Below are 72,089 nucleotides of genomic sequence, written 5' to 3'. Positions count from 1 at the left end.
ATATGGGCTGACTTCTCCTCTCCATCCTCCTCTCCCACCCTCCAGGTGACTCCCAGCCATGAGGACCCTTGCCCTCCTCATTGCCTGTCTCCTGCTGGCCCTGCTGGCCCAGGCTGAGCATCACCCACGAGGAGATAACGAAGCTGACTCTGAAATAGAGGGCAAGGGAGAGGAACATGTTGCTGTTCTCTCATTTCCAGAGGAGGAAAGCAACAGTCTTCCAGATGCAGGTGAGAGAAGTCACCAGCACAGACACGAGGTTCAAGTGGGAGGTTGAGAGATGGGCTCTAGAATTAGGTTTCCATTTCAAAGACTGTTTAACTCATTAAGACCTCAGTGAGTCCACAAAACGTTCTTCAAGAAAGAGTTTATTCCAAGGCATTTTAAGATCACTAGGGTCAACACACGAAGACTCCTGTAAACTAGCTCTATCCAGATCTGAATGTAGACTTAGCCATAGGGAGAATATTTCCATCTGTCTATTGGGAGGATGTATAGAAACTGAACATGAGTGTGAGGATTTGTTCACATCAGTATGCTGTAGAGGAGAAGCAGGAGCAAGTGGAGACGCAAGAGACGGGTCTGTCATCTCGGGGTCTCATTACTCAGGTAGACTCCTGTGTGTTTATCCCTGTGTCTGTGGCTCTTCATTCAGTTCTCCATGGTGCATTAAGCCACGGACACCACCCCACACAGCAAGTAGCTGCTCAGGAAGTGCTTTCCATCAGGGCTGCCCAGGATTTCAACCCTGCTGCTCTCTCTGTCTCCAGGTGTCTGGCCACTACGCCGCCCACGCTGCTTTTGCAGACTACACTGCCGTTGTTGAGAACTCACCGTAGGTTTCTGCCCTGAATCGAATCTGCAGATCGTGTTTCTGCTAACTATCCAAGAAAAAAAATCATAGTATTCTTTGAGGCCTAGAAGAGAATTGCTGCTTTCTCTGAGCTATGTCTTCCTTTTTTCTTTTTCCCTAAATAAATTGCTGTGAAATTGCTCTGTATTGGCTTCCTTGAATTTTCCTATGGAGTTTCCTGAGGACTCTGATAGGAAACTAACACAACCTTAAATGACACACTTCTACACCAAGTCTTGGCATCAAATACTAACACTCTTAACAATGACCCCAGAATTCAGGAACTAGCAGAGAAATAGAGCTAAGGCAAGGCTGCACACCTCTGGAGTGGTAACTCCTCTCTTTTGTCTCTTCCATCATTTGATTGACTCTCAAAGGGCATTCTCATGACATAGGCAAGACAATCAATGCTGAGGTAAAATTTATGCAATGTAACGCTTTAATATCTTTTAAAAAATAGCTATCTTTTTCCAGTTTGGTGATGTTTTGCTAAACAGAGCAAAGCCATACATTTCTCATTTAACCTTGAGTTGTGTCCCCTACCAAGAAACAACCTACATTTCCACTGGAAATGTTTCAACAAAAACTGTAAAGAGTGGGAAGAACAGCAGAAAACCTCACTACATTATCCTCATCAGCAAAAGCTTCTACTCACTCAAGGCTGTGTTTGGTACTCATAATGTTGGTTTTCAAAGTCACAAAATACAGGTGCACAATTCTTCAATCACACTTCACAGCATGTGCCCTCTTGGTTTCTCTTAACATCTGAAAAACTGATACCAGCTGTAAAAGAAAGCTTCAAATAACTTCCCAGGCAGAAAAGAAGGTATTGAAGTCTGTGATCCCAGATATCCATGCTTCCCATGGTTCTCAGGCTGGTAAGGATCTCACACTTAGGATGTGGGGCAGCTCTGATGCTTCAGGAAGGGACCTGGGGCTCAGGAAAAGACAGAAACATCTATACTGACCTAACTTCAGAGTCAGGATGGTGTGGTCACAGCCCTGCCCACTGCCCTGTGGCCAACGCTGTCTCCACTGACATTAAGGCTCTGAGGGCAGCAACCTTCAGGGAAATTTCCTCTTTTATCCCAGTAGGGCATGTCCACAGCTAGCTCTGATCTCTAAAGGGCCAGTGCTACGCTTTTGAGGGTGGAGTGTAACTGGTTTTTGCCTTCCCAGATGCTGACAACTGCATGTCTTTCAGATGCCTCTCGTGAGACCACATCACACCTTGCAAATGAATGCATCGGCCTGAGACCCCAGTGCTGGCACTGACGCAACAGTTTCCCCTGTGTGACTCCATAGCACACGTGCAGAAAAGGAGTATCTGATTGCACATGCCAGCTCTTATGGATCTGATCACAGGCAGTGTGGCATGATATATAATAGGGTGACAGAGAGCCAATTGTTTTGAGGGAAAGACAGACTGACTTAGGACCACTTACCCTTTGACACTAGAACACTGTAATACTGGGTTCAGACACAGCCATGAGCACAAACACCAACCACAAATCCAAGACCTCAGCAAGCCAGGGTCCTCTTTCCAAATGTTCCCTCCACTGGGTCTCTGAGGCAGGTCTCAGCATTGCATGGTCTGTCTGTCTATTGGTCTGTCTGTGTAACGACAGTGTGGGGCCCAGTGCCCACCGAAAGAGGAAACCTGTGGGTCTGGCACACACACACACACACACACACACACACACACACACACACAAACACACACCAGCATTTCCTCCTTGAGTACAGGATGAAGGTCTCAGGTCAGGATTTAGGCAAGGAAAGTCAGGCTGCTGCTCAAGGCTCCTGTGATAATCACTGGCATAGATTTGAGTCATACATATAATTATTCCTATGCCCACATTGGAAATGAGACCAGTCCTGTTTCTCCGTTCCAGCATCCATCCTGCACCTCGATGCATCCAGTCCCCTCTATGGCACTGTGGACTCTCCTCAAATGTCACTTTGTCACTGAGCTCTCTCCTGATTCCACACTTTAAATTGCACAACATTACCCATGTTGATCTCTAACCAACATTGTTTTATTGGCTTTTTAGGCACAGAATGAAAATAATATCACTTATACACATTTTAGTTACAGAATTTCTACAACAAATTTTCCTGTACTAGAATGAAAGCACCATACTTTGCTCATTTTTGCACATACTTCTTACAGAGCTCTTAAATATATAATTAGTTACTCAAAAGTTTTTTTTTATTAATTTAATTAATTTGTTTCAGATCTACTTAACTTTATGAATTTATATTACTGTTCCTCACATTCAACACTACAGACATGAAGCAGATCTCAAGGCAGTTTTATGACAGTTTACATTATAAGAACCAACTGATATCCTATAGATCTAAATATAAGATAATACACATGCAGTAATAAAATCTGCTAATAAGTAAATGTGGCTCCCTGGATATTAAAACTATAACATAAAAGTATGGAAAGGATAGATTTTATTGTGCTTCTTATTCAAAAGCACAAAAGATTAACACAATCGGATACAGCAAGAGAAGGGTAGAGCAACCCTGTAGACAGAAGTAGTGGTGTAAAGACAAGGTCATAATAGCTCAGATCTAATGCCATCAGGGTTGAGAAAGAGATAATGGGAGATTATAGGGTGAAACAGCTTTCCCAGCAGACATCTCAGGATATCCCGTCTGTCTGTAGCATAAGAAACACCAGGAGTACCTCATCCAGTGGTAGGTATGACACCTGCTTTAGGCCGTGACACATGGTAACTCTAGGGACAATATAGTGACAAAGATGGAAAGAATCTCCAAAGAACAAGGGCAACTTGGAAGTCTCCAGTGAACTCCCAAAATCAAAAATGCCATGCATGGAAACAACATACCTACTAAACAAAAACAGGACATATGACATAATTAAAATGAGTCACTGGTGTGAAAAGACAAGAAAATAAAAAGGAAGTCAGGTGTGGAGCCAGCCCTCAGAAATGTAATTGGCTTCGTCCCCAGCAGATGAGGAAGCCTGAGTTCAGTGGGTCCATTTCCCACCCACAGACCAACTAACTCCAATGAGCAGCCTCCCCAGGGACAGGCTCCTGCACCGCACCTCAAATCCACCACAGTGCTTGCAAACGCGCCCTGTGCTTTTGTGTTGTTGGACTCAACCTGTGCCTTGTTGCCTGCTCCCATTCTCACTGCAGTTGTCTGAATGAGATTTTCCTTTCCACTTTAAAAAATGCCTGATGAAATCTTGCTTTAAAAATACAATGTATTTGTTTATTTATTTGGTTTGTGAATTGAAGCAAAGGAATTGCACAACTTTATGTCATCAATTGTGCAGTACAGGTGTGTGCATACATTGTACAGTAATGAATTTTGGGTAATTAGAAGATCTATTACCTCAAACATTTATCAAGTACATGTGGGGGATAATCAGAATCCTAGGTTTCCACTGGGTTAAAATCTAAAGTGTGGGCTCTAGTGATACTGCCACACAATAGCACACCAGAAATTGTTCCTATTAACTGTAGCTCTTTCTATGTCATGAGCCTTTCTTCAGTCTCTGCTCATGCCTCCCTCTTGCCTCAGGACCTGATCAGTCTCCTCTGTACTTCTATTGGTTCAATTGTTTTAAATTTATGAAATATTTATAAGTCAAATTCATTGAATTTCTACATTGTGTGTCTTTTGCATTTGCTCTTCTCCCATAGGTAAATGTATTAGTGAAAACTTAGGATGACAGCATATTCTGGCTATTGAGAATAAAGCTGCAATATCCAAGAGAGTAGCAGGATTTCTCTGATATACAGAATTTAAATCCTTTCCTGTGGCTTACTTCTGTGTCTGGATATCTGAACTCTTCTGACAAGCACAACTTTACCCAAACTTTCCTTTTATAGTGTCAAGCAGTGGTCTTCAAACCAGGTCACAATGCATTACTGAAATCAGGCCAAACAGCAGGTGGTGAGCACGGGCCATTGGGCAAATCTCTTCCTGTATATACCAGAGTTCAGTGCTTCCCTTACCACCTGATTTCCACCTCCCATCAGCTCAGAGGCTGCACTAGATTCTCATACAGGCATAAACTCTACAATGCAGGGTGCATGTGAGGAATCTCACTGTAGACTCCTTTGAGTCAATACAAACCATTCACAAAACACACCATCTTCATCCACAGAAGAGTGAAACTCCTCTTTCATGGTGCCAAAAAGGGTGGGGAACATAGTCATAAAGGTTATGGGAAAATAATATGAAAAAATAAGCGAATGCATGCTAATGTAAACAGTCTCAGCTCACCAATACGAAGGGAAAGACTGGCAGGATGAATCAAGAGGCAAGATGCCACACTATGCTGTCTTTAAGAAACACATTTAACTGAACAAGAAATTCATAGACTTAGAGTCAAAGGTTGCAAAGCAATACAATATGCCACAGGAACTCAGAAAAATGCAAGATAGATAGCTATTTGCAGACAATATGAACTTTAAGCCAAGAATGTCCAAAGAGACAAAGAAGGTCACTGTGTACTTCTTAAGGGAAAACTTCAAGCAGTAGACATGACAATCATAAATACATATGCACTAAATAACAATGTACCTGCTATAGAAAAAAATAGATATGAAAAATCAAAGAAGTACTAGCACAATTGGAATGTGGGACCTTAACACATCATCCTCACCTAGACAAAATTCAATAAGGAAATGCCAGAATTACACCAAACCTGTGAACAAATGGCCTTAGTAGTTGTCTACAGAGTGTTCTATACTACAACGTCAGAATGCACATTGATCTCAGTAGCACAGGAGATGTTCTCCAAAACAGACCACATGGAAGCCAGAGAATATGCTTAAGGAAACACAGAGGAAATGAAATAAGCCCAGATATGTGATCTGATCATAGTGCAATGAAATTAGAAATCAACAGCAAAACAAATCACCAAACCTACACTAACACACAGAAATTTAACAACACCCTTCTAAATAACTAGTGGCTCACAGAAGAAATTAAAGAAAAAATTAAACATTATCTACAATTAAATGTTAACACAGATAAAAATATCTCAAATCGTATGGGACATAATGAAAGCACTTCTGTACAAAGAAATTTATAGCAGTGAATTCTCACATCAGAAAAAACAGAATGAACTCAAACAAGCAAGCTAATGTTGAATCTCAAACTTCTAGAAAAAGACAGGGCAGGTCAAACCCGAGACTCACACTAGGGAAGAAATCATAAAGAAAAAAGCACAAATTAATGAAATTGAGACTAAGAAAAGAATACAAACACATCACAAATCAAAAAGTTGCTTCTTTGAAAGCTTAAATAAAATGGATAAACCCTTAGCCAACCTCATCACAAAGAAGAAAGCAAAGACTCACATTCAAGCAATGAGGGATGGAACGGGAATTCACAAAGGATTTGGCAGAAATCTAGATGATCCTCAATATCTACTTTGAGAAGCTCTATTATGAAAACATGGAAAACACAGAAAAAATGGACAGGTTACTAGACACATATGACTTGACAAAACTGAGTCTAGAAGATATAAAAATTCTAAATAATCTGATATCAGTCAATCAAATTGAAAATTTAATTAAAAGCTTACACACAAACAGAATTCTGGTCCTGAGGGATTCAAATTGAATTCCACAGTAAAAATTTTGAGGAGAGCAAATTCCAGTAATGTTTAAACTCTTTATTGAAATTGAAAGGAAAGAAGTACTGCCAAAATCGTACCTGGAAGCAAATATTACCTTAATACCAAAACTAGAAAAGACCTAACCAAAAAGCAAAACTACAGGCCAATCTCCTAATGATCCTACACACAACAATCCTCAAAAGAATCTGGCCAAAAATTCAGCAAATTATCAATAAGATTATATACTATGACCAAGAAGGATTCATTCCAGGGATGCAAGAATGCTTCAACGTATGCAAATCAATAAATGTAATATATCATATTTATAGGAACAGAGACAAAAATCACATGATCATCTCAAGAGATGCAGAAAAGGCATTTGACATGGAACAACATACACTCATGATAAAAACAGGACAGAAAATTGGAATAGGTGGTCTTTGACTCAATCTGATAAAAACCATCTAGGACAAATCAACAACTAACATTATATTAAACAATCAAAAACAGAAAGCTGTCACTCTAAAATCCAGAAAAATATAAAGATGTCTGCTATCACCACTCTTATGTACTATAGTTTTGGAAACATCAGCCAGAGCAATTAGACAAGAGAAAAAATTAAAAGAAATAAGGATAGGAAAGAAAGAAGTTGAATTGTCATTATTTGTAGGTAACATGATACTCTTCATTGAAGAACCTGCAAATTCCACCAAAGCTTTATAGATTTAATAACCACATTCAGTAGGTAGCTGGATATAAAATAAAAAATTAATAGCATCTCTGTACACAACGTATTTGCTGAGAAAAAATTAATGAAAGTACACACTTCATAATAACATCAAAAATAAAGCACTTAGGAGTCACTCTAACAAAGAATGTAAAGGATCTATACACTGAAAACTACAGTACTCTGAAAAAGGACAAAGAATAGTATATCAGAAAATGAAATGATATCACTTGTATACTTATACAAGAAAAACATAGAAAAATCAAAATACTTGAAATACTACTATACATATTAAATGCAAATCCAATCAACATACCATTAATATGCCTCACAGAACTAGAGAAAATTTCAAAATTTCATTTGGAACCCACAAGTGAACTAAGAGTACAAAAGGAATTCTGGGCAACAAAGACCAGGCAGAGGCATCAAGATCCCTGACTTGAAATTATACTTTAAGTTACTATGATAAAATCAGCATGGTCCTAGAAAAAAGAAAAAAGAAAAATACCAAACTGAAGAGAGGACCAGTGGAACAGTTCAGAAGATGCAGACATAACTCCAGATAAACTCAGTCACTTTATCTTTCACGAAGGGAATAAACATGTTCACTGGAAGAAGACAGCCTCTTCAATGAATGGAGCTGGAAAAAAATGGCCTTCCACATACCAAAGACTATAAGTAGACCCATGCTAATTACTATGCACTAAACTAAAGTGAAAATGGGTCAGACACCTAAATATTGAAACAGAAACACTGAACGTAGTTGAAAAAAAGTAGATAGAAATCTTGAAGATATAAGGGTACGCAGAGAGCTCATGAACAAAACACAGACCACACAGGAAACATTTTAAGGATTCAACAACTGGCATTTCCTCTCATTAAAAAACTTTTGCACATCAAAATAAATCACTATCAGAGGAAAAGATGACTCACAGAGTGGGAAAATATTTTAGCCAGTTGCCCCTCAGAGAAAGAACTTTTATCTAGAATGTATAAAAAATTGAAAAAAAAACCCTCAGAATCCCCAAATTCAAGGACCCAATCCAAAAGTAGGCATCTGTGATGAGTACACATCTGTCAAAAGAACAAACACAAATGGAAAATATATAAAAATAAGTATTCAACATCACTGGTCATTTGAGACCTGAGAATTAAAACAACACTGAGATTCCATCTGACTCCTGAAAGAATGGGTGTGATTGAGAAATTCACAAGTAGCAAAGCTTTTGGGGATACATGGGGTGGGGTAAGAAACCTTTCTACTGCAGAGGGTGGTGCACAGTGACACAATCAGCGTGGAAATCAGTATGGAGGCCTCTCAAAGCACTAGGAAGAGGTCTCATTCGGCTCATTTATTCTACACCTGAGTATCTTCCTGGAAGAGCTTAAAGCATCATGACATAGAGACATATGTGCACAAATCTTTATAGCACCAGAATTTGTAATGGCTAAATCTTGGAAACAATCTATATGGTCACAACTGAGGAATGGATAAAGAAGATGCAGTCATTTTACACAGTGAAGTCTCTTCAGCTGTAAAGGATAAACTTGAGAATTGTGTAGGTCAATGGATGCAATTAGAGATCATATTTATAAGTGAAATAAACCAAAATCACATGTGTACAGATCATGCGCCCTCCCTGGTATAAGAAAATGAAAGAGAAAATAAAGTTGAAAATATACAAAATATATTGTAAACTGGGAAGAACTTGTACAAAACAAGAAAGGAACAAGGATGAAGGAAGGGGCAAAAAAAAAAAAAAAAAAAAAAAAAAAAAAACAGAAAAAGAGAAAGGTAAAATGTGAGAGAGTTCCACTACAAGTTTCTTGTAGTTCACTGAAAGAACAATTTGTCCTAATTTTGTTTGGAAAATTCTTCATGCTCAAATCTTGTAGAGTATGCATTATAAGACAATAATATGCAACATATGAACAATTTATTCTCATACAATTTTATTTGGAGATTTTGTTTTACATTTTTTCCTAAAATAAAAAATGATGAGAGAAAGTATTATTTTCAGGGGTTTTTTCTTTTTCTTTTTGTGACCGTTTTGGCATTCAACTCATGTGAGGGAAAAGAAATCTGGGACACCTTGGCATGGCCTTGTATCCTAGAAAGGCTACTGATGGCTGTTCCAGCTGTTCAAGCAATCTGCCAGGCTCCACAGATCCTGCAACAAATGCCATGGAGGCAGAGGATTCCACTACACCAGGGTCACCTGCTACAGGAGCATCACTCTGGAGTAGTTGGGACTAAGAAAGAGTGAGAAGTTACCATGAAATATGCCAAAAAGCCCAGAAACTTATGTCTCTCAAACACAATGTGGTCTGTCTTACTGCTAAGAAACTAACCTAGCACATGAAAAATTGGATAAAAATGAAAAAAAGAAAAGAAAAGAAATGAGAAGCACATGCTTCCTGCTCCCCTCTAGAGTCTGCCCTCTTAGAGGTGCCTGTCCAGAGAGAGGACGCAGTGGCTCTGATTATGGAGCTGACACTGAACCCTGAATGGCTGAGTCCGTGACACACAGGCTGGAGGAGGCTAGGATGGGCTCAGAAGGGCCCAGAGGCCTGTGCTGACACCTGAGATTCTCACTGCTTCAGCCTGGCCTGAGAAGCAGTGAAAATCATGAAACAGCAGTGAGATGGTGACTCATCAATGTCCACTGCCGTGGGGACTCCAAAGCTGGTTCTTGCTCTCTGAATTACTGAGTCCTCTGTGCCCTGCTAATGCAGTCCTGTCTGGGCTCAGACACATCTTTGCTTGGTGCACAGACACCTGCTCTGTCCTGAACTCTGTCAGGCTGCCTGGCTCATTCCTTCCTTCTCTTTCTGCTTCTGTTCCCCAGTAAGGAACCACCATCAGGAGCCTCCAGAACCTCAACTCCACAGGGCTTGATGGTCCTCTCAACACTGACCTTTCAGTCTGCAAAACATCCTTAGCTCCATAGGCTATCTTGTTCATGTCTCCTTTGTCTGCTATTTGTCCCTCTTCTAGAGGAGGAGAGGTGGGACACTAAAAACCACCCTCTCTCTGCACCTCCAGTTTTTGGAGGTACTTTGGCTGGAAACAGGGTGGTAGAAAGAAGAACTGAAAGACTGGAGGCCCAGTGGGTGTCACCTGCAGCAAAGACAAAGGTATTTGTGGTGCAGGGAGGATCCCAGTGGGCCCCAGAGTTACTCTCTGGTAAGATATGTTGGGCAGAGCCAGAATCAGTCACCTTTGACTGGCCCTGCTGGAAGAGGAGGTCCTGGTATCTCTGTCCACAGGAGAGGGCAGCACAGCCACCTGAGCCAGGGGACACCTACCGCCCTTCAGAGGAGGTGGCACTGCAGGGTTTGAGATACACGATCAGTTTCCTGTTCTCTGTCCTTTCCCTGGTCATTGTGCTCAGTGGCTGTAGCACATGCACCACTGCTGGTCTGTGGACCTGTGTAGCAGGGGACTTGATGAGAACCCTCATGCTGGCTGCTCTTTCTCTATGACATGCTCTCCCTGGTGAAATCTTTCACTCCCCACCAAGGTATTTGATTTAACACCTGCTGTGTGAACCTGGAAAACTTATTAATCACACAGCATCTAAGTTTCACCACCTGTAAGCCCATGTGGTTTACCTCACATGACAGTACATTCAGCTGCATGAATAACATAGGAAAGGCCTGACCCACAGCAGTGATGCCATTGGCCTGGGCTGGGACACCTCCCACTGAAAGCCACAGCTGAAGAAAATGCTCAGCTAATGTCACTTCCAACACAGGGTTCCCAGACCAGAGGGCAACTCTGTCAGTCAGCCAAGGTGCAGAAGACACTGTCCATCCTCTCAATCATACTCAGTGCTGCCTGTGCCATCTGCCTGTCACATGGCTGCAGCCTCAGACAGGGCCTGACTCTGAAGAATATAAGTCATGTAGGACAGAGGACACAGATCACATATTCCCAGAAGCACCCGTAGTGTCCCTGAATGTACTTGCAGAGAGAACTCATTGTCATAAGGCAAGGACACCAAGGACACCATGGACCACAGGAGGCCCAGTTTATAGGAGGAGGGGAAGAAAGGATCACAGAACTGGAAGAGTAGGATGCCTGCTAAGGAGAATCCCACATTTAACTCCTGGTGCACATTTCACAGGGGCCAGTCCACAGCTCAGTTCTCTGGGCTCTCCTTGGAGTCTGACATCTGCAGCTGGTCACAGTGTGGGGCGCATTACCCTAAACCATGGCCTGGTTTTGGGTTGGTGGGTGGCAATAAAGTTCCACACCCAAACATAGGCTGAGCCTGAGGGTGTGAGCCTCATATGCACAGAATGCACTCAGAGCTCTCCTAGGAAAGAGGACATGCACAGATCTTGACCTGAAAGTGCACGTAGACTTAAACATCCTCCACAGCTGAAGGAAATGCCTCTCTAGGTTCACCAGGCTCCCCAGGAGACCCACAGGATATTAGGACCCCATATGATGCTAATGGCAGCAGTCCTGCAGGAAAGCTCTGCAAGGGCCTCGTAGTTTGAGAGTAGTCACCAGAACCCACAGACTCAACTTCTTTGGGCATTAACTCCTTATGCAGCATACCACAGTGTAGGAGCTGCTCTATGGCAATGGTACTTCCTCAGACCACAGCAGCACAGGGCAGGAAGTCATTGAGGGAAAGAGCAGCCTCCTCAGAACTGGAGACACTAACGGATCTACCACTGACCACAAAGTCACGAGCAAACGACTTTCTCCTTGAGGCTTAAAAGGATATGGGCCTCCTTATACTCTGGATAGGATGTTGGGCTTCAATGTCCAATCTGGATTATTTGACTGAGCTCATGCATTTCCCTGCAGATGACTCCTTTGAATGGCATTTTTCTGAACCCAGCCTTTACTTTAAGTGGATCTTGAAGGGTTTTTCTTCATAATGCAACAAAACCACAAGGCCCAGGTCAGAGTGTGAAGTAGCCTATTTAATTTGCAAAACTTGTGATCTTGGATAAACCAAGTGTTACAACACCTATGACTTCTTTGATTTCCCAATAGTGTTGTTTGCCTCCTTCTCCTACTCGGGCATTGTCAATGCATTAGAGTGTGCTCTGCGTGCAAAGGTGCTGTCCTTTTCTGACATCTGATGTCACAACAAAGGGGTCTTCACATCTTCACCCACCAACAGTTCTTCCTTCATGCTCCATCATTTCCTTGGCACCTGCAGGAACCCCTCAAGCCTTAACACCCAAATCTATCACTTGAAACCAAGCAGCCCTAAACAACCTCACATGATCTAGACCTGTGCCAGATTCGTCAGAACCTTAATCTGCTGAGCTGGCTGCACTACCATAGCCATGACTCCAGGGAAATTATCATACCCACCAATTCCAGCACTACAACCTCCTAGAATAGGAGTTGAGACCCTTGTCTCTTCTTCAATCTAAGAGGGTATGTTCTATCTCTCATTTAGCTGCTTCAGTCCTTCAGAGGTGACACAGCCACCTTTCACAAAGATGCAGTGGTTCTCTGGACACTGCCCTTCAGAGAGATCCAAATTCATCAACATTCTAAGAGCTGTATTGATGTGCAAGCCAGCCCACCACTATCAGCTTAGGAACTTACATACAGGTGCACATTTTCTCAGGAGGGCTATGTTTACTTCTCCTCTCCACGAAGGTGGTGTCATTTATGTAACCAGAAAGAGCAGGATGCTGGAGAAGGACACAGAATTCTTGTTTGCCTATGTACAGGTGCATTAGAATTCCATATCCAATAAACCCAAAAGGTCCATGTGAAATACATCCTGAAAAATCCCAAGTATACTTTGCTCATACTGGTCTCGCTGAGTGGACGTCAGTGCAGAAGCCTGACTGCAGTGGGTTTAGGTAGAGTTCTGGGCACACATCACCAGGAGAAATAGCCTAAGGTCACTTTTCTCATTGTGAGCAACCTGAGGGAGGGACATACAGGAGATGTTCCTTCTCTGCCGACACCCTTAGGTGTGCTTTGTCCGCATGTTGCCAGGCAATCCCGCAGCAATGACCTATCCACAGGCCAGCCCTGGAGATCTGTGCCAGTTACACTTTCCCAGCGAGTCTCCAGCACCATCGCCCAGATACCCACATAGGAGGACATAGGAGGACATCTCTCACTTGGGTTTTGAAATTTGTACTCTGCTCAGTGGTTACTATGTGCTTTCATGGTTGGATCCAAGTATTGAGGCTGCTAATGGAGACCTGGATCTACTCCCAACCCTGTAGATCAATTGGGATTTCTGTCCCAGTCACCGAAGAAAACATGAACTGTGACATGCAGGGGAGAATCTCTGGCTGAATTGTCACTGTTCACGTCTCCATTTACACAGCCTTTGCCAGGGTTCTCAGCCTGGCATTTACTCAGCACCAAAGGCTCCATTGTATTGGAAGGGAGGAAGACACAAGCATGGACAACTCCCGAGGACAGGAAGTCCTCCTGGGGTGGCATCTCAGGGCTCAAATCCACTCTGTATTGCCCAGGCACCCCTACCCCACTGTGGCTTCAACTATGCAACAGAAAATAAGCCAGGAAAACCCCCTAGAATTATGACACCCTTTCAAGTGTCCCTTAAATAGGACAAGTCTTTCCTGCCATGCTATGGGTCCTGTCACTTCTTGAGACCAGGGATAGAAGACTGTTATACATCCACCTCCGCCTGCCCAGCTTCAGTCCAGAACTGTAAGTACTGCAAACAGCTTATGCATTCCCACTGTGCTTGTGTCCTGCAAGCCCGCTTCTGTGTGATCCCTAACAGGAAACTGCCCCACAGAGCACTGGTGCTGGGTTCTTTTGGAGGGACTCTTGTGGCCACGGAGGAGTGTCATGCCCTGTTAAGGACATGAGAAATGTGAAGGTTCTTATCAAAGCACAGGTATCCTTCGCTTCTAATTCAGCAAAATCCACAATGGCTCCTTAAAAAATTTTGTCATTTTAGCAATGTCTATTCGTGTCTTTTAATCAATGTGTTTCTTAATTGCCAATGAATTGTTAGATTCTCAAATATGCTGGGTAGCACTTGAAAACTTACCATTTATTGATTTTTGTCAGTCTATTACAAGGTCTACACTACAAGTTTCTAATCTGATGGGATCACACTTGTCTGTTTTGTTTAATGGCTTGGCATGCTGGTGTCCTATGCAAGAAATCACTGCTAAGATCTATGTCCCCAATTTCATCTCTTTTTTTCCTTTAAGAATTTAATATACCTTCCAAGGTTATGTTTAGGTCAGTAAAGCATTTGGGTTCAGGCCCACCTCCAGTTGCACACATGCACCTAATCATCAGCCTGTGCGCTAAGCCTTTACACAGCCTGTGTCAGCCTGTACACAGAGTTAAACTGTTACCCATATCATGGAAAAATTGGAAAATATAAGCAATGCAGTGTGCTAGATCAACTCTCTGCTTAGGGTAAGACAGTGAATCTTGTGCATCAGCTGACAATGTTATGGAGATTCCACACTTGATGCTGAAGGGCTCTGCTCAACCATTAGCCCCCAAACCCTTTCCATGGGAGTCCAAATACACAGCCCTAGGAAGAGATACCTGTCTTCAGTACTAGAACACAGAGCTGATCAAGCGGCTACTTCCTCCCAGTAACAGGGTTCATACTAAAAACAGATTCATTCACACACAGTGAATGAAATCAATATTTTCTTTTCGGCTTTAATATGAAAAGTAACTATTCAATCCAGAGGGGAGTGAAAAATATACAAAAAGAGTACAGGCTTCAGTATCACTATTGATCTGCACTGAGAGAGATTGCGAAGATAGGAAAGGCCATGTGGAAGCCATGAAACATGGAAAATCCAGGAGACGCTAGAGCAGCCCTCACTAAGACCATCACATATAGCACCCTTTCCCTCACTGTGACTTCTGACGCAGCATCCTTCACAAAGGACAGTAAATACGGGCTGACTACTCCTCTCCACGCTCCAGGTGACTCCCAATCATGAGGTCCTTTACCCTTTTCACTGCCTGTTTCTTGCTGGCCTTACTGGCCCTGGCTGAGTCTCGCCCAAAAGGAATTGACCAGGCTAATGCAGGGTGAGGAAGAGGACCGCATTGCTGTCATCTCCTTTGCAGAGGAAAGCACCAGTCTTCAAAAAGCAGGTAAGAGAAGGGGCACAGACATGGGGCTCAAGTGAGAGGTTGGGAGATGGGCTTTAGAATTAGGTTTACATATCAATGACTGACTAAGTGTGTTTACTGGGATTTTCTCATTAAGAGCTCAATGAGTTCACAAAACGTTCTTCAAGAAAGATTGATTCCTTGGCATTTTGTGAAGATTATTGGAGTCAATACAAGAAGAGCCCTGCAAACTAGATCTATCCAGATCTGAATGTGGACTTAGCTATAGGGAGAATATTTTCTTCTGTCTATTGGGAGGATCTTTAGTAACTGAACATGAGTGTGAGGATTTGTTCTCATCAATATCCTGTAGGAGAGGAGCAGGAGCAAGTGGAGCTAACATGAGATGGATCTGTCATCTCGGGTCTCATTACCACGAAGAATCCTGCATGTTTATCCCTGTGTCTGTGGCTCTTCATTCAGTTCTCCTAAGTGCATTAAGCCACGGACACCACCCCAACAGCAGGTAGCTGCCAGGACATGTTTACCATCAGGGCTGCCCAGGATTTCAGCCCTGCTGCTCTCTCTGTCCCCAGGTGCAGGTGCAGGCTGGCTCTGTGTTTGCAGAAGAGGAGCCTGCCATTTTCCAGAACGCAGGCTGGGAACCTGCACCTACCAGAATTGAACCTACACATTCTGCTGCTAAGCATTCAGAATAAAAAAAAAATTATATTTTGCTTTGAGGCCTAGATGAGAATTGCTGCTTTCTCTGAGCTATGTTTTCCACTGTTTCCTTTCTCTTACATAAATTGCTGTGGAATTGCTCTGTGTTGCTATCTTTGAATTTTCCTCTGGAGATTTCTGAGGATTCAGGTACGAAACTAACACAACCTTAAATGACACGCTTCCACACCAAATCTTGGCAGCAATTACTAGGACTTTTAACAGTGACCTCAGAATTCAGGAACCAAGGGAGAAATAGATCTGAAGTAAGGCTGCATACCTCTGGAGCAGTAACTCCTCTTTTTTGACTCTTCTGACATTACATTGACTCTCAAAGGCCATTCTTATGACAGGCAAACAATCAATGCTGAGCTAAAATTTATACAGTGTAATACTTTAACATCTTAAAAAAAAGTAAAAATCTTTTTCCAGTTTGGTGATGTTTTCCTAAACAGAGAAAAGGTATATATTTCCCATTTAACCTGCAGTTGTATCCTTTGCATGGAAACAACCTAAAGTTCCATTAGAAATGTTTTATCAAAAACTATAATGAGTGGCAAGAACAGCAGATAACCTCACTGAATTATACTCATCAGCAATAGCTTCTACTCACTTCTGTTAAGTCCGAGTTTGCTACCAATACAGTTGGTTTTCAAAGTCACAAAATACAGGTGCACAATTTGTAAATCACACTTCACCACATGCTTCGCCTCCTAAAACACTGGTACCAGCTGTAAAATACAGCTTCAAATAACTTTCAGGGCAGAAAAGAAGGCATTGAAGTCTGTGATTGCAGATGTCAAGGCTTTCTGTCAGTGCTTTAGGGTGCTGAGATTCTCAGGCTCAGGATGTGAGGCAGCTCTGGGTATTGTAGGCAAGGAGTGTGGTTGAGGAAAAGAAAACCCTTCACAGAGAACCAGCGAAGACAGAGGAAATCTGTGAGTCCCGCACACCAGCATTTCCTCCTTGGGTACAGGATGAAGACCTCAGATCAGGATTCAGGCTGGGAAAGTCAGGCTGTTGCTCATGGTTCCTGTGACAATCACTGACATGGTTTTGTGTCCTCCATGTAGTTATCCCAGCTCCCATTTTGGAAATGAAACCAGTCTGGCTTCCCCTTTCAGCATGCATTCTTCACCCTGATGTATCCATTCCCCTCTCTGGCACTGTGTCTCTCCTCAAATGTCACTTTGTCCCTGAGCTTTCTCCTGATTTCCATAATTTAAATCGTACCACATTCCCCATGTGGATCTTTTTTTAAATTTTATTTTGAAAGTATACAACAGAACAAGACAGAATAAAGCCAACGAAGATCATACAGTGAAATTGGTACAGAACTTCACAGCAGGTTACCGGGATAACAGAAATTGGTATCACAGTATATTTTGTTATCTTTATAATAGCTGTTCTTTCAATCATGTATATCAAAATGAGATGAAATATAGAACAAAATAGAACTTATTAAAATAGAATATTAAATAGAGCAGTACCATTAATCAGAAAAGAGCAAAACAGTAATAAAAATATTTGCCTTCAAAGAGATGGTAGAAGGAAGTCCCCCTTATTTGCTATGTCAACCTCCCAAGAGACACTCCGATTTCTGGTTCCCATTTGCTAATGGGTGGGGGGAGGTGAGAGAAGGCGGATAGGGGAATGGGATATTTGACTGTAGGCCATGCATCAGCATCAGTAGGTTCACTATTGCTTAGCAAGGAGGCAGGCTGGTTGCTTGGTTTGACAGCATCCTAAATTCCAACATGGTGCGGATCTCAGGAGCTGCTGCTGGTTCTCCCCCTGGAAGGGCCACAGTTTGCCAGACCACCACCACTTACAGCGAGGAAAGGTGCTTGCTTGGCTTCCCAGTGTCCTAAATTCCAACATGGTGTAGATCTTAGGATCTGCTGCTGGTTCTCCCCCTGGAAGGGCCGCAATTTGCCAGACCACCACCACTTACAGCGAGGAAAGGTGCTTGCTTGGCTTCCCAGTGTCCTAAGTTCCAACATGGCCTGGATCTCAAGAGTGCTGCTGGTTTTCCCCCTGGAAGGGCCGCCCCCATGTGGATCTTTATCCAAACTTTTTTTTTGTTTCTCAGCTCAAAAGTAAAACAATTTCTTATACACATGTTTTATTACAAGATTTCTGCAACATATCTTCCTGTAACTAGAATGAATGTCCCATGCTTTGCACCTTATTGCTACTGCTTATGTAGCTCCTTAATAAGGAGTTAATGATGCAAAAATCACTTTAAGTTAATTAATTTATTTCAGCTCTACTTAGCTTTATGAATTTATATGACTATGCCTAAAATTGGAAAGTACAGACATAAGCAGGCAGTTTTATGACAACTTACGTTTTAGGAGCCAACTGACATCCTATAAACCTAAATATAAGATAGTATACAAATATTAATAAAATCTGCTAATAGGTAAGTGTGAGCCCCTGTGTATTAGAACAATAACATAAAAGAATAGCATGTAAAGATAGATTTTGTTGTAATTCTTACTCAGACAACAACACATAGAGACAACCTGGATAATAGGTAGAGCAGCAAAATAGGTATAGCAATGCTGTGGTCAGAAGTAACATGTAAGGACAGGGACATGACAGCTCAGATCTAATGCCATCAGGGTTGAGGAAGAGACAATGGGAGGTAACCGTGAAACAACTTTCCTAGCTTGCAACTTAGGACACCACGTCCACCCATGGGATAAGGAACACTAGGAGAAGCTCATTCAGTGGCAGCTGTAACATCTGATTTAGGCCGTGGCACATAGTAACTTTAGGGACAAATATAGTAACAAAGATGGAAAAGAATCTCCAAAGAGCAAGGGCAACTTGGAAGTCTATATAGTAAGAGGGGTCATACGTCTAATATTGCTATACAGATTTAATGTAATTCCAGTCAATGTACCATTAAAACACCTCTCACAGAATGAGAGAAATTATTGCAAAAATTCCTTTGCAGCCACAAGTGAGTTAAAAGAGAAAAAAAAACCAGTTCTAGACAACCAAGAAAGGCAGAAAGCATCAAAATCCATGACTTGTTTGATCCTGTGACCTGAAACACCATTTCTAAGATGATAGCGTATAATCTATTAACTGGTGATAGCCTACTGTTTTTTTTTTTTTTTTTTTTGTAGTTTTGAATTACTTGTACCCTTACACTGTTTTGTTTTGTTCTTTTTTTTCTCTTTTTCCTTTTAAATAAAAATAAAAAAATTAAAAACAAAATCCATGACTTGAAATTATACTTCATGTTACTGTGATAAAATTAGCATGGTACTGGCAAAAAGAACAAATTAAAAAACAGACTTGAGGATCAGTGGAACAGTTTAGAAAATGCAGACACAACTTTAAACACACTCAGTCACCTTATCTTTTACAAAGGGGACAAACATATTCACAGGAACAATGACAGCCTCTTTAAACAACGATGAGGGAAAAAATGGCTTTTCACGTGCTGAAGACTACAATTAGGTCCAAGTCAATCACCATGCTCTACACTAAAGTTGAAATGGATCCAGCATCTAAATATTGAAACAGAAACACTGAATCTACTGGAAGAAAAAGCAAATAGAAATCTTGAAGACATAAGGATAGGCAGAGAGCTCACAAGCAAAACCCAGACCACACAAGAAACATGTCAAAGAAATAAGAACTTGGATCTCCTCTTATTAAAAAGCTTTTACACATCAAATGAAATCACCAGCAGAGTGAAAAGATGATGCACAGTGTGGGAAAAAAATTGTAGCCATTTGTCCCTCAGAGAAACAACATACAAAGAATTGAAAAAACTCAGAACCCTCATATTCAAGGTACCAATCCAAAACTAAGCATCTGTGATGAGCACATATTTGTAAAAAGAAGAACTACAAATGGCAAGTGTACAGTGGAGGTTAACTAAAAAGAGACAAATTGTATGATTTTTAGGGCTCCAAGAGGGTCAAAACCCTTTAATTAAGCTTGAGGCTTCGAGGGTAAAGACAAAGGATTCTCTGGATCAGTCCACTTACATTAGGACCAAGGAAAAAGGGCAGAGAAACTGAGAAAAGTGCAGGCAATGAGCAGGGCCTTTCCAAGTCATGAACCAAGTTAATAAGATAAGACAGGAGCACTGTCTTATCATGAAGGCATGGTGAAAGTGAGACTGTAGCAGTAATCTTTGCAGCTGCAGTCCCTACCTTGTTAACTGGGGTTAGAGCCAGAGTGTCCACAGCTGTGACCTTATCTTGCCCTTTGAGGTATCTCTGGTCTCACAGGCCACTACAGGCCTCAGCCAGGATCGGTGAGTCATAGAAGTTCACTTACTGAGAATTAACTCCCATCACCAGGCAAGGGGCCGAGGCCTAGAACAGACTCACAGATAAACACAGAAAGCCAATTAGTAAAATTTAAGTCCTGCTCAGAGCCGCTTCATAGTGGTCTCCAACATATCACTGTGACATGACCTTTCAAATTTTCTGGGAAAATACCCAGTAGGAGAATAGCTGGATTGGATGGAACTTTGAATCCTAGTATTTTACAGAATCTCCATACTGGTTTCCATAGTGGCTACACCAGTCTGCACTCCCCTAACAGTGGAGCAGTGTTCCTTTTCCCCACAGCCTCGCCAACATTTGTTATCAGTTGATTTCTTGATGGCAGCCATTCTTTTCTGGGTGAGATGAAATCTCAATGCTGTTTTAATTTGCATTTCTCGAATGACCAGTTATGGTGAACATTTCTTCATATATTTACTTGCCAGTTGTTATCTTCATCTGAGAACTGTGTGTTCATCTCTGATGCCCATTTTTGGAGAGGGTCTTTGAATTTGGGGAGCTTGGTGTTTTTCAGTTCTTTATATGTTCTGGATATAAGTCCTCTGTCTGAGGGATTGTTGGCTATAATTCTTTCCCATTCTGTAGGTTTTCTTTTCACTTTGTTTGCGATTTCTTTTGAAGTGCAAAAACTTTTAAGTAGTATGAAGTCCCAGTTGTTGATTCTTTAAAGTATTTCCTGTGTGGTTTGCATTTTATTCATGAGTTCTCTCCTTACCCCTATGTCTCCAAGATTTCTACCTACCTTGTCTTCCAGTGATTTAGTGTTTCTGTTTTAATACTTAGATTCTTGATCCATTTTGACTTTAGTTTAGTGTATGGTGATAGGTATGGGGCTATTTTTAGTCTTCAGCATGTGGAAAGCCAATTTTTTCAACACCATTTATTAAAAAGGCTATCTTTTTTCCCTGGGGACATGTTTAGCCCCTTTGTCAAATTTAAGGTGGCTGAGTGTCTTTGTAGTAGTGTTTGCATTTTCTAATATGTTCCATCAATCCTCAAGTCATTTCTTTGCCAGTGCCATCCTGACTTTATTACTATGCCTTTGTGTATAGTTTCAAGTCAGGAAGTGAGATGCCTCCTGTCTTGCCTTTGTTGCCCAGAATTGCCTTTGCTATTCTAGGTTTCTTATTTTCAGATGAATTTTAAGAATATTTTCTCTAGATCTGTAAGGTTTGTTAATGGTATTTTGATTGGGATTGCATTGAATCTGTACAACAGTTTTTGGACTATGCCCATTTTCACAATGTTGGTTCTTCCTAACCAAGAGCAAGGAATATCCTTTCATTTTCTAAGATTCTCTTCAATCTCCTTTTTTAAAGTAGTATAATTTTCAGCATGTAGGTCTTTTACATTTTTGATTAGGCTGATTCCTAAGTATTTCATTTTTTAGATGCTATTGTGAAGAGCGATATTTCCATAGTCTGTCTGTCTGTCTGTCTCTCTCTCTCTCTCTCTCTCTCTCTCTCTCTCTCTCTCTCTCTCTCTCAGTGAGTTTTTTGTTTGTGTACGGGAATGCTTTTGATTTGAATGTGTTGGTGTTGTATCCAGCTATAATGCTGAATTTGTTTATTACCTCTTTGCATCAATGTTCGTTAGTGAGATTGGTCTATAGTACTTCTTTTTTGTTGGGTCTTTCTCTGGTTTTGGTATCAGAGTGATACTTGCCTCCAAGAATGAGTTAGGAAGGACTGCTTTTCTTTCAATTTCATTAAAGAGTTTAAGGAGTATTGGCCTTAAATCTTCACTAAATTTCTTATAGAATTCAGCCATGAATCCATCTGGAGCCGGGCTTTTTTTGTTGGTAAGTTTTTAATCACATTTTTGATTTCACTAGCTGATCTTGGGTTATTCAAAATTGCTCTATCTTCTTGATTGAGCTTTGTTAGTTCATATGTTCCTAGAAATCTGTCCATTTCCTCTGTGTTTTCCACTTTATATGAGTAGAGATTTTCAAAGTAGATGTTCATGATCTTTTGAATTTCCATGGGATCTGTAGTAATTTCCTTCTTTTTAGTCCATATTGCATGGGTTTGAGTATCTTCTTTATTTTTCTTGATAAGGTGGGCCAAGGGTTTATCAATTTCATTTATTCTCCGCTGTATGATTCATTAATTCTTTGTTTTTTCATTTCAATTGCACTAATTTCTGATCTAATCTTCACAATTTCCTCTCTTCTATGACCTTTAGGTTTGCTTTGCTCTTCTTTTTCTAGAAGCTTGAGATGTAGCACTAGGTTATTTATTGTGTTCGTTCTATTTTCTTGATGTGACTATTTATTGCTGTATATCTTCCTCTTAGGACTGCTTTCATTGTATCCCATAGGTTGCAGTATGTTGTATCTGCATTTTCTTTGTATTGTATGTATTGTTTTATTTCATCTTTAATTTCTTCTGTAACCACTGGTTGTTCAGAAGTTTGTTATTTAATTTCTATACATATATGCAGGTTTTGCAGGGGTTTTTGCAATCAATTTCCAATTTTAGTGTGCTATGATCAGATATTATGCATGGGATAATTTTGCTCCCTTTGCATTTAGTTAAGAATGTTTTATGGAATAATATATGGTCTGTTTTGGAGAATGTCCCATGTGCAGCTGAGAAGAATGTATATTCTGAAGTGGTTAGGTGGAACACTCTGTAAATATCCACTAAGTCCATTTGCTCACAGGTATGATTCAGTCCTATTATTTATTTGCTGACTTTTTGTCTAGTGGATCTACCTCTATGTGACAATGGGATATTAAGGTCCTCTGCTATAATTATGTACTTGTGTATTTGGTTTTTCATGTCCATTACTATTTTTCTTATATAGTTGGGTGCTCCTATATTTGGTGAATATATATTTATAATTGTTAGTTCTTCCTCTTGTAGTTTTGCACTTACAAGTATGTAGTGGACTTCTTTATCTCTTTTATTCCTTTCAGGTTTGAAGTTTACTTTTTCTGAAAACAGAGGCTACCCCTGCCTTTTTCGGGGTTCCTGCTGCATAGAATACTGTTTCCTACTCTTTGACTTTTAATCTATGAGTTTCTTTTTCAGTCCAGTGTGTTTCTTGTATACAGTATATTGTGGGATCCTGTTTCTTGATCCATTCTGTCAACTTGTTTCTTTTGAAAAGTGCATTGAGCCCATTTACACTTATGGATATCACTGATATGTACTGGTTTTACTTTGCCATATTGTGTTCTTATTGTTGGTTTCCTGCTTTCCTCCCTTGTTTAATTTCTTGTCTAGCCTGGTGGTTTCTTTCTATTGTTGTGTTGGAGATTGTGGTCATTTTATCCTCTATTTAGCATGTCTGTAAGTACTCTTCTACGGTTGGTTTGGTGGACATGAATGCCGTCAGTTGTTCTTTGTCATTGAAGTATCTTGTTTCTCCATTAAATTTGAAAGATAGTTTTTCTGGGTATATCAGTCTGGGTTGAAAGTTGTTTTCTTTTAGGGCTTGAAATACTTCATTCCAAGCTCATCTTAATTTGAAGGTTTGTGCTGAAAAGTCTGCTGTGATTCTAATGGGCTTTCCTTAATAGGTGAGTTGTGTCTTTTCTCTAACAGATTTAGCATTATGTTTTTATGCTGTATGTCTGGGATCTTAATTATTATATGTCTGAGTGTACATTTATGTTGGTTGTGACTGTTTGGGGTTCTGTGTGCCTCACTTATTTGTATATCAGATTTTTCCCCATGTGTGGGAAATTTTCTGTTATTACTTCTGTGAATAGTTTAGTTATGTCATTTTCATTGACTCCTGCATCTTCACTGATGCTTATTAGTATTATATTGTTCCTCTTGGCATCATCTTGAAGCTGCTGGATTGTCATTTCATGCTGCTTTGTTGTTTTTGTAAGTTCTACCTTTTCATGATCACTATCTGTGATCCAGTCCTCAAGGTCTGAAATTATATCCTCAGCTTACTTTAAATGGTTTTTCCATGTTCCAATAGAATTTTTTGTTTCTTGGATATCTCTTTGAATTTTTTCATGGACTCTGCTTGTTTCTGCATTGTTCATTCAAAATTTCAATCAATTTCCCATGCTCCTGTATTTTTTAAATCTATTTCTCTCTGGCTATGTTGAGCAACTTATTTACTAAGGTTATTTCTGTCTTGACAAAAGACACTATTTCTAATTTTATTTCCTTTATAGCCTCATGGATTTATTTCTATACTTCATTTTCTATCTTTTCAGAGATTCCTACTGTATGACTTTTAAAGTCCTCTATTTTAATGTCATCGGTACTTATTCCTGATGGAATAGATATTTGAGATTGCATTTTGCCTTTTTGTTTTGTCATTCTCAACTTTTGGGTAAATATTTAGTCTTTCAATCCCAACAGTCTCAACTGTCCATATTGTGAGTTTTAGGATCCTATTGTGAGTTAATGTTTATTCAATTGCTGGGTACCACAAGGAAGAGGAGAGCCAGTCACCTGAATTGCTCCTACAGGACCTGTTGGGTAAGTACTATATTATTTCTGGGCTAATTAGCCTAGAAGTATTGATGTAGGTCGACTCTTAGTTCCTGCTGTTGCTATATCTTCAGGTTGTTGCAGGTCACCAGATCTCCCTGTCTATAGTGTTTGTGTCAGATGAGCCCCTACTGTGTCACTGGGAAACTCATAAGCTCTTTTAATTTTCTCCAAGTTGGCAGAGGCCTTATTGGTGCTCTCCTCAACCTGTCTGATGTTCTCTGTTTGGAGGAGGGTATTACCCACTCTCTTGTCAGGTTCACCAAGGTCTTAGAGTTGGAAGGAGTTTCATTTCCGCCCCTATTTACCCACTGCAGACCTCTATTTTAGCAGCAAACTAATCACACTGAGTGGAGCCTGCTGCAGTCTTCTGTTTGGGTGAGGGGCTCCTGAGTCTCCTGTCCAGCCAGCACAACAATTCACTGTAGTCCAAGGTTCTGGGAGAAGGGGTTGGATCCAAAGATCCACTGCAGTACTATGTCCAGGAATCAGGTGGTACCCTGGAAGGCAGTCCAAGATTGCTCAATTGTTCCAGGGGCATCCCAGGTGATCCAGCGTGAGGGAGCAGGCTCACAGCAGCACTCCAAGATGGCTCAGTCATGCTGCAGGCATCCCAGGTATTCCAGGCTGAAGGGCAGGCCCAGCAGCGGCAGTCCCAGGCAGCTAGGTCTTGCTAGGGATTTCACCAGTGCTCCTGGCCATTCTCACTTTTTGTTTTTTTCAGTTTCATTTTGTTGGTTGAATCTGGAATTTAGCTCACGTGAGTGAAAAGGGAATCTGGGAAATCTGGGCATGGTTTGGTAGACCAGTGTCCTGGAAAGACTTCTGACTGTCTTTATTGCTCTTCCAGCAATCTCCCAGGCCACACACGTCCTGCAACAAGTGCACTGGAGGCAGAGGATTCGACCACACCAGTATCACATGCTACACTTGCACCACCCTGGAGAGTTCGCACTAAGAAAGGATGACAAGTTTCCAATTAAATATTCCAAAGAGCTCAGAATCTTATGGCTCTCATACACAATGAGATGTGTCACATTTCTAAGCTACTGTCTTATCACAAGAAGAAGTGAAAAGCCCATGAATACATGCTTCTGGCTCCCCTCTAGGGTCTGCCCTCTTAGAGGTGCCTGCCCAGAGAGAGGAGGCAGTGGCTCTGACTGCAGAGATGACACTGTGCCCTGTGTAGCTGAGTTCCTGACACACAGGCTGGAGGAGGCTAGGATGGGCTCAGAGGTGCCCAGAGCTCTGTGCTGAGACCTGAGATTCTCACTGCCCCAGCCAGGCCTGAGAAGCAGTGAAAATCACGTCACTATAGTGAGACAATGACATGTCCAGTGCCATGGGTTATGCTCTCTGAACTACTGAGCCCTCTGCGCACTCCTAACATCGGCCTATCTGGGCCCTGCCACATCAGTGCTTGGGTCTGGGACACTTGCTGTGTCCTGAACTCTGCCAGGGTATCTAGTCCCCTCCCTCCTGCTCTTCCTGCTCTGCTCACCAGTGTGGCACCACTGACAGGAGTCCCCTGAACTGTAGCTCCACAGTGCTTGGTGGTCCTCTCAATACTATCCCTTCAATTTGCAAGAGATCCTTAGCTCAATAGTCTATCATGTTCATGTCTCCTTTGTCTGCTATTTGCCCCTCTTCTGGAGATATTGGGACACTGAAAGACACCCTCTCTCTGCACCCCCAGTTTTTGAGGTAATTTGGCTGTTGGACTTGCTGCAAAGAGGGCTGCAGAAAGAAGAGCTGAAAAATTGGAGGCCCAGAAAGTGTCACCTGCATCAAAGACAAAGGTGTCTGTGGTGCAAGGAGGAGCCCAGCTGGCCCCAGAGCTGCTCCCTGGGGAATGGATGTTGGGCAGAATGAGCAGCAGTCAAATTTGACTGCCCCTGCTGGCCCAAGAGGTCCTGAGGTCTGTACCCATAGGGCAACACAACCAGCTGAGCCAGGGGACATCTACTGCCCTCCACAAGAAGTGGAACTTACAGGGTCTGAGATACATGGCCATAGTTTCCTGTTTTCTGTCCCTTACATGGTCATTGTGCTCAGTGGCTGTAGCACATGCACCAATGCTGGTCCTGGGGACCTGTATAGCAGAGGACAGGATGAGAACCCTCAGGCTGGCTGCTCTTTTCCTGTGACATGCTCTTCCTGGTGAAATCCTTCACTCCTGCACCCAAGTACATGATCCTCCTTGATTTAACACGTGCTATGTGAATTTGGACAACCCTAAGAGTCTAAGTTTTAACATCTGTAACTCTGTGTGGTTTTTGCTCTCATGACAGTACATTCAGCTGCATGAATAACATAGGGAAGGCCTGGCCCATAGCAGTGATGCCATTGAGATGCCTCCTGCTGAGACTCACAGCCAGAGAGAATGACCAGCTATTATCACTTTCACTGCACAGTCTCCAGAGCAGAGGGCTGCTCTGTGGCTCAGGAAGGGCACAGAAGTCTCTGTCCCACCTCTCAGTCTTTCTGAGTGCTGCCTCTGCCATTGTCTGTCACACTATAGGCCACAGACTTGGACAGCCCTGACTCTGAAGAATGTAAGTCACGCAGGACAGAGGACACAAATCACATATTCCCAGAAGCAGCAGCAGTGCCCTTGAATGAACTTAAAGAAACAACTCATTGCCAGAAGTCAGCAATTGCCAAGAGCTACATGAACCACAGGTAACAATGTTTACAGGAAGAGGGGAAGAAAGGACCACAGAACTGGAAGGGTAGGATGACTGCAGGAGAAGGTTCTGCAATTAACTCCCAGTGTACCTTTTACAGGAGCCAGTCCAGAGCTCGGTTACCTGTACTGTCCTTGGAGTCAGGCATCTGCAGATGGGCACGGTGTAGGCCACACGACCCTGAACCATGACCAGGCTTTTAGGTTATTGGGTGGCAGTAAGGTTCCACACCCAAATATGGGCTGAACCTGAGGGTGTGAGTCTCATATGCACAGAATGTGCTCAGAGCTCACTAGGCACAAGGACAGGCAAGGATGCTGACCTGGAAGTGTACGTGGACATAAACATCCTCCACAGCTGAAGGAAATCCCTCTCAAGTTCCACCATGCTCCACTGAAGATCCATAGAAGATCAGGAGCTCCTCTAATGCTAATGACAGCACAGTCCTGCAGGGAAGCTGTGCAAGGGCCTCGCAGTTTGAGAGTAATCACCAGAACCAACAGACACAACTCCTTTGGGAGTCTACTCCTCACACAGCACCACCACAGTGCAGGATTTGCTCCATGGCAATGATGCTGCCTCAGACCAAAGCAGCACAGGGGAGAAGAAGCTGAGAGAGAGAGCAGCCTCCCTGGAACTGGAAATACTAACAAATCTCCCACTGAGCACGAAGTCATGAGCAAACAAGCTTCTCCTTGAGCCTGCAGAGGATGTGAGCCTCCTTACCCTCTGGATACAAAGCAGGTTTGGAGCATACTTGCCAGTGCTCCTGCCCGTGCTCATGCATTTCTAAGAACCCTGCAGATGATTCCACTGAGTGGCATTTTGCTGAGAGCAGCCTTTACCTTATGTGGACCCCAATGGGCTTTTCTTCCTAATGTAAAGAAACCACAAGGCCCAGGTCAGATTATAAAGCAGGCTTAGTAGCTTTGCAAAAAAGAACAACAACAACACAACAACAACAACAAAATATATATTGGGAGATTCATGTGTTACAAAAACCCATAACTTCTCAAATTTCCCAATAACGCTGTTCTCCTCCAACACCTCAAGCATTGCCAATGGATCAGAGTGTGCTCTGTGTGCAAAGATACTGCCCTTTCCTGGCATCTGATGTCACAACCATGGGGCTGTCCCATCTGCACCAACGGTTCTTCCTTCATTCTCCACTGTTTCCTAAGTACCTGCAGCAAACCACAAATGCCCAAATCCATCACTTGACCCCCAGCTCTCCAAAATGGCCCTAAATTGTTCATACTGGAGCCAGATTCAGCAAACCCTTATGCTACTGAGCTGCTTAATCTACCAGTAGCTATGGCTCCAGGGAAACCAGTTTGAACATGACTACCACCTGGCTGAGGAGGTGAAGCCTTTGTTCCTTCTTCAATCTAAGAGGATATGCTTCATTGCTCACTTAGCTGCTGTCAATCCTTCAGAGGTGATACTGCCACCTTTCACAAAAACAAAGTGGTTTCTGGACACTGCCCTGCAGAGAGATCAGAAATCATCACCATCCTCATAGCAGTATTGATCTGCAGGCCAGCACATTGGTATCAGTTCAACAGCTTCCACATAGGTACACATTTTTTTCACAGGAGCTATATTCACTTCCCCTCTCCACAAAAGTAGTGTCATTTATCTAACCAGAAGGCGCAGGATGCTGGGTGGAATGCTGTGTATTTGCTTCACTATGTGCAGGTGCAGTAGGACTCCACATCCAATAAACCCAAAGGGTCCATGTGACATAGATCCTGAAAAATCTCAGGCACATATTGCTCATGCTGGTCTCACTGGGCAGACCTCAGCACACAAAAATGAGTGCAGTGCATTTAGGTAGATCCCTGAGCACACACCACCAAGTGAGAGAGACTAAGGTCACACTTTCTACATCCAGAGCCACCTGAGGGAGGGACATCCAGGGGATGCTCCTTCTCTGCCAACACTCTTAGGTGTGCTTGGCCCATGGTGCCAGGCAAACCAGTAGCGCTCACCTGTCTCCTGACCAGCCCTGGAGATAGATTTGTGCTCATTCCCCAAAGCCTTATGATATCTACTTATCACACTCCCAGGGGGTCCCCAGCACCACTCTCCCAACTCCCCACCATAGGAGGAGGTGGTACAGACTCTCACTTGGGCTTTGAAATTCCCACCCTGATCAGTGTTTACTCTGTGCTCTCATGGTTGGACCCAAGAATTGAGGCTGATAATGGAGACCTAGATCCACTCCCAACCTTGTAGGTCCATTGGGATTTCTGTCCCTATCACCTAAGAAAGTATGAACTGTGACATGCAGGCGAGTATCTCTGGCTGAATTGTCAGAATTCACCACTCCATTTAGTCAGCCTTTTCCAGGGCCCTTGGCACCAAAGCCTCCACTGCATTGGAAGGGTGGAAGACACAAGCACTGACAACTCCCAAGGGCAGGAAATCCTCCTGGGGTGGCATCTCAGGACCCAGATCCAAACAATGTTGCTCAAGCACACTCACACCACTGTGGCTTCAACTATGCAATAGAAAATAAACCAAGAGAACCCCCTACATTATGATACCCCTCCAAGTGTCCCTTAAATAGGACAAGTCTTTCCTGCCATACTGTTGCTCCTGTCACCTTTTGAAACCAGGGACAGAAGACTCTTGTGGGTCCACTTCTACCTGCTCAGCTTCTGTCCAGAACAGTAAGTACTGCAAACAGCTTATGCATTCCCACTGTGCCTGTGTCCTGCAGGCCAGTGGTTGTGTGACCCCTAAAGGGAGGCTCCTCCATGGAGCACAGATGCTGGATCTTCTGGAAGGATTCTTGTGGCCCCTGAGGGAGTTGTTTCCTACTAAGAACATGAGAAATGTGAAAGTTCTCATCAAAGCACAGTTATGTTGTGCTTCTGACTCAATAGGATCTACACTGGCTTTTAAAAACTTTGTCATTTTAGCAATATACATTCACATCTTTTAATCAAGGTGATGGTTATTTGTCACTGAACTGTTATTTTCTCACACATGCTGGATATCATTTTCAAACCTTCTACCATGTCTAATTTTCCTTGTCAGTCTATTGCATACTCTGCACTACACAAGTTTTCAAATCTGATGGGATCCCACTTGTTTTGTTTAGTGGCTTGGCATGCTGGTGTCCTATGCAAGAAATCACTGCTAAGATCTATGTCTCCAATTTCATCTCTTTATCTTCCTTTAAGAATTTAATATAGTTTCCAAGGTTACATTTAGGTGAGTAAAACACTTGGGTTCAGACCCAGCTCCAGTTTTACACATGCACCGAGTCATCAGTCTGAGCACTGAGCCTGTACAAAGCCTGAATCAGCCTGTACACAGAGTTAAAGTATTACCCATATCTTGTAAAAGCAATGCAATGTGCTAGATCAACTCTCTGCTTAGGGTAAGACTGAGTGAATCTTGTGCATCAGCTGATAATGTTGTGGAGAATCCACACTTGATGCTGACGGAATCTGCTCAACCATTAGCCCAAATACCCTTTCCCTGGGGTTACAAATACCCAGCCCTGGGACGAGATACCTGTCTTCAGTACTAGAACATAGAGCTGATGAGAGGCTGCTTCCTCCCAGTAGTAGGGTTCACAGTAGAAATGGATTCATTCACACTCTGAGCACAGTAAATGAAAGCAAAATTTTCTTTTTGGTTTGAATACAAAAAGTAACTGTTCAATCTAAAGGGCAGTGAGAAACATACAAAGAGAGTACAGACTTCAGTATCACTCAGTCTGCACTGAAAGACACTGAGAAGACACAGGCAAGGCCTTGTGGAAGCTGTGAGACCATAGAACATCCTGCAGGCACTACAGCCAGAGCAGCTATCTCCTGGACCACCTCACACACCACACCTGCCCTCACTGTGCCCTCTGGCTCAGCCTCATCCTCACAGGTCCATAAATATGGGCTGACTCCTCCTCTCCATCTTCCAGGTGACTCCCAACCATGAGGCCCCTCACCCTCCTCACTGCCTGTCTCTTGGTGGCCCTGCTGGCCCTGGCTGGCCCTGGCTGACTCTCACCCAAAAGGAGTTGACCAAGCTGAAGATGAGATGTAGGGCGAAGGAGAGGATAGCTGAAGATGGATGTAGGGCAAAGCCCAAGGAGTTGACCAAGGATAGCTGAAGATGAGATGTAAGGCTGTCATCTCCTTTGAGGAGGAAAGCACCAGTCTTCAAAAAGCAGGTGAGAGAAGTCACCAGCACAGACAAGGGGTTCAAGTGGGAGGTTGGGACATGGGCTCTAGGATTGGGTTAACATTTCAATGAATATTTAATTCATTAAGACCTCAGTGAATCCACAAAACATTCTTCAAGAAAGATTTTATTCCAAGGCATTCTTGTGAAGATCACTAAGGTCAACACACGAAGACCCCTGCAAAGTAGCTCTGTCAGGATGTTAATTAAACTTAGCCATAGGGAGACTATTTCCTGCTGTCTATTGGGAGGATCTGTCGTTACTGAACATGAGTGTGAGGATTTGTTCACATCAATATGATGTAGGGGAGGAGCAGGAGTAAGTGGAGACACATGAGACGAGTCTGTCTTCTCAGGTCTCGTTACCCAGGTAGAATCCTGTGTGTTTATCCCTGTGTCTGTGGCTCTTCATTCAGTTCTCCGTGGTACATTAAGCCAAGGATGCCACACCATGCAGCAGGTAGCTGTTCAGGATGTGCTTTCCATTAGGGCCGCCCAGGATTTCAGCCCTGCTGCTCTCTCTGTCCCCAGGTGCAGGTGCAGGCTGACACTGTGCTTGCAGAAGAGGATTCTGTCATTTTCCAGCATGCAGGCTGGGAACCTGCACCTACCAGAATCAAGTCTACATATTCTGCTGCTAAGCATCCAGAATAAAAAACAGTTATATTATGCTTTGAGGCCTGGAAGAGAATTGCTGCTTTCTCTGAGCTATGTCTTCCATTGTTTTCTTTCTCTTAAATAAATTGCTGTGGAATTGCTTTTTGTTGGTTTCTTTGAATTTTCCTCTGGAGTTTCCTGTGGACTCCAATACAAATCTACCTCAACCTAAAATGTCAAGCTTCTATATCAAGTCTTGGCAGCAAGTACTAAGACTTTAACAATGACTGCATATTTCAGGAACCAAGGGAGAAATAAATATGAAGCAAGGCTGCACCCCTTTGGAGTAGTAATTCCTCTCTTTTGACTCTTCTGTCATTTGATTGATTCTCAAAGGCCATTCCTATGACACAGGAAAAACAATCAATGCTGAAGTAAAATCAATACAGTGTAATACTTTAACATCTTAAAAAATAAAAATCTTTTTCCAATGTGATTATATCTTCCTGAAAAAGAAAAGAAATTAATTTCCCATTCAACCTGGGGTAGGGTCCCCTGCACATAAATAACTTAATTTTCCATTTTAAATGTCTTATCAAAGACTGTAATGAGTAGAAAGAATAGAAGATAGCCTTACTGAGTTATACTCATCAGCAATAGCTTCTACTCCAGTTAAGACTGCATTTTGTACCCATAACGTTGGTTTTCAAAATCACAAAATACAGGTGCACAAGTCCTCAATAACACTTCACAGCATATGCCCTCTTGGTTACTATTCACTTCCTGAAACACTGACACCTGTTGTAACACAGTGGTGACACTTCACCATCTGTGAAATACAGCTTCAAATAACTTCCCAGGCAGAAAAGAAGTTATTGAAGTCTGTGATCCCAGAAATCCATGCTTCCCATGCTGCTCAGGCTGGTGAGGATCTCCCACTCAGGATGTGGGGCAGCTCTGATGCTTCAGGAAGGGACTTGGGGCTTAGGAAAAGACAGAAATTTCTATACTGACCTAACTTCAGAGTCAGGATGATCATGCCACACTGCCCTGTGGCCAAGGCTGTCCCCACTGACATTAAGGCTCTGAGGGCAGCAACTTTCAGGGAATTTTCCTCTTTTCTCCAAGTAGGGCATGTCCACAGCTAGCTCTGATCTCTAAAGGGCCAGTGCTATGCTTTTGAGGGTGGAGTGTAACTGGCTTTTGCCTTCCCAGATGCTGACAACTGCATGTCTTTCAGATATCTCTCATGAGTCCACATCACAGCCTGCAAATGACACCTGTATGGGCCTGAGACCCCAGTGGTGGTGCTGATTGAACTTCCCATGTGTGACTCCATAGCACATGTGCAGCAAAAGAATGTCTGATTACACACACCAGTTTTTATTGAACTGACCGTGGGCAGTGTGGCATGATGTCATAGGGTGACAGTGAGCCTATTGTTCTCAGGGAAAGACAGACTGATTAAGACCTATTTGTCTTTTGACACTAGAACACTGTAATACTGGGCTCAGACAGAATCATGAGCACACACTCCAACCATAAACCCAAGGCCTCAGCAAGGGTCCTCTTTCCCAATGTTTCCTCTACTGAGTCTCCGATACAGGTCTCAGCACTGCGTGATCAGTCTGTCTGTCTGTCTATTGATCTGTGTAAAGACAGTGTGGGGCCCAGTGCCCACCCATGTCACTGACCTTCTCCAGGAATCCAGCAAAGAGAGAAGAGATCTGTGGGTCTGGCACATATACACACACATACACACACACACACACACACACACACACACACACACACACACACCAGCCTTTCTTTCTTGGGTACAGCTTGAAGGTCTCAGATCAGGATTCAGGCAGGGAAAGTTAGGCTACTGCTCAAGGTTCCTGTGATGACCACTGGCATGGATTTGTGTCCTCCATGTAATTATTCCTATGCCCAGTTCAGCTTCGCCATTCCAGCATCCATCCTTCACCCCGATGCATCCATTCTCCTCTCTGGCACTGTGATCTCTCCTCAAATGTCACTTAGTCACTGAGATCTCTAATGATTTCCAGAATTTAAATTGTACCATATTACCCATGTGGATCTTTATAAAATATTTTTATTTGTTTTTCAGCATAGAATAATAATGATTCTTCATATATACATTTTATTACAGGATTTCTACAAACAAATCTTGCAGTAACTAACATGAAATTTCCATTCTTTGCCCATTATTACATCTACTCTTTTTATAGCTCCTAAATATGTAGTTGTTGATGCAAAAAGTCATTTTTTATTAAATTAATTAACTTAATTTGGTTCTACATAGCTTTATAAATTTACACTACTACACCTAAATAGGAAAGTACAGAGATAAAGCATATCTCCAGGCAATTTTATAACAGTTTACATTTTAAGAACCAATTGATAGCTTATAGACCTAAATATAAGACAATGTAAAAATATTAATAAAATCTGCTATTAGGTAAATGTGACTCCCTGGATATTAGAATTATAACATAAAAAAGAGTATGGAAAAAATATATTTTATCATGATTCTTATCTCAGGACACTCCGTCCACCTGTGGGATAAGGAACACCAGGAGAAGCTCATGCAGTGGCAGCTGTGACATCTGATTCAGGCCATGGCACATGGTAACTCTTGGGGTAACAACAAAGATGGAAAAGAATCTCCAAAGAGCCAGGGCAACTTGGAGGTCTCCAGTGAACTCTCAAATTAAAAAATGCCATGTGTAGAAACAATATGTATAGTGAACACCAACAAGACATTTGATATATTCAGTCAAAATGAGTCACAGGTGTGGAAAGGAAAGGAAAAGGTAAGTCAGGTGTGCAACCAGCCTCGGAAATGTAATTGACTTAGTCCCCAGCAGATAAGAGATGAGTTCAATGGGTCCTTTTCACAACCACAGACAAACTACTAACTCCAGTGACCAGCCTCCCCAGGGACACGCTCCTATACTGTGCCATGAGCCCACCTTGCAAATGCTCCCTTTGCATTTGGACTCAACCTGTGGCCCTGTTGCCTGCTTCCATCCTCACTGCAGTTGTCTGAATAAAGTTTTCCATCCCACTCTCAAAAATGCATGGTGAAATTTTGTTTTTAAGTCACAATATATTGGTTTATCTACTTGGCTTTTGAGTTGAAACAAAGGAATTGTACAAATTTATGTTTTGCATTGTGTAGTACAAGGTATGTGCTCATGTTGTACAGTGCTAAATTTGGGATGATTAGAAAATCTATTATGTCAAACATTTGTTGTGCACTTGTAGGGAGACAATCACAATCTTACCTTCTAGCTATGTTAAAATCTACAATGCAAGGCCCTTTCCTGTGGGTGGCCAATGCCAGCTGATTCCCCCCAGCATACCATGTGCTACCACCAGAAGGCTCTTCTCTGTGGCAGCCAGCACAGGCAGAGAGAGCCAGTCAGATCCACATCTGCCTGTCATACCATGCCACTAGAAGCCCCTTCTTGTAGGTGACCAACATGGACAGATAGAAGCAGCAGATAAACCTCCACATTTGACACTACCCCCAGAAGGCGCCTGCCTGCATGTAGCCACCAGGATCAGGGACATAAGCAATTTCTGTACAAATATAGACCACCATTGGAAGCCCTTGGTTCCTTCAGGCAATAATCACACAACACAACAATCAGGCAAACACACCCTTCTGTGCCTGCCACCATCATGGGAGTCCCAGTACAGACACACAGTCTGAATGAAGCAGCCCCACTCCATGCTACCCTGATCATTGGGTAAGCCCCAGTGTAGCTGCACAGGTCTAGAGAAGCCTGCCCCACATCCTGCTACATCCCTGTAAATCTGGGGTTAGAGGAACCTAGGTGCCTGTCCCATTCCCCTACACCATGGAGGGGCAGCCAACATTGGAAATGCCTGGGGCACCACAGTCAGCTTAATGGGAGGACCCTGGAGAATGCTGACACAAAGAAGCAAAGGGCAATCTCAGATCTCCAGCCCATGCAGAACAATTCTGGGAAATACAATCATGGAAGAAAATGGAAGCAACACACCTGAAATCTCCAAAAGAACGGCAACTGAAGTAAAGAAACAAATTCATGAGACTGTAAAAGTAGTCAAATCAGAAATAATGTATCAGGTAAGAAGAAATCACAAACTTAACAAAAGAATTGCTAAGCATGTCTAAAGCAGACATAGATTTTAAAAAGAGGGCAATAGTAAAATGATGGAAACATTGAATGAATATAGAAAGGAATTACACTGTATAAAACAGATTCAAAGAGAGATATAGAGCATTAAAAAGACAATTGAAAGCTGGAAAAACAGCTTGAAAGAAACTGAAGTTAGAATTTAAAATCTTGAAGATAGGATTGCAGATGGTGATCTTGAAAGGAAAAATCTCTTAAAAATAACAAGGAATCAAGAAATAGCAGTGCAACAGCTTTAAGATGGTGCAAAGAAGCATAATTTAAGACTGATAGGTGTTAGTGAAGAACAAGGGTCAACACCAAAGAAATTAAAGGGTCATTTACACAAGCAATAGGAAAAAACCTCCCAAACATGGGAGAAGGATCTGGCCTGCAGAAAAGCCATAACCAAAGTAAATATACACCCAGACATATAATAATTGAGATTCCAGAAATTCAACACAAGAACAGAATATTAAAAACTGTTAGAGAAAAGAAACAGATCATCTATAAAGGAAAGCCTATCAGAATTATAGCAAACTTATTGACACAAACCATCAAGTAAAAGAAGGGTTTGGAGCAAAGTGTTTAAAACACTGAAAGAAAACAACTTTCAACCCAGATTGATAAACCCTGAAAAACTATCTTTCAAAATTGATGGAAAAATAGGATACTTCCATGATAGAGAACAACTGAAGGAATTCATGCCCACCAAACCAACGCTACAGAGACTGCTAAAGAATATTCTAGAGAGAGCTAAAGATGACCATGCTTCCAGGAACAGCAGTGCAGGAGGATCACCAAACAAGACAGGCAATTGAATGAGGGGGGAAAGTGGGGGGCCAACACAGGAGGATAGCATGTCAGAGACAAACCAGTGTATGCTGGTTGTAAACATTAATGTACATGGCCTCAGTTTAGCAATCAAAAGAAACATAGGGAGAGGGGATCAAGAAACAAGATCCATTGATATACTGTATACAATAAACACATTTAACTCCAAAGGAAATTCATAGTCTGAAATCAAAGGAAAGAAAGCAATTATTTCATGTGGCAGGAGACTAGGAAAAAAGCAAGAGTAACGTGCCCATCAACTACAGAATGGATAAGAAAGATATGGTATTTCCATTCAGTTGAAAGCTACCCAGCTATAAAGTAGAATAATCTCGAGGCTCTTGCAGGTAAATGGACATAAGTGGAAATCATGTTCATGGGCAAAACAGTTTGAACTCATAGACATAAACATTTGCATAAAAAACAGAAGGACTTAATGTAATCCAAAAGCAAGGTAGTTATTGTAAGAGTGATAGGGAAGGAAACACCTGGGAGGGAAAGGTGGGGTCTACTGTTAATTCCTTATTGTCTTGTCTTGACCTCTTGTATTGTCTTAACAATTTGTTAGGTTTGGCTTTGTTTTGTCTTGTTTTCTAGATTTTACTCTATCTGATGTTAGGTGCAAATATTTTGAATATAATAGGATATATCATGGTAACCATAGTTTATTATTATATTGTTTATATTGTTTATGTTTTTTGAGGTCTTATAATTTGTTTGATGGGTTTTATTATGGTTTTATGTTGATTATGGGTGCTAGTCATGTTACCATGCCATAGCACATCAGAAATCATTCCTCTTAACTGTAGCTCTTTGTGTGTCACAAGCCTTTGTTCAGTGTCTGCCTACACCAACCTCTTGCCTCAGGACCTGATCACTCTACTCTGTACTTCTACTGCTTCAACTGTTTTTTTGATTTCTGAAATAGCTATAAGTTAATTTCCATTTTTTTCCTTCATTTGCTTACTTCACTACATATAATATTCTCTGGGTTGACCTACAGAGTTGCATTTGAAAACCTCAATCATTCTCTAGCTGAGTTCCATTTCATTTACGTGTCATTTGCACTTTCTCTTTTCCCACATGTTTGTGAATTAGTGAAAATTTAGGCTGACAGTATTTCTTGGATACTGAGACCACAACTGCAATACTGAAGGGAATACCACGATCTCCATAATGTACAGCTTTTAAATCACTTCCTTCTTTTTCACCTCTGTGTCTGGATATCTGAACTCTTCAGACAAGCACAAATTTATCCACAATTTCTTTTTAGAGTGTGAAGCAATGGTCCCCAAACCCTGGGTAATAGAGCAGTACTGAAACCAGACCAAACAGCAAGAGGTGGGTGTGGGCCAGGGGGCATGGCTCCTTCTGCATGTACCAGAGTTCACTGCTTTCCTTACTGCCTGATTACTGCCTTCGGTCAGCTCAGAGGCAGCACTACATTCTCATAGAGGAGCATACACTACGATGCAGGGTGCATGTGAGGAATCTCACTGCAGATTCCTTTGAGTCACCCCAAGCCATCCTCAAAACACACTGCCTTCATCCACAGAAGAATTAAACTCCTCATTCATGGTGTGCAAAAGGGTTTTTCACCACACCACCTCTTCAGGATGCTCTGAAGGAGGCATTTCAAAGAGAAAACAAAGACCACATGGACAAAAACACCAATAAAAAGAGTACATAAGCCAGGGCAAGTAGTTAAACAAACATGAAAGACAGGGAACCAACAACAGGAAAATAAAATGAAAAAGATAAGCCAATGTGTACTAATGTAAACAGCCTCAACTCACAAATACAAAGCAAAGACTGGCAGAATGATTCAAGAGGAAAATTTTCACAATATACTCCCTTCAAGAAATACATTACTTGAACAAGAAATTTATACACATAAAGTCAAAGGACAGGAAGCAATACTTATGCTATAGGAACTCAAAAAAAAGCAAGGTAGCTATTCTATTTGCAGACAATATGAACTTCAAGCCAAGAATGATCCAAAGAGAAGAAGAATGGCACTGCTTATTCTTAAGGAAAAACTCCAAGCAAAAAGTATAACAATCATAAATATTTGTGCACTAATTACTGGTGTGCTCAGTACATAAAACAAATATTAACAGACCTGAAAAATCAAATAAGCATTAATATAATTCTAATGGGGTACCTTAACACTCACCCTCACAAACAGGAAACTAGACAAGAATTCAACAAGGAAATACCAGAATTATACCAAACCTGTGAACAAATGGGAAGTGGGTTTGTAAGCAATATAGGAATCCAAGCAAGAATCACACACACACAAAAAAATCCTGTTGTAAGCAATTTAGTTAGAATCTTACATTAGTTTTTGATTGACAGCTGTATCCTGCTTCTTTTGTTGAGCAGGTTAATTTTTCTCTTGTGGTTATAGCTCAATCTGCTTTTCTCATGGGATCTGTACCCTGAGTAATTTTCCACTATCTTAAGTCAAATACAGGACACTAGTTAAATGCCGGGCTAAAGATGGTGTCAGTTATGCCAAGCTATAACACACCTGAACTTAGTAGATGTCTATAGAATGTTGCATCCTGTAACATCATTATACACCATATGGAAGCCCAGAGAATATGCTTAAGGAAATGCAGAGGAAATAAAATACTCCCACATATATAATCTGACCGTATTGTTATAATATTGGAAATCAAAAGAAAGACAAATGACAAAAACTTCATAAACATACAGAAATTCAACAACATGTCCCTAAGCAACTAGTGGCTCACAGAGGAAATTCAAGACAACATTAAACAGTATCTACAATTAAATGATTACACTGATAAAGTATCCCAAAACTTATAGGATATAATGAAAGCAATCCTATAAGATAAATTTATAGAAGTGAATTCTCACATAAGGAGTACAGAATGAGCTCAGATAAACAACCTAATGTTTAATTTCAACCTTCTAGAAAAAGTAGAGCCAATAAAACCCAAGTTTTATATGAGGGAAGAAATTGTAAAGAAAAAAACAGAAATTAATGCAATTGAGACTAAAAAATATAAACACATAATGAATCAAAGAGTTGCTTTTTGAAGGCTTAAATAAAATAGATAAACCCTTCACCAACCTCATCACAAAGAAGAAAGCAAAGACTCACATTCAAGCAAAGAGGGATGAAATTAGGAAAGTCACAAAAGATCCAAAAGAAATCCAGAATATAATCAATATCAACTTGAGAACTTGTATTCAAAAAGATGGAAAACACAGAAAATATGGACAGGCTCCTAGACATATATGACTTGACAAAACTGAATGTAGAAGGTACAAGATTTCTAAATAAATTGATATGTCAATCAAATTGAAAATGTAATTAAAAGTTTACACACAAACTAAAGCCCTGATCCTGATAGAATCATCACTGAATTCTACAAAAAAAAATTTGAGAAGAATAAATGCCAGTAATGTTGAAACACTTTATTGAAATTGAACATGAAGCACTACTGCCAAAATCCTTCCTGGAAGCAAGTATTACTAATACAAAACCAGAAAAAAAGATCCAAACAAGAAACAAAACTACAGGCCAATCACCTAATGAACATAGACATAAGAATCCTCAATACAAATTTTTTTTTAAAATTTCAGAAAATCATCAATAAGACTAATCAATGTGTCCAGGTAGGATTCATCCCAGAGATGCAGAAACACTTTAACATATGCAAATCAATAAATGTAATACAGCACATTTACAGGAACATAGACAAAAACCACATGATCACTACAACAAATCCAGAAAAGGCATTTGAAAAAGAACAACACACATGCATGATAAAAATATGACCAAAAAATTGTAATAAATGGCCTTTGTCTAAATCTGCTTTAAAAACGGTGTAGGACAAATCACCAGCTAACATCACATTACATGATGAAAAACAGAAAGCTTTAACTCTAAAATCAGAAACAAGATAAGTAAGGATGTCCACTGTCACCATATTTGTAATACAGTTCTGGAAACATCAGCCAGAGAAATTAGACAAAAAATAAAAGGAATAAGGATAGGAAAAAAGAAGTTAAACTGTCATTATGTGCAGGTGACATGATATTCTATGTGGAGGACAGAAGGCATCAAGATACCTGACTTGAAATTATACTTCAAGTTACTGTGATAAAATCAGCACTGTACTAGAAAAAAGAAAAAAAAAAACAACTTGAGAATCAGTGGAACAGTTTAAAAGATGCAGACACAACACCAAACAGACTTAGTCACCTTGTCTTTAACACAGGGGACACACATACTCACTGGAAGAAGACAACTTCTTTAATCAGTTGTGCTGGAGAAAAACCAACCTTCCACATACCAAAGACTATAAGTAGACATATGTCAATCACCATGCACTAAACAAAAGTCAAAATGGAGTGAAGAAGATGGCGGCTTGCTAGGAACTGGGTAGAGAGCCTCTCTGGGAAAAACAACTCAGATGCCAGAATTTGACAACATGGAGAGGGCTGGAGGAGTGGAGAGGGATTCTCAGGACCCCAGGAGGAAACTTAAAGAAAAAGAAAAATAGGAAGAGGGAGGAAAAATGTGGATGGAGGGGTGGAGCCCAACGTGCTCACTGAGCCCTTCCCGTACTGTGCTGGGAGCGCTGTGGAGTCACATGATCCACAGTTTCACAGAAGCTGTGGCCACTGATAATGGGAGTTGGTGAGTCCCAGGCCTTTGGCCGGAGGATCCGGCACAGCATGGAGTGGAGCCAAGGTGGAGAGCTGCATTAATTCTTGGTGAGTGCTGGAAATTGGGTCCTGCAGTGGATTTGGCTGGCTGGATCTTGTAGTGGGGTAGAGCCCAGCACTGCAGTGGTGTCAGTCAGCCACCCCTGGCTCAGAGAGGACTGGTGGGATCAGTTTGGACTGAGTCATGACCATGGTCGGGACCTAATAGCCAGAGATGAAGCTGTCTCTACCCTGTGATGTCTGCTGCAGCACAGCCTAAGTTGCTGAAGTCACTTGCCAGTTGACCAGCTTAGAGGAGCGGGTCAAGCCTGTTATCTGCATGCACCTCAGATAACAGCAAACTGGAGAAGGCAGCAAGCCCTCAACCATCATGCTTCAGCAAAACCATACATAATACGGAAAGGGTCTGAGAACTCCACCACACACCTGTCTGAAAGAAACCAGAAACATGACAAGAGAAAAAATAAGATAAAACCTCCAACTGCTGACTCTGGGAAAATAAGCCCAGGAGAGGTAAATACAGAAGAAAACCAGTGCAGCAATTATGTAATATTAGCCACAACATCAGCGGGCATAAAGAAATACCTTTGTGATCTCATAGATGAACTTAAAACTGAAATTCTAATCCAAGTGAGGCAAGATATAAAAAGATTAATTAAAGAAATGCTAAGCCCCTCTCAGGAAAACACAGATGGAAGAATGGAGGAACCCAGAAAAGGAAGAGAAACCTTTGGTGAATATAAACAAAATCTAGAATACATGAAACAGATCCAAAGAGATTACCAGAAAACTAAAAACTCCATTGAAAGCTGGCAAAATGCCTTGACAGAAACTAAAGTTAGCCTTTCAAAACTTGAAGAGAGATTTACAATGTGTGATAGTGAAAGAAAAGACCTCTTAAAAATAATAAGGAACCAGGAAGTAACAATTCAAATTTGGAAGATGACAAGAGGATCATAACTTAAGAATAAAAATCATGAGCTAAGAAGCAGGAGTAAACACAAATGAATTACAAAGACAATTCATAGAAATAATTAAGGAAAGCTTCCTAAGCATAGGAAAAAAAATGACATCCAGATAAATGAGGCATACAGAGCTCCAGCCAACTACAACCAAAACAGATCTACACTCAGACATATAATAATCAAATTTCCATATATCCACCACAAGAACAGAATATTAAAAGTGGCCAGAGAAAAGAAGCAGATCACCTACAAAGGGCAAATCATCAAAATAACGACAGACTTATCAACACAAACTCTCAACTCAAGAAGACCCTGGGGGGAAATAGTCCAAGCCCTGAAAGAAAATAAACTCCAACCCAGATTGATGTACTCTGCAAAACTCTCTCTCAAAACTAATGGAGAAACTAGATGTTTCCAAGACAAGGAGGAACTGTGGGAGTTCATGGCCACCAATGCAACCTTACAAAAAATACTGAAGGGAATTATAAAGAGAAAAAAAATACCAGGATTCCAGCAACAGTGGCAGAGAGGCCTCAATGAATGGGGCAGACAGTGGAATGAAGGAGAAAAATGGACAAATAATAGCAGGAAAATAGAACAGCAGAGATGAGGCAGAGAAGGTAGGCTATAATCTTTAATATAGAATAGCCTTGATACACTAACAAAAAGAAACACAAGCAGAGTAGATTAGGAGACAGGATCCATCGAGATGCTCTGAATAGGAAATACACTCAACCTGAAAGAGAGTTAATAAACTGAAAGACAAAGATGAGAAAATGATGCTCTGTGTGACAGGGAACCAGAGAGAAATAGGAACAACTCATCCAGTAGCCACAGATAACCTGGAAAGTTATGATACTTTTGTGCAGTGTAGAACTACATGCTAGAAGGAAGGAAAACCTTGTAACTTTAGTAAGTAAAGGAGTATAGCTCAAGATCAAGCACAGGGGTAAAAAGGTTCAGCACCCCTCAGATAGATAATGGGTTGACCCCCTAATCTAAAAACTAAAGGAGCTAGTGGGACCCAAAATATTCAAAGCATCCTGAGAAAGTGAAAGGTGAGGAATTGCCTAAAAAAGGAAGGCAGAGGACATTGTTAATAGTGTATCAGGATTTAAAAGCCACAGTAGTCTTATCACTCTATTTAGTTTGATTTTATTTTGTTCCGGTCTGTCTACTTATATAAGATTTGAGGGAACAGACAGCTAACCCAAAAAAGCAGGCTATAGCACGGTAACTATCCTTAATTTCCTATGAACTTAAACTGAAGCCCTCTATTACTAATGCTGTCTTACTATGACTGATCTTATTTGAAGCTGGTTTGTTAGACCGCTGTTTTGCCTTGACTGATTTTATTCAAATTTGGTATGCTTGATAGTAGCAAGTCTAAGAGTGGAGGCAATCACTCTGAAAATAACAAGATGTAATAAGATACCCATTCCAGTTTATTAACTGCTTTTGAAGCCCTACAATGTCTCCAAAGTTGTGTTTTTATTAAAATAGCTATGTAATGCTATGTTCAATTATATTATGTCTGTGATGTGGACAATTCTTGAAAATAACAAGAGAAAGCATAGTAACTACTGTAGATCACCCAATATTGTGGTTTTATATGTCTTTTTCATTTCATGTTTTTCTAGGAATTTATTTTGTTCTCTTTTTATGATCTGTTTTTCCCTATAATACAGAAAGGATAGATGTACATGTAGAGAGTCACACATGGAGAGAATTTCTAAACAGTTTATGGGAACAGATTATATAATGCATGATGTAATGAACAGATACTCTGAGGAAGAAGAGACACTAAGAAACCCAGTGCTAATTCTGGGTACCATTATGATATAAAATCTAGCAGTACTATTATTCACTGTTCAGAGTGATGTTAGTCTAGTCTCTTATGTTCAATTTCAGCATACGTAAAGATAAGGACAGCTAACTCAAAGAGAATGAGAGACATTATGGCAGTTATTGACTTCCCCAATGTCAGGTCTTCAAGACCCAAAAAGCCTCCATCATCCTGTTATGATTAGATTAGTTCTATCACGTTCAGTATGTATTCAATGTGTGTGAAGATGGGGACAACTATTTGGAATAAAACTAAAGACAATAAGATAGACAGTGAAGATCTCCAGTGGACTTGCTTTGAAATCCGTGTTTCTTAAAATTGTCTCTTTATGATACGTTTTGTTCTGTTTTGTTATATTTAATCTTATCCTCCCTAAAATAAAAAAATGAAAAAGTCAAATGGATCAAACATCTGAATATTGAAAACAGAAACACTGAATCTAGTGGAAGAAAAATAGATAGAAATCCTGACAATATAAGGGTAGGCAGTGAGCTCATTAACAAAACCCAGACCACAAGGGAAATACTTCAAGAAACCAACAGCTGGGATCTCCTCTTATAAAAAAGCTTTTTCATATCAAAAGGAATCACTAACAGAGTAAAAAGACAACCCAAAGTATGGGAAAGAATTTAGGCCAGTTTTCCCTCAGAAAAACAAATAACTAGAACATATATAAGAATTGAAAAAATTCAGAACCCCCTAATTCAAGGACCCAATCAAAAAAAGGCATTGGTGATGAGCACATACTTTTCAAAAGAATAATTATAAATGGCAAATAAATATATGAAAAAATGTTCCACATCACTGGTCATTCAAGACATGACAAAACAACACTGAGATTCCATCTCAATGCAGAAATAATGGTTGTCATCGAGAAATCCACAAGTAATAAATGCTGTTGATGGTAGAACGGGGGTGTGGGAGAAAACCTTTTGTAATGTTGAGGGGAGTGCACACTGATCCAATCACTGTGGAAATAAGTATGGAGGATTCTCAAACCACTAGGATTAGAAGTCCCATTCAACCCACATGTTCTATCCCTGACATCTTCCTGGAAGTATCTTCCTGGAAGAACTTAAAGCATCATGACATAATGATCTATGTATACAAATCTTTATAGCAGCAGAATTTGTAATAGCTACATCTTGGAAGAATATAAATGGCCACAATCAAGGTTTGGATAAAAAAGATGCAGTCAAATTATACCATGTCTTTTCAGCTATAAAGGATAAACTTCAGAATTGTATAGGTCAGTGGATGCAATTAGAGATCATGTTCATAAGTGAAATAAATCAAAATCACATGTGTAATGATTGTGTTCTCTCCCTGATATGAGGCACTGAAAGAGTAAATAAGGTTGAAAATGCACAAAATATATTGTAAACTGGGAAGAAATTGTACAAAAAACGGAACTAGGATAGCGGCAAGGGCTACAGAAGGGAAAAAGAAAAGCAAAATGTGAGAGTTCCATAACGAGTTTATTCTAGTTAATTGAAAGAAAGGTTTGTGCTAACATAGTTTGAAGAAGTTTTTGTGCCCAAATTTTGTACACTGAGAACATGCTATAAAAACAAAAATATGCTTTTATGGATTAAGAACTGGTAGTCAACTTAACACCAGCTGGATTACATCAGCATGGCACTGAGTGAAGATGCTCTACCTGAGGAAAGTTGCCAGCAGAAATAGGTTGAGAGGGAGGAGGGTGTTAAGGCATTAATTCCTTGTTGCATTGAGGCATTGTGGGTTCTCCTATGAGTTGCTGTTTGAGCCGTTCATTCTCCTAGAGAAGCTTTGGTCCTCACATCAAGCATTGCTTCCTGGCTCCGGAGAGGAAGACATGTGTCACTTGGTCTCCAGGATGAAATGTTTCCTGGCATGTGCCCAACTGTGCTTGTCATTGAAGGAGCTTGGGGCCTCCATGTCGCTGAGTATGGCTGTGATGCCTTTTAGAACAGACCTGGTCTTTGTTGTGAGTGTGACTTCTTGGCTCCAATGTAGAACCCTTGTCCCCTTCCACCAGTAGAGCTTCTTCACCCTGATGGCATGGATTTTTCTGGTTTCAACTACTGACCATTGAGCCTTCCCAGCATGAATCCATAAAAGGAACTGGTGTGAGTTCTTCTTGTGGGGTCTGGACCTCCAGTTGAACTCATGGGGAGCATTGTCATGAGCTCTGGCTTTTCATCTGGACTCATATGAGATATTGCTGTGGGATTTAGGCCCTTGACTTCTATGTCTTTGGTGTTGCAGATAGATTTCCTACAGTTTCTTGTGTTAACTCCCGGTGACCATTATAAAAATAATACTGTAAATTCCATGTCCTGATTCTAATTGTTCTCTGCACAACCCCTGACTACAACATATGACATGATTAACAATTGTCATTTTCATAAGATTTGGTTTGGAACTTTTGTTTTACATTTTTTCCATATAATAAAAAAGATATGAGTGTGGTCACTATTACCACTTTTTTTGTTTTTGTTTTGTTTTCCTTTTGTTGAGCTGTTTTGGCATTCAGTTCACATGAGAGAAAAAGGAATCTGGGACACCTTGGCATGGCCTGGTAGATCAGTGTCATAGATAGGCTTTTGATGGCCTTTCCTACTGTTCCAGAAACCTCCCAGACCACAAAGATTATGCAAAAAATTCCCTGGAAACAGAGGATTCAAACACACCAGGGTCACCTGCTATACGGGCATCACCTTAGAGAGTTTGGACTCAGAAAGGGTGAGAAGTTTCCATGAAATATGCCAAAGAGCACAGAATCTTATGTCTCTCAAACACAGTGAGATCTGTCCTATTACTAAGCTCAAACCTAGCACAGGAAAAATTGAAACAAACAGAAAACACATGCTTCTTGCCCTCCTGTAGGGTCTGCTTTCTTAGAGGCACCTGCCCAGAGAGAGGATGCAATGGCTCTGACTGCAGAAGTGACACTGCACCCTGCATTCCTGAGTCTCTGACACACATGGTGGAGGCTAGGATGGGCTCAGAGGGGCCCAGAGCCCTGTGCTGGCACCTGAGATTCTCACTGCTCCAGCCAGGCCTGAGAAGCAGCAAAAATCACGTGACTGCAGTGAGATGGCAACAGATCAATGTCCACTGCCGTGGCAACTCCACGTGGTTCTTGCTCTCTGAACTCAGTCCTCCGCGCACTGCCAGTGCTGTCTTGCTGGGCCCAGCCACATCTGTGCTTGGGGCTCAGACACTTGCTCTGTCCTGAACTCTACCAAACTGCATAGTCCACTCCTTCCTGCTCTTCCTGCTTCTGCTCCCCCAGTAAGGAGCCACCATCAGGAGCCTCCAAATCCTCAATTCCACAAGGCTTGGTGTTTGTCTCATCACTATCCTTTCAGTTTGCAAAAGATCCTTAGCTCCATAACCTATGATGATCATGTCTCATTTGTCTGCTGTTCATCCCTCTTCTAGAGGAGAGGTTGGCAAACTGAAAGCCACTCTCTGTCTGCACCACCAGTTTTTGGAAGTACTTTAGCTGGTGGTCCCACTGCAAAGATGGCAGTAGAAAGAAGAGCTGAAAGACTTGAGGCCCATCAAGTGTCACCTGCATCAGTAGAAAAAGGCATGTGTAATGCAGGGAGGAGCACAGTGTTCCCCAGAGATGCTACCTGGGGAAGGGATACCAGGCAGAGCCACAGGCAGTCAAATTGACTCACCCTGCTGACCCAAGAAGTCCTAGTATCTGTACCCACAGAGCAGGGCAGCACAGCCACCTGAGCCAGGTGCCCTTCAGAGGAGGTGGCACCTGCAGGGTCTGAGATACAGGAACACAGTTTCCTGTTTTCTATCCTTTACCTGGCCATTGGGCTCAGAGGCTGTAGCACGTGCCCCACTGCTAGTCTGGGGACCAGTATAACAGAGGACACAGTGTGAACCCTCAGGCTGGCTGCTCTTTCTCTGTGTCATGCTCTTCTTGGTGAAATCCTTCACTCCTGCACCACTATATGTGATCCTCCTTGGTTTAACACCTGTTATGTGAATTTGAGAATCTATTAACCACACAGAGTCTAAGTTTCAACACTTGTCACCCTGTGTGGTTTTCCTCCCATGACAGTATGTTCAGCTGCATGAATAACATAGGGAAAGGTCTGGTCTACAGCAGTGATGCCATTATCATTGGCTAGGATGCCTCCCACTGAGGGTCACAGCCAGAGAGGATGCTCAGCTAATTTTACTTCTACCATAGGTTCCCCAGAGCAGAGGGCAGCTCAATGACTCAGCAAGGGTATAGGAGACTCTGTGACTCCTTTCAACCACTCAGTGCTGCCTCTGCCATCTGTGTTTCACTCCATGGGCTGCAGCCTTGGACAGGGCCTCACTCTGAAGAATATAAGTTGGACAGAGGACATGGATCACATATTCCCAGAAATACCAGCAGTGCCCCTGAATGCACCTAAAGAGACAACTTATTGCCATTAGTCAGAAACTGTCAAGAGCTATGTGGACCACAGGTGGCCCCTTATAGGAAGAGGGGAACAAAAGGGACCACAGAATTGGAATGCTCTGATGCCTGCAGCAGGAAGTTCCACAGTTAACTACCAGGGCTTCTTCTACAGGGGCCAGTCCCGAACTAGGTTACCTGTCTCCCTTAGGGTCAAACATCTCAGATGATCACAGTGTATGGTGCACCACCCTGAACTGTAGCCTGGCCTATCAGTGCATGGGTCCAGTGAAGCTCCACACCCAAATATAGGCTGAGCCCTGAGTGATGAGCCTCACATGCACAGAATGCACTCAGAGATCTCCTATAGAGGAGGACATGCACTGGCCTCGACCTGGAAGTGCACATGGACGTATCACATACTCTGCAGCTGAAGAAAAATCCCTCTTTAGTTTCACCAGGCCCTACTAAGGTGCAACATGTGGTCTGGAGCCCATCTCACACTAAAGGAAGCCCAGTCCTGCAGGGAAGCTCTGCAAAGGCCTCGAAGTTTGAGAGTAATCACCAGAACCCACAGACACGACTTCTCTATTTGGTGTCCACTCCTCACGTAGGACCACCACAATGCAGGAGCTGCTCCATGGCAATGATGCTGCCTCAGACCACACCAGCACAGGGCCAGAAGTCATTAAGGGAAACGGTAGCTCCCTGCAACTGAGGACACTAACCGATCTTTCACTGTCCACAAAGTCAGGAGCAAATGAATCTTTCCTTGAAGCTACAGAAGATATGAGACTCATTACCTTCTGGATAGGGTGCTGGACATGCAGGGCCTCCTACTTGAACTCATGCATTTCTAAGAACCCTGCAGATGACCCCTTTCCATCATATTTTGCTGAAACTAACCTTTACCTTAAGTGGACCCCAGTTGGGTTTAGTGCATAATGAAAGGAAACCACAAGGCCTAGGTCAGATTGTGAAGCAAGCCTTACTACTTTTGCAAAAATAAAAATGGGATTGGGAGATTCATGTGTTACAAAACCCACAACTTCTTGAATTTACCAATAATGCTGTCCTCCTCCACCACCTCAGACATTGCCAGTGGGGATTAGAGTGTGCTCTGTGCAAAGATGCTGCCCTTTTCTGACATCTGATGACACAACCATGGGGCTTTCTCTTCTCCAACAGTTCTTACTTTATGCTCCACTATTTCCTAGGTCCCTGCAGCAACCCTCAAATGTTTTACAACCCAAATCCATCACTTGACCCCCAGCTCTCCAAAATGGCCCTCAACTGTTCATACTGGAGCCAGATTCAGCAAACCCTTACACTACTGAGCTGCTTAATCTACCAGTAGCTATGGCTCCGGGGAAACCATCCGACATACCATTTTGAACATGACTGCCACATGGCTCAGGAGGTGAAGCCTTTGTCCCTTCTTCAATCTAAGAGGATATGTTTCATCGCTCACTTAGCTGCTGTCAGTCCTTCAGAGGTGATACTGTCACCTTTCACAAAAACAAAGTGGTTTCTGGACACTGCCCTGCAGAGAGATCAGAAATCATCACCATCCTCATAGCAGTATTGATCTGCGGGCCAGCACATTGGTACCAGTTCAGAAGCTTCCACGTAGATACACATTTTCTCAGGTATGCTATGTTCACTTCCCCTCTCCACAAAAGTAGTATTATTTATCTAACCAGAAGGAGCAAGACGCTGTGGCAGAAAGCTCTGTATTTGCTAGATTATGTGCAGGTGCTTCAGGACTCTATATCCAATAAATTCAAAGGGTTCCTGTGACATAGATCCTGAAAAACCCCAGGCACATAGTGCTATGCTTGTCTTGCTGGGTGGACCTAAGAGCACAAGCCTGACTGCAAGGGGTTTAGGTAGCTTTCTGCATACATACCACCAAGGGAGAGAAGCTAAGGTCACACTTTCTACATCCTGAGTCCCCTAGGAAGGGACATCCAGGAGATGTTCCTTCTTTGCCAACACTTTTAGGTGTGCTTGGCCCACTTGATGCCAGGCAATCCAGCAGCCCTCATATATCCACAACCAGCCATGGAGATCTGTGCTCCATGCCTGAAGTCACATGACATCTACTTATCACTATCCCAGGGGTCTCCATCCTGAGCCACCCAGCTCCCCACTATAGGAGGAAGTGGTGTAGACTCTCACCTGGGCATTGAAATTCCTACACTGCTCAGCATTTATTATGTGCACTCATGGTTGAACCCAAGAATTGAACCTGCTAATGAAGGTCACTGGTAGGTTCACTGTAGGTTCACTGGCATTTGTGTCCCTGTCACCTAAGAAAGCATGAACTGTAGCAGGTAGGGAAGTGTCTCCAGCTGAATTGTCAAAGATCATAGCTCCATTTATTCAGCTTTTTCCAGGGCCCTCAGCACCAAAGTCTCCACTTCATTGAAAGAGAGCAAGACACAAGCACAGACAACTCCCTAGAACAGAAAGTCCTCCTGGGGTGGCATCTCAAGGCCCAGATCCACACAAAATTGCCCAGGCACCATTATACCACTGTGGCTTCAACTATGCAATAGAAAATAAGCCAGGAAAACCCCCCTGCATTATGACAACCCTCCAAATGTCCCTTAAATAGGACAAGTCTTTCCTGCCATACTGTGGTTCCCGTCATCTCTTGAGACCAGGGATAGAAGATTGTGTGCATCCACCTCCACCTGCCTCGCTTCAGTCAAGAATGGTAAGTATTGTAAACAGCCTATGCATTTCCACTCTGCTTGTGTCCTGGAAGCCTGCTGCTGTGTGAACCCCTAAAGGGAGGCTGCTCCATGGAGCCCATGTGCTGGGCTCTTTTGTTGGGAGTCTTGTGACCCCTGAGGTGAGTCACCCTCTGCTAAGGTCATGAGAAATGTGAAGGTTCTCATCAAAGCACAGGTATCCTTCACTTCCAACTCAGTAGGATCTATACTTTCTTCTTAAAATTTTGTCATGTTAGCAATGTGTGTTCACATCTTTTAATCAATCAATCTGCTTCTTAATTGTACAGAATTGTGTTAGTTTCTCACATATGCTGGATATCATTTGCAAACCTTCTACCATTTGTTCATTTTCCTTGTCAACCTATTGCATATTCTTTGCTGCACAACTTTTCTAATCTGATGGGATCCCATTGGGCTGCTTTTTCTTTAGTGGCTTAGGATGCTGGTGTCCTATGCAGAAAATCAGTGGTGAGGTCCATGTCCCCAATTCATCTCTTTACTTTTCTTTAAAAATTTAATGTGGCTTCCTACATTACATTCAGATCATTAAAACATTTGGACTCGGCACCAGCTCCAGTTGTGCACTTACACCCAATCATCAGCCTTTACACTGCAGATACAAAGAATTAAACTGTCATTCATATCCTGGAAAAGATGGAAACAAATAAACAATGCAATATGCTAAATCAACTCTGTGCCTAGTAGGATAGAGTTCACCTTCCCTTCATATGATAATGTCGTAGAGATTCCACATTGGCTGCTATAGGAATCTGCTCACCCATTGTCCCCAAAACCATCTTCCTGGGGGTGCAAACACCCAACTCTTAAAAGGGATGACTGTCTGCAGCACTAGGACACAGAGCTGATCAACAGGCTACTTCGTCCCAGTAGCAGGGTTCACAATAGAAATGAATTCATTGACATTCTGAACACAATGAATGAAAGCAAAATTTTCTCGTAGGTTTTCATATTAAAAGTAACTATTCAATCAAAAGAGGATTGAGAAATATACAAGGATAGCACAGGCTTCATTATCACTATTAGTCTGCACTGAGAAAGATTGAGAAGACACAGCCAAAGCCTTGTGGAAACTATAAGACCATGGAACATCTAGAGGACGCTCAAGCCATAGCAGCTCTCACCCAGACCGTCACACACACTATCCCTTCTCTCTGCACCCTCTGACTCAGACTCAGCCTCCTACAGAACAGCAAATATGCATGCAAATATGGGCTGACTTTTCCTCTCTATCCTCCTCTCCCATCCTCCAGGTGACTCCCAGCCACGAGGATCTTCACCCTCCTCACTCCCTGTTTTCTGCTGGCCCTGATGGCTGAGGTTGAGCCTTTCCCAAGAGTAGCTGACAAGGCTTATGCCAAGCTACAGGGTGACAGAGAGGATCACATCGCTATCATCTCCTTGTCAGGGGAGGAAGGCACCAGTCTTCAAGATGAAGGTGAGAGAAGTAACCAGCACAGGCACAGGGCTCAAGTGAGAGGTTGGGAGATGGGCTCTAGAACTGGGTTTATATTTCAATGACTATTTAAGTGTATCTACCTGGATTTTCCCATTAAGAGCTCCATGAGTCCAGGAAACATATTTCAAGAAATATTTGATTCCAAGGCATTCTCGTGAAGATTACTAGGGTCAACACTGAAAAGCCCTGCGAACTAGCTCTATCAGGATGTTAATGTAGATTTAAGCATAGGGAGAATATTTCCTTCTTCTATTGGGAGAATCAACAGAAGCAGAATATGTGTGTGAGGATTTGTTCACATATATATATGCTGTAGAGGAGGAGCAGGAGCAAGTGGAGACACACAAGATGGGTCTGTCATCTCGGGTCTCATTACCCAAGTAGAATCCTGTGTGTTTATACCTGTGTCTGTGGCTCTTCATTTAGTTCTCTGTGGTAGATTAAGCCTAGGATGCCATACCATGCAGCAGATAGTTGTTCAGGATGTGCTTTTCATCAAGGCTGCCCAGGACTTCAGCCCTGCTGCTCTCTCTGTCCCCAGGTGCAGATGTAGGCTGGCGCTGTGCTTGCAGTATAGGATTCTACCATTTTCCAGAACGCAGGCTGGGAACCTGCATCTACCAGTATTGAGTCTATATATTCTGGTGCTAAGCATCCAGAATATTAAAAAAAAATTCTATTATGCTGTGAGACCTTGAAGAGAATGGCTTCTTTCTCTGAGCTAAGTATTCCATTGTTTTCTTTCTCTGAAAAAAATTGCTGTGGAATTGCTCTGCGTAGGTTTCTTTGAATTTTTTCCTGGAGATTTCTGAGGACTCTAATATGAAACTAACACAACCTTAAATGACAGGCTTCTACAACAAATACTAAGACTTTTAACAATGAGTCCAGAATTCAGGAACCAGGGGAGAAATAGATTTGAAGCAAAGCTGTGCATAGCTGGAAGAAAATTTCACCTTTTCACACTTCCTCCATTTGATTGATTCTCAAAGGCCATTCCCATGATACAGGTAAAATAATCAATGCTGAGGTAAAACTTATACAGTGTAATACTTCAACATCTTAAAAAAATAAAAATCTTTTTCCCATTTAACCTTGAGTTGTGTCCCCTGCATGGAAACAACCCCAAGAGACACTGGAAATGTTTTAGCAAAGACTGTAATGAGTGGAAAGAAAAGCAGATAACCTCTCTCAGTTATACTCATCAGAAATTGCTTCTACTCACATCTGTTAAGGCTGACTTTTGAACCCATAAAGTTGATTTTCAACATCACAAAATACAGGTGCACAACTCTTCAATCACACTTCACAAAATGCACCCTCTTGGTTTGTCTTAACCTTCTAAAACACTTATATCCGCTGCTAAATACAGCTTCAAATAACTTCTTGTGCAGAAAAGAAGGGACTGAAGTTTGGGATCCCAGATATCCAGGCTACTCATCAATGCTCAGGCTGGTGAGCATCTCATAATCAAGATGTGGGGCAGCTCGGAGACTGCAGGCAATGACCTGGAGCTCAGAAAAGGACAGCAATATCTATACACTCCCAGCCTCAGATTCTGGATAAGGTGGTCACAACCCTGCCTACTACACTATGGCCAAGGCTGCCCCCACTAACATTAAGGCTCTGAGGGCAGCAACCTCCAGGGGATTTTCCTCTTTTCTCCTAATAGGGCATGTCCACAGCTAGCACCAACATCTAAAAGGCAAGTCCTACACTTTTGGGGTGGAATGTAACTGGGTTTTCCCTTCCCAGATGCTGACAACTGCATGTCTTTCAGATACCTCTTGTGAGACCACATCACAGCCTGGAAAGAACCTTGCATGTACCTGAGACCCAGTGCTGGACTGATTCACCAACTTCCTGTGTGTGACTCCATAGAGCATGTGCAGAAAAAGAATGTCTGATTACACATGCCAGCTCTTATGCATCTGACCATGGGCTCTCTCTCCATGACATGCTCTCCCTGGAGAAATCCTTCACTGCTGCACCAAGGTACATGATCCTCTTGATTTAACACCTGCTGTGTGAACTTGGACAAACTGTTAACCACATAGCATCTAAGTTTTAATACCTGTAACTCTGTGTGGTTTTCCTCACATGACAGTACATTCAGCTGCATGAATGACATAGGGAAAGCCAGGCCCAAGCAGTGATGCACACCCCAGGCTGGGTCATGAACCACTGAGAGCCACAGCTAGAGAGAAAGCTCAGCTAATATAACATCCACCACAGGGTCCCCAGAGCAGAGGACAGCTCCGTGACTCAGAACGGGCACACAAGACACTTTCCCTTCCCTCAACCATTCTTAGCACTGCCTCTGCCATCTACCTGTTATACCAAGCGACACAGCCTTAGATAGGGCTTGAGTCTGAAGAATGTAAGTCACATAGGACAGAGGGACATGGATCACATATTAGCAGAAGCACTAACACTATCCCTATTGACAGAGACTACTCATTGCCAGAATTCAGCAACTACCAAAAGCTAAATGGACCACAGGTGGCCCTGATTATAGGAAAAGGAAAAGAAAGGGGACCACAGAACTGGAGGGGTAGGATGTCTGCAGAAAAAGCTGCACAGAGAACTCCCAGGCACTTTTACAGGGGCCAGTTTACAGCTCTGTTTCCTGGGCTGTCCTTGGACTCAGGCATATACAGCTGGTCACACTGTGGGGCACACCACCCTGAGCCCTAGATTTTCTGTTGGTGGATGGCTGTAAAGCTCCACATCCACATACAGTTTAGGCCTGAGGGGTGAGCCTCACATGCACAGAATGCACTCCCAACTCTGCTAGGAACATGGATATGCACGGGCCTCGATCTGGAACTGCTTATACACTTATGGTACTCCGCAGCTGACGGAAACCTCTCTACTTTCACCAAGCTCCACTGGGCACCTACAGGAGGTCAGGAGCCTGTCTAATGCTAATAGCCGCACAGTTCTGCAGGGAAGATTCCTCCGAGGCCTCTGAAAGGGCCTCAAAGTTTGAGAGTAAAAGCACCAGAACCCACAGAGACAACTTCTCCTTTGGGCGTCCACTCCTCACACAGCACCACCACAGTGTAGGACCTGCTCCATGGCAATGATGCTGCCTCAGACCACAATAGCACAGGGCAGGAAGTCGTTGAGGGAAACACCAGCCTCCTAGGAATGGAGAAACTAACTGATCTCCCATTTACCATGAAGTCATCAGCAAACCATCTTCTCCTTTAGGCTACATAAGATATGAGCCTCCTTACCCTCTGGATAGGCTGCTGGGCTTGCCAGGCCTCCTGCCTAAGTGCATTCATTTCTAAGAAACCTGCAAATTACCCCATTCAGTGATATTTTCCTGAGATCAGCCTTTTCATTAAGGGGACCTCGATGGACTTTCCTCCCTAATTCAAGGAAACCACAATGCCCAGTTCAGATTGTGAAACGGCCTTACTAGTTTTGAAAAAAAAAAAATGGGATTGGGAGATCCATGTGTTGCAAAACTGATAAGTTCTCAAATTTCCCAATATTGCTGTTCTCCTCTACTGTCTCGGACATTGCAAATGCATTAGAGTGTCTTCTGTGTGCCAAGACACTGCCCTTTTCTGAAATCTGATGTCACAACTACAGGGCCTTTGCATCTGCACGCACCAAATGTTCTTCCTTCGATTCTCCCGTTTCCCATGTACCTGCAGCAACCCCTCAAGCCTTACAACCCAAATCCCTCCCTTGACCCCAGCTTCCCAAAATGGGCCTGAACTGTCCATGGTGAGTGAAATTCATCAAACTCTTACACTGCTGAGCAGTTTAAACTTCCAGTAGTCACGGCTCCAGGGAAATACCCTACCTACCTGTTTGAACACCACAGCCAAGAGTTGACAACCTTGTCCCGTCTTCAATCTAAGAGAAGACGCTCCATCTCTCATGTCACTGCTGTCAGTCCTTCAAAGGTGACACAGTCACCTTTCAAAAAGTTGTAGTGGTCTATGGACACTGCTCTGCAGAGATCAGAAGTCATAACCATCCTCACAGCAATATTGATCTAAGGGCCAGCACATTGATATCAGTTCACCAACATTTCTCAGAGGAGCTATATTCACTTCCCCTCTCCACAAAAGTGGTGTCATTAATCTAAGCTGAAGGATAAGGATGCTGGGGAAGTACAGAGCATATTTGTTTGCCTATGTACAGGTGCATTAGAACTCCATAACCAATAAACTCAAAGGGTCAATGTGAAATACATACTCAAAAAAACCCGGGTACAGTGTCCATGTTGGTCATTCTAGATGGACCTCAGCTCACAAGCCTGACTGCAGTGAGTTAGGTAGAGTCCTGGGCACACATCACTAGGAGAGACATGATAAGGTCATGTTTTCCACATCCTGAGCAACCTAAAGGAGAGCCATCCAAGAGATGCTCTTACCCTGTCACACTGCTTAGATTTGCCGGGCATACATGATGCCAGAAAATACCACAACCTGAACCTATCCCCTGGCAAGCCCTGCAGATCTGTGTTCCATTCTGGGAATCACATGGTGCCTATTTATTATTCTCCCTGGGGGTCTCCAGCCCCACCTGCGCAGTTCCATTCTATAGGAGAAGGTGGTCCAGAGTCTCATCTGGGCTTTGAAATTCCCATTCTGCTCAGCAGATACTATGTGCTCTCATGGTTGGACCCAAGAATTAAGACTTCTGTAGACACCTGGATCAACTACCAACTCTGAAGGTCCATTGGGATTTGTGTGAACTGTTACATGCAGGCAAGTATCTCTGAATGAATTGTCATGGTTCACGGCTACATTTACTCAGCAACTTCCAGGGCTCTCAGTACCAAGGCCTGAACTTCATGGAAGGGAGGAAGACACAAGCAAGGATACCTCCCAAGGACAGGAAGTCCTCCTGGGGTGGCATCTCAGAGGCTAGATCCAAACAATATTTCCCAAGCATGCTTACACCACTGTGGCTTGAACTATGCAATAGAAAATAAGTCAAGAACCTCCCCCTACATTATGACATCCCTCCAAGTATCCCTTAAATATCACACGTCTTTCCTGCCATACTGTGGTTCCTGTTGCCTCTTGAGACCAGGGACAAAAGCCTGTTGTGGTTTCACCTCTGCCTGCCCAGCTTCAGTCCAGAAAGGTAAGTACTGCAAACAGCTGTGCATTCCCTCTGTGCTTGTGTTCTGGAAGCCAACTGCTGCACGGAGCCCATATGCTTGGCTCTTCTGGTGGGACTCTTTGACTGGTGAGGAGAGTCACCCTCTGCTAAGGTCATGAGAAATGTGAAGGTTCTCATCAAAGCACAGGTATCCTATGCTTTCAACTTAATAGAATCCACACTGGCTTCTTAAAATTCTGTCATTTTTGCAAAGTCTACTCATGGCTTTTAACCAATGTGCCTCTTGATTGCCACTGAATTGTGTTAGTTTCTCACTTACCCTGGATATCGTTCAAAAACTGACCATTTCTTGATTTTTCTTTTCAGTCCATTGCATGTTCTGCACTACTAACATTTTCTATTCTGATGGGATCCCCCTTGTCTGCTTTGTTTAGTGGCTTGGACAACGGTTTCCTATGCAACAAATCACTGCTAAGATCTATGTCCCCAATTTCTTCTCTCTTTTTTCCTTTAAGAATTTAACATAGATTTTTAGGGCACTAAAACATTTGCATTGAGCTCCATCTCCAGTTGCATACATGCACCAAATCATCAGCCTGTGCACTGCACATATACATATTAAAACTGTCATTCATATTTTGGAAAAGATGGAAAGCATAAGCAATGCAATGTATTAGATCAACTCTCTGCCGACTGTAAGACTGAGCGAATCTTGCCCATCACCAGATAATGTTTTGGACGTTCCACACTGGCTGATGAAGCAATCCACCAAATCCTTAGCCCCAAAACTGTCTTCCTGTGAGTGCAAAAACCCAACCCTGGAAAGAGATAAATAGGTATTAGGACACAGAGCTGATCAAGGGAATACTTCAGCCCAGTAGCACGGTTCGTAGTAGAATGGATTCATTGACACCATGAACACAATGAATGAAAGCAAAATTTTCTTTTAGATTTTCATCTGAAAAGTTAGTATTCAAAGAAACGAAGAATGAGTAATATACAACCACAACTCAGGCATCATTATCACTATGAACCTGCACTGAGAGAGATTGAGAAGGCACAGGCAAGGCCTTGTGGAAGCCGTGAGATCATGGAACATCTCAGGGACACTGGAGCCATAGCTGGTCTCACTGAGACCATCACACGTCCCCTCACTGTGCCCTCTGACTCAGCCTCATCCCCACAGGACAGTAAATAGTGCTGGCTTCTCCTCTCTATCCTCCTCTCCCACCATCCAGGTGACTCCCAGCCATGAGGACCGTCCCTCTCTTTGCTGCCTGTCTTCTGCTGACCCTGATGGCCCAGGCTGAGCCTCTCCCAAGAGCAGCTGACCACTCTGACACTAAGATGAAAGGAGACAGAGAAGACCATGTTGCTGTCATTTCTTTTTGGGAGGAAGAAAGCACCAGTCTTGAAGATGCAGGTGAGAGAAGTCTGCGGCACAGACACTGAGTTCAAGGAGAAGGTTGGGAGATGGGCTCTAGAATTGGGTTTCCATTTCAATAACTGTTTAAGTGTCTTTACTTGGATTTTCCATTAAGAGCTCAATGAGTTGACAATAAGCTCTTCAAGAAAGAGTTGATTCCAGGGCACTCTTATCAAGATCACTAGGGTCAGCATACTAAGAGACCTGCCCACTAGCTCTATCCAGATCTGAATGTGGACTTAGGCGTAGAGAGAATATTTCCTTCTGCCTATTCAGAGGATCTGTAGTAACTGAACTTGAGTGTGGGGATTTGTTCACATCAATATGCTGTAGGGGAGGAGCAGGAGCAAGTGAAGACTCATGAGATGGGTGTGACATCTCGGATCTCATTACCCAGGTAGAATCCTGTGTGCTTATCTCTGTGTCTGTGGCTCTTCATTCAGTTCTCCGTGGTACATTAAGCTATGGATGCCACACGACAAGGCAGCTAGCTGCTCAGGATGTGCATTCCATCTGGGCTACCCAGGACTTCAGCCCTGCTGCTCTCTCTGTCCCCAGGTGCAGGTGCAGGCCGGCGCTGTATTTGCACAACAAGAACCTGCCGTTTTCCATATCGCAGGCTGGGAACCTGCATCTTCCAGAATCGAGTCTACACATTCTGCTGCTAAGCTTCCAGAATAAAAAACAATTCTATTTTGCTTTGAGGCCTCTAAGAGAATTGCTGCTTTCCTGTAGCTATGTCTTCCATTGTTTTCTTTCTGTTAAATAAATTGCTGTGGAATTGCTTTGTGTTGTTTTCTTTGAATTTTCCTCTTGATATTTCTGAGGTCTCACATCTAAAACTAACACAAAATTAAATGACAGACTTGGCCCCAAATACTAATATGTTTAAAAATGATCCCCAGAATTCGGGATCCAAGAGAGAAATAGAGCTAAAGCAAGGCTGCACATCGCTGGAGGAGTAACTCTACCTTTTCACACTTCCTCCATTTGACTGACTCTCAAAGTCATTCCCAATGCCACAGACAAAACAATCAGCTTAGCTAAAATTTGTACAATGCAATATTTTAACATGTTAAAATAATACTTTTTTTCTAAGGCGGTGATGATTTCCTGAACAGAGCAAAGCCACACACCTCCCATTTAACCTTGAGTTGTGTCCCCTGTGTAGTAACAACCTAAAGTTAAAATAGAAATATTTTATCAAACAGTGTAATGAGTGGAAGAACAGCAGATAACTTCACTGAGTTATACTCATCAGCAATAGGTTCTATTCACATCTGTTAATGCTGAGTTTTATACCCATAACATTTGTTTTCAAAGTTAAGAAATGCAGATGCATAATTTCTCAATCACACTTCACGTGTGCCATCTTGGTTTTTCATAATCTCCTGAATCACTGATACCAGATGCAAAATACAGCTTCAAATAAGTTCCCGAGCAGAAAAGAAGGTATTGAAGTCTGTTATCCCAGATATCCAGGCTTTCTGTCAGAGCTCAGGGTGCTGAAATTCTCACACTCAGGATGTGGGCTAGCTCAGAGACTGGAGGTAGGGATCTGTGGCTCAGGAAATGAAAACTTTTTACATGGAGCCAGAGAAGACAGAGGAATTCTGTGGCTCCAGCACACACACACACACACACACACACACACACACACACACACACACACACCAGCATTTCCTCCTTGGGTACAGGATGAAGGTCTCAGACCAGGATTCAGGCTGGGAAGTTCATGCTGTTGCTCAAGGTTCCTGTGAAGACCACTGACATGCTTTTGTGTGCTCCATGTAATTTTCCAGCTTCCCACCTCTAGCATCCACCCTTAACCCAAATACATCTAGTACTCTCTCTGGAACTATGGTCTCTCCTCAAATGTCACTTAATCACTGAGCACTCTCCTGATTTCCATAATTTAAATTGTACCACATTTGCCATGTGGGTCTTTATCCAACCTTTTTAAGCTTGTTTCTCAGTACAGAATGATAACAATCCTTCCTATTCACATTTTATACAGGATTTCTGCAACAAATCTTCCTGTAATAGAATGAAAGCTCCATGCTTTGCTCATCATTATACTACTGCTTCCACAGCTCCTTAATATAGGAATTCCTAATATAGGAATATAGTAGTTGGTCATGCAAAAGTTATTTTGATTAAGTTAATTAATCTATTTTAGCTCTACTTACCTTTATGAATTTCCTAAAATAGGAAAGTACAGACATAAGCAGATCTCTAGGCAGTTTTATGACAGTCTACGTTTTAAGAATTAACTGATTCCCTATAGACCTAAATATAAGATAATATACAAATATTAATGAAAATTTGCTAGTAGCATTATATATATATATATATATATATATATGATATATTTGATTGTGAGTCTTACTCAGTGACACAACAGATAATGACATAGTGACAACCTGGATACAGCAGGACAAAGGAAAAAGCAACCCTGTAGATAGAAGTAGAGATGTAAGCACAGGCAAAAATTAGCTCAGATCTATCAGGGTTGAAGAAGAGATAATGGGAGGTAGCAGGGTGAAAGAGCTTTCCCACCAGACAACTCAGGACACTCTGCTCACCTGTGGGATAAGGAACACCAGGAAAAGCTCACCCAGTGACAGCTGTGACATCTGATTTAGGCCATGGAACATGGTAACTCTAGGGAGAAATATAATAACAAAGATGCAAAACAATCTCCAAAAAGAGAGTACAACCTGAAAGTCTCCAGTGAACTCCCATAATCAGAAAGGCCATGCATGGAAACAATTTATATATTCTAAACACCAACAACACTTTCAACTATTTAGTCAAAATGAGTTATGATTCGAAAGACAAGGAACTAAATAGGAAGATAGGTACGGAGCCAGACTTAGGAAATGTAATTGACTTAGTCTCCAACAGATGACAGAAGCCTAACTCAATAAGTCCACTTCCCAATCACACATCGACTAACTCTAGATAGCAGCCTCCCCAGGGACACGCTCCTGCACTGCACCTGGAAGCCACCTCAGTGCTTCCAATGTTCCCTTTGGTTTGGGAACATTGAGTGGAACATTCAACTGCAGTTGAACTCAACCTGTACCCTGCTGCCTGTGCCCATCCTCCCTGCAGTTGTCTGAATGAGATTTTCCTTTCCACTCTCAAAAATGCCTGGTGAAATTTTGTTTTTAAAATACGATGTGTTAGTTTATTTTCTTGGTTTGTGAGTTGAAACAAAGGAATTGTACAACTTCATGTCATCAACGGTGCAGTACAGGTGTGTGCACACATTGTACAGTGATGATTTGGGATAATTAGAAGATCTATTACCTCAAACATTTATCATATATTTGGTGAAGACAATCAAAATCCGAGCTTCCAGCTTGGTTAAAATCTGCAATACGATATTGTGGGCTCTAGCGATACTGCCATTCAATAGGACACCAGAAACCATTCTTCATAACCATAGCTCTTACTGTGTCATGAGCCTTTCTTCAGTCTCTACCCACAACTGCCTCTTTCCTTAGGACCTGATCACTCTACTCTGTAGTTCTAAATGGTTAGATTTCTGAAATATTTACAAGTGCAATTTCATTGTCTTTCTACATTTGATTACCTCACTTCATATAATAGCCTCTGGATTGACCTACAAAGCTGCATTTAAAGATCTTCTTCTTTTTCTACTTGTTCTATTTCATTGTTTGTCTTTTGCATTTTCTGTTTTCCCACAGGTCAATCAATCAGTGAAAACTTAGGTTGATGGCATTTCCTGGCTATTGAGAACAAAGCTGCAAGAGTCAAGGGTGTAGCAGGATCACTCTAATATACAGATTTTAAACCTTTCCCCTGCTTTTCACTTCTGTGTCTGGATATCTGAACTCTCCTGACAAGCACTACTTTATCCACAATTTCCGTTTATAGTGGGAAGCTGTGGTTCCCAAACTCTGGTCACAGAAAAGAATGGCTGCCATTGAGAAATCCACAAGTGCCAAATGCTATTGGGGATATGGGGGGGAAAGGAAGCTTTCTCTGCTGTTGAGGGGCGTGCGACTGGTACAGTCACTGTGGAAATCAGTATGGAGATTTCTCAAAGCACTAGGATTAGAGGTTCCATTCAAGCCACCTATTCTACCCATGAATATCTTCAGTGAAGAACTGAAAGCATCATGACATAGTGATACATGTGCACAATCGTTTAAAGCACCAAATTTGTAATAGCTACATCTTAGAAACAAACCAATGGTCAAACCGAGGAATGGATTAAAAAATGCAGACATTTTGTTATAATGGAGCCTCCTCAGCTATAAAGAATAAACTTGAGAATTGTATAGGTCAATGGATGCAACTAGAGATCACACTCTTAAGTGAAATAAATCCAAATCAAATATGTAAAGATCGTGTTCTCTACCTGGTGTGAGAAACTGAAAGAGTACACAAGGCTAAAAAAATATACAAAATGTATTGCAAACTGGGAAGAAATTGTACAAAAGCAGAGAAGAACTAAGATAGGGACAAGGACAAAGGAAGGAACGGAAAGAAAAGCAAAATGTGAGAGAATTCAACTATGAAGTGTTTCTAGTTGATTGAAAGTAAGGTTAGTGCTAAAATAATTTAGAGAATTTTTATGCCCAAATTTTTTATTTTGAGTACATACTATAAAGACAATAACGTGGCACATATTAATAATTGTCATTCTCAAAAGACTTTGTTTTGAATTTTTGTTTTACAGGTTTTTTCATAACATAAAAAAATATGAACGAAATCAATATTCTCACTTTTTTTTCATTTTCCTTTTGTTGATTTGTTTGGGCAATGAACTCACAAGACTGAAAAGGGAATCTGGGACACCTTGGCGTGGCCTGGTAGGCCAGTGTCCTGGAAAGGCTTCTGACTGCCTTTCCTGCTGTTCCCGCAACCTCCCAGGCCACAAAGATCCTGAAACAAGTGCCATGCAGGCAGAGTATTACACCACACCAGCTACATGCACCACCCTGGAGAGTGTGGACTCAGAAAGTCTGAGAAGTTTATATGAAATATGCCAAAAAGCCCAGAATCTTCTGTCTGTCAAACACAATGAAATCTGTCACATTTCTAAGCTACTAACGTAGCACAGGAAGAATAGAGAAACCCACAGAACACATGCTTCCTGCTCCCCTATAGGGTTTGCCTTCTTGAGGCGCCTGCCCAGAGAGGAGGCAGTGGCTCTGACTGTGGAGCTGACACTGCACCCTGCGATCCTGAGTCCCTGACACACAGGCTGGAGGAGGCTAGGATGGGCTCAGAAGGGCCCAGAGCTCAATACTGACACCTGAGATTCTTACTGGCCCAGCCAGGTCTCAGAAGCAGTGAAAATCACACCACTGCAGTGAGACTGTGACACATCAGTGTCCACTGCCATGGGCACTCCTGGTTTTTCCTCTCTGAACTACTGAGTCCTCCATGCACTGCTAACACAGTGCTATCTGGGCCCAGCCACATCTGTGCTTGGGGCTTGGACAGCTGCTCTATCCTGATCTCTGTCAAGCTTCCTGGTCCACTCCCTCCGTCTCATCGTGCTACTGCTCCCGATTTAAGGAGCAACCTTCAGGAGCCTCCGGAGCCTCAACTCCACAGGGCTTGGTGGTCCTCTCAACACTGTCCTTTCAGTTTGTGAGAGATCCTTAGCTCCGTAGCCTAACATATTCATGCCTCCTTTGTCTGTTGTTTGCCCCTCTACCAGAGGAGAAGTTGGGACACTGAAAGCCATCCCCTGTCTGCACCTCCAGTTTTTGGAGGTGTATTGTCTGGTGGTTCTGCTGCAAAGAGGGTGCCAAAAAAAAAGAACTGAAAGACTGGAGGCCCAGCAAGTGACACTTGCATCAAAGAAAATGGCATCTGTGGTGCCTGGTGGAGCCCAGCAGTCCCCAGAACTGCTTCCTGGGAAAGAGAGGTCAGGCAGGGCCAGGGGCACTCAACTTTGACTGGCCCTTCAAGTTATTAGATTGGTCAACCTATTATCAACACAGCATCTAAGTTCTAAGTTTCACCACCTGTAACCCCGTGTGGTTTTCCTCGCTTCACATTACATTCAGCTGTATGAATGACATAGGGAGACCAGAAACCTGAGGTCCTGCTTTCTGTGAGTACAGAGCAGGGCAGCACAGCCACCTGAGCCAGGGGACCAGCTGCTGCTCTCCAGAGGAGATGGCACCCGCAGGTCTGAGATACAGGACCACAGTTTCCTGTTCTCTGTCCCGTACCTGGTCATTGTGCTCAGTGCCTGCAGCACATGCAGCACTGCTGGTCCTGGGGGCCTGTATAGCACAGGACATGAAAAGAACCCTCAGGATGGCTGCTCTTTCTCCATGACATGGTCTCACTGGAGAAATCCTTCACTGCAGCACCAAGGTACATGATTTAATACCTGCTGTGTGAACTTGGACAACCTATTAACCACACAGCATCTAAGTTTCACCACCTGTAACTCCGTGTGATTTTCCTCTCATGGCAGTCCGTTCAGCTGCATTAATAGGGAAGGCCTGGCCCACAGCAGTGAAGCCCTTATCAGGACTAGGACACGTCTCACTGAGAGTCAAACTGGAGAGAATGCTCAGCTAATATCACATCCACCACAAGGTCCCCAGTGCAGAGGGTTGCTCTGTTACTCAGCAGGGGCACAGAAGACACTGTCACTCCCCTCATCCATACTCAGTGTTGTCTCTGCTTTCTGTGCGTTACACCACATGACACAGCCTCGGACTGGGCCTGACTCTGACGAATCTAAGTCACGTAGGACAGAGGACATGGATCACATATTCCCAGCAGTGCCCCTGAATGTACTTGCAGAGAGAACTCATTTCCAGAAGTCAGCCTCTGTCAAGAGCTACATGGGCCAAAGGTGGCTCTGGCTATAGGAAAAAGGAAAGAAAGGGGACTACAGAACTGGAGGAGTAGGATGGCTATGGGATAAATTTCCACAGTCAACTTCCAGCGCACGTTTTACAGGTGCAAGTCCAGAGCTTGGTTCTGTGGGTTATCCTTGTAGTCAAACATCTGAAGCTCACACAGTGTGGGGTGCACCACCCTGAGCTATGGCCTGGCTTTTGCATAGCTGAGTGGCAGTAATGCTCCAAAGCTAAGTACAGGATGAGCCTGAGGGTGTGAGCCTCACATGCACAGATTGCACTGACAGCTCTCTAGGCACAAGGATAAGCAAGGGCCTTGACCTGGAAGTGCCCATGGATAGAATCATTCTCCACAGCTGAAGAAAAACACACTGTACTTTAATGAGTCTCCACTGGGGACCCACAGGAGATTGGGAGCCAATCTGACACTAATGGCAGCACAGTCCTGCAGGGAAGCTCTGCAAGGGCCTCACAGTTTGAGAGTAATCACCAGAACCCATCGACATGCCTTCTCCTTTGGGTGTGCACTCCTCACACAGCACCAGCACAGTGCAGGAGCTGCTCCATGGCAATGATGCTGCCTCACACCACAGCAACACCTGGCTGGAATTCGTTAAGGGAAGCAACCTCTCTGGAAATGGAGAAACTAACTGATCTCCCACTGACCACAAAGTCACAAGCAAAAGAACTTTTCGTGAGGCTGCAGAGAATGTGAGCCTCCTTACTCTCTGGATGCAATGCAGGTTTGGAGCATACTTGCCAGTGCTCCTGCCTGGGCTCATGCATTTGTAAGAATCTTGCAGATGACTCCTTGAGTGGAATTTTGTCGAGAACAGCCTTTAACTTATGTTTACCCCAATGAGCTTTTCTCCCTAATTCAAAGAAACCACAAGGTCCAGGTCAGATTGTGAAGCAGGCCTAGCAGCCTTGCAAAAGAAAAATATGGGCTTAGGAGATCCATGTGTTACAAAATCTACAACTTCTCAAATTTACCAATAATTCTGTTCCCCTCTTCCTCTTCAGGCATTGCCAATGGATCAACATGTGCTCTATTTGCAAAGAGCGTGCCTTTTTCTGGCATCTGATGTCACAACTACAGGGTCTTCCCATCTGAACCCACCAACAGTTTTTCCTTCCTTTGTTCTCCACTGTTTCCTAGGTTCCTGCAGCAACCCCTGAAGCCTTACACACCAAATCCATCCCTTGACCCCAGCTGCCCAAAATGGCCCTAAACTTTTCAAACTGGGGCCAGATTCATCAAACCCTTACACTGCTGAGCTTCTTAAACTACCAGTAGTCATGGCTCCAGGGAAACATCCTACCTACCAGTTTCACCACAACTTCCACCTGGCACAGAAGGTGAGGCCTTTGTCCCCTCTTCACTCTAAGAGAAAATACTCCATCTCTCACTTCACTGCTGTCAGAACTTCAAAGGTGACACTATCACTTTTCACAAAATGCAGTGGTCTCTGAACACTGCTGTGCAGAGAGATCCAAAGTCATCATCATCCTCATAGCTGTATTGATCTGCAGGCCATCACATTGGTATCAGTTCAACAACTTCCACAATAAGAACACATTTTCTCAGGAGGTCTATGTTCACGTCCCTTCTACCACAATGTGGTGTCATTTAAATCAACAGAAGGAGCAGGATGCTGAAGAAGAATGCAGAGTATTGTTTGTGCATTAGGAATGTACACTCCAAAGTGCATTAGGAATCAATATTCAGTAAACCAAAGGGGCCATGAGATATAGATCCTGAAAAGTCCAAGGCACAGAGTCTTCATTATGGTCTAGCTGGGCGGACCTCAGAGCACAAGCCTGACTTTGGTGGTTTAGGTACACTCCGGGGACACATCACCAGGCGAGACAGGCTAGGTACAACCTAAAACAACACCGCTCTACACCAAGTCTGTGAACCAAATACTAGGACTTTTATCAATGACCCCAGAATTCAGGAACCAAGGGAGAAAATATCTGAAGGAAGGCTGCGCATCGCTGGAGGAATAACTGCCCGTTTTCACACTTCATCCATTTGGTTGACTTTCAAAGGCCATCCTTGTGACACAAGCAAAACAATCAATGCTAAGGTAAAAATTACACAGTATAATAATTTAACATCTTAAAAAATAAAAATCTTGTTTCAAGGTGGTGATGTTTTCCTGAACAAAGTAAAGCCATACACTTCCCATTTAACCTTGAGTGGTTTCCCCTGCCCAGAAACAACCTAGAGTTCCATTAGAAATATTTTATTGAAGACTGTAATGAGAGGAAGAACAGCAGATAACCTCACTGAGTTATACTCTTCAGCAACAGCTTCTCACATCTGGTAAGGCTGAGTTTTCTACCCATAACGTTGGTTTTCAAAATTACAAAATACCTGTGCACAATTCCTCAATCACACTTCACAAAATGCACCGAGTTCCTCTTAACCTCCTGAAACACTGATACCAGCTGTGAAATACAGCTTCAAATAACTTCCTGGGCAGAAATGAAGGTATTGAATTCTGTGATACCAGATAGCCAGGCTTCCTGTCAGTGCTCAGGTTCACAAGGTCCTCACATGCAGCATGTGGAGCAGCTCGGAGACTGCAGGCAGGGATCTGGGGCTCAGGAAATAACAGTGACATCTATCCACACCCAGCCTCAGATTCTGGAAGAGGTAGTCACAGCCCTGCCTATTGCCCTGTGACCAAGGCTGTCCCCACTGACATTAGGGCTCTGAAGGCATCAACCTTCAGGCAATTTTACTCTTTTCTCCCAATAGGGGATGTCCATAGCTAGTCCCCAGTTCAAAAGAGCCAGTTCTACACTTTATTTTTAGATAGCAGAAATGGAACTGAGGACCACATACTTCTCAGACAGTATCTTATATCACTGAGCTAAATCCCTAGCCCCAGTCCTACACTTTTGAGGGGTGAAGTGGAACTTGCTTTTCCCTTTCCAGATGCTGACAACTGCATGTCTTCAGATACCTCTCGTGAGAACACATCACAGCCTGGAAAGAACCCTGCATGGACCTGAGACCCCAGTGCTGGCACTGATTCAACAACCTCCTCTATCTGACTCCATAGCATACATGCAGTAAAGGCGTATCTGATTACATATGCCAGCTCTTAGGGATCTGACCATGGGCAGTGTGGCATGACGTCATAGTGTGACAGAGAGCCTGCTGTTTTCAGAGAAGTACTGATTGACTTAGGACCAGTTACGCTTTGATACCAGAACACTCTGATACTGGCCTCAGACACAGCCATGAGAAGACACCCACCATAAATCCAAGACCCCAGCAAGCGGGGTCCTCTTTCCCAATGTTCCCTCCAGTGAGACACTGATGCAGGTCTCAGCATCACATGTCTGTCTGTCTGTCTATCTGTCTGATTGTGTGAGGACAGCATGGAACCTGGTGCCCATCTATATCAGTGACCTCCAGACAACCAGAAAAGACAGGAGAAATCTGTTTTCTGTCTCCACCACACACACACCAGCATTTCCCCCTTGGGTACAGCATGAAGGTCTCAGATCAGGAGCTAGTCAGGGAAGTCAGGCTGCTGTTCAAGGTTCCCGTAATGACTAAATCCACTAGCGTGGATTTGTGTCCTCCGTGTAGTTATTCCTATGCCCACTTCAGAAATGAGACCAGTCTTGCTTCCCCTTCCCAGCATCCATCCATCACCCAGATGCATCCAGTCCCCTCTCTGGCACTGTGGTCTCTCATTAAATGTCCCTTTGTCACTGAGGTCTCTCCTGGTTTCCACAATTTAAATTGTACCACATTACCCATGTGTATCTTTATACAACATTTTTTATTTGTTTATCGGCTAAGAATAAAAATGATCCCTCATATACACATTTTATTACAGAATTTCTATAGCAAATCTTCCTGTAACTAGAATGAAAGCCCCGTGTTTTGCTCATTATTGCACCTATTTCTTCCATAGCTCCTTAATACGTATTTGTTGAGCCAAAAGCCTCTTTATTAACTTAATTAATTTATTTCAGCACTCCTTTGCTTTATAAATTTATATGACTATACCTAAAATAGGAAATTACAGACATAAGCAGATCTCTAGGCAGTTTTATGACAGGTTACATTTTAAGAACCAACTGATAGCCTACAGACCTAAGCAAAAGAAAATATACAAATATTAATAAAATCTGCTGATAGGTAAATGTGATGCCTTGGCTATTAGAACTATAACATGAAGGAAAAGTACAGAAGGATATTTTTTATTGTGATTGTTACTCAAAGACACACCAGATATAGACAACCTGGATGCATCAGGAGAAAGGGAGTAGCGACACTGAAGACAGAAGTAGAGATGTAAGTACAGGAACATGATAGCTCAGATCCAGTGGCACCAGGTCTGAGGAAGACATAATAGGAGGTAACAGAGTAGATAGGCTTTCCCAGCAAATATCTCAGGACACCCCAACCACCTATGGAATAAGGAACACCAGGACCACCTCCTCTAGTGGCAGCTGTGACATCTGATTTAGGCTGTGGCACATGGCAACTCTAGGGAAAATATAACAACAAACATGGAAAAGTATTTCCAAAGAAGAGAGAGCAACTGGGAAGTTTCCAGAGAAGTCCCAAAATCAAAAAGGTCATGCATAGAAACAATATATATATATATATATATATATATATATATATATATATATACATATATATATATGTATACCTACACACTAATAAGACATTTGATACATTTAGTCAAACGAGTTACCGTTGTGAAAAGACAATAAAATAAAAAAGAAGTCAGGTGTGCAGCCAGCCCTTAGCTTAGGCCCCAGCAGATGAGAGATGCCTGAGTTCAGTGGTCCATTTCCCATCCTCAGACTGACTAACTCCAATGAGGAGCCTTCCAATGTACACACTCCTGCACTGCACCTAAAGTGCACCTCAAGGCATGCAAAAGCTCCCTTTTTTTGGTGCAGTTGGACTCAACCTGTGGCCCCGCTGCTCTGTCCTATTCTGACCGAAGTTGTCTGAATAAGGATTTCCCTCACACTTTCAAAAATCCTTGGTGAAATCTTGCTTCGAAAATATAATAATTGGTTTATTTACTTGTTTTTTGAGGTGAGCCAAAGGAACTGTATAAATTTATGTTTTCTGCTGTGTAGTACAGGTGTGTGTACATGCTTTATAGTGATAAAATTGGGGTAATTAGAAGTTCTATTACCTCAAACATTTGTCATGTACTTGTAGGAAGCCAATCAGAATTCTACCCTACAGCTATGTTAAAATCTACAGTACAAGGCACTTTCCTATGGGAGGCCAATGCCAGCAGATTCTCCTCCA

The 72,089-nt window shown here is 42.4% G+C and overlaps 1 protein-coding gene, 1 long non-coding RNA gene and 1 pseudogene across 2 annotated transcripts in view; all 3 read left to right on the top strand.

The window, feature by feature from the left end:
* The window catches only part of LOC106025673 (uncharacterized), a 2,012-nt gene extending 1,018 nt beyond the window's left edge, over positions 1-994 (top strand). Inside the window, exons 2-3 of the long non-coding RNA XR_001199215.2 lie at positions 46-230; positions 771-994. This is a non-coding gene — a long non-coding RNA (uncharacterized LOC106025673). The remainder of the gene's footprint in view (positions 1-45; positions 231-770) is intronic.
* A 14,146-nt stretch (positions 995-15,140) lies between these two features.
* LOC111754478 (neutrophil cationic peptide 2-like) lies at positions 15,141-15,965 on the top strand (annotated as a pseudogene).
* Positions 15,966-58,451: 42,486 nt separating this feature from the next.
* Gncp-1b (neutrophil cationic peptide 1 type B) lies at positions 58,452-60,697 on the top strand. The gene is given in 3 exon segments (NM_001173057.1): positions 58,452-58,507; positions 59,725-59,909; positions 60,471-60,697. Coding segments are annotated over 2 exon segments (282 nt in total). The 5' UTR covers positions 58,452-58,507; positions 59,725-59,737; the 3' UTR covers positions 60,581-60,697.
* The last annotated feature ends 11,392 nt before the right edge of the window (positions 60,698-72,089 follow it).

Source organism: Cavia porcellus, unplaced genomic scaffold, assembly GCF_034190915.1.
Source record: "Cavia porcellus strain 051 isolate PalLab524CR breed Dunkin Hartley unplaced genomic scaffold, mCavPor4.1 scaffold_24, whole genome shotgun sequence".
Classification (NCBI taxonomy): domain Eukaryota; kingdom Metazoa; phylum Chordata; class Mammalia; order Rodentia; family Caviidae; genus Cavia; species Cavia porcellus.
The sequence above is the reverse complement of the archived record's forward strand: the minus strand, read 5'-3'. Positions and strand labels throughout refer to the sequence as shown.